The sequence below is a fragment of the Corvus cornix genome, chromosome Z (assembly GCF_000738735.6).
Source record: "Corvus cornix cornix isolate S_Up_H32 chromosome Z, ASM73873v5, whole genome shotgun sequence".
Classification (NCBI taxonomy): domain Eukaryota; kingdom Metazoa; phylum Chordata; class Aves; order Passeriformes; family Corvidae; genus Corvus; species Corvus cornix.
Genome location: NC_046357.1, coordinates 72,845,604 through 72,909,465, shown reverse-complemented (window position 1 = coordinate 72,909,465; position 63,862 = coordinate 72,845,604). Strand labels below are relative to the sequence as shown.

General features: G+C 43.1%; 2 protein-coding genes across 5 annotated transcripts; both read left to right on the top strand.

Annotated features, from left to right (window-relative positions):
- Positions 1–13,385: 13,385 nt before the first annotated feature.
- On the top strand, positions 13,386–40,979 carry FSD1L (fibronectin type III and SPRY domain containing 1 like). Of its 4 annotated transcripts, none has more exons than XM_039567321.1 (14): positions 13,386–13,400; positions 17,811–17,906; positions 18,827–18,958; positions 19,489–19,590; positions 22,065–22,087; positions 25,055–25,176; positions 28,027–28,236; positions 28,564–28,662; positions 30,022–30,148; positions 31,839–31,871; positions 35,086–35,180; positions 35,612–35,863; positions 36,210–36,298; positions 37,703–40,979. In XM_039567321.1, exons 1-14 carry the CDS (start codon positions 13,386–13,388, stop codon positions 37,820–37,822), a joined length of 1,515 nt encoding a protein of 504 aa, XP_039423255.1. In that variant the 3' UTR covers positions 37,823–40,979. The 4 variants fall into 4 exon arrangements, with proteins under 4 accessions (XP_039423255.1, XP_039423254.1, XP_039423257.1 ...); XM_039567320.1 differs by having other exon boundaries at positions 35,083–35,180; XM_039567323.1 differs by lacking the exon at positions 31,839–31,871.
- A 146-nt stretch (positions 40,980–41,125) lies between these two features.
- FKTN (fukutin) lies at positions 41,126–55,372 on the top strand. The gene is made up of 9 exons (XM_039567413.1): positions 41,126–41,319; positions 42,604–42,663; positions 44,552–44,755; positions 46,155–46,432; positions 47,175–47,307; positions 48,902–49,031; positions 50,143–50,276; positions 50,503–50,630; positions 53,664–55,372. The coding sequence occupies exons 1-9, from the start codon at positions 41,215–41,217 to the stop codon at positions 53,875–53,877; spliced, it is 1,386 nt and encodes a 461-aa protein (XP_039423347.1). The 5' UTR covers positions 41,126–41,214; the 3' UTR covers positions 53,878–55,372.
- The last annotated feature ends 8,490 nt before the right edge of the window (positions 55,373–63,862 follow it).

The window sequence follows — 63,862 nt, the reverse complement described above, 5'->3', positions numbered from 1 at the left end:
TCCAGATGGGAAACCCACGGAGGCCCAGGCAGGCAGGGCGAGCAGGGCTACAGCGTAGCGAAAGCTCGAAGCAGCAGCGGGCAGGGCAGCCACAGCCCGGTCTCCAGCAGGGCAGGGAAAGCGGCTTTTGGGGTCCCGGCGTTGTTTCCAGCAGGAAGAAAGAACGGCCAAAAAGAAAGAAGCAGCAGCTCCTTTCTCTGCAGCTTCTCTCTCCGGACGCTCAGAGCGAACTGACCCCACACCCAGGTGTAGACAAAGGAGTAGCCAGGCCCGCCCCACTCCCCTTTTTGTCTTTCTTAAGTACAGCTATTTGTCCCCTAGCAACATGCATATGGGAGAAAATTCCTTTAACAGGAAAAAAACTAAGACTAAACTGAAACCCCAACAGGAGGGAAGGAGGGAAGGAAGGAAAACCAGTATATTCAATGAACATCATAGAATATTTCCGAACTAGGTTATTTCACACACAATTCATCTACTGAGAACTTCATAACAGTGTATTATTTCCTTAATTGCCAATTAGGCAAGCGCTTCAATCACAATCCAGTAACTGTGTTCTGTGTTTCACCGTTTCCCTCAGAGACGCAAAAAATGGGAGTATAGAAGTATTTTCCTACACCAGCTCTAGGGAGGTCATTAAGTGATCACCCCTACAATTTTTAGGCTACACTGATCTCCGGAGGTCACAGAAAACTGTTCAATGGAGTTGCAAAACAAGTGTGGTTATATATTTTTTCTTATTTCTCTTGTAGGAAGCTACATTCCTTATGTCATAAAGGTCACCTCAATACATCACTAGGGCCATAGCACGAGAAGAAAATGTCTCTGGCAGAATGGACAAATATCATAATATAGAAACTTTGCTTTTACTGCATATGCAAGAGATGAAGACTGCAGAAGCTTCTTTTTCAAAGTTACTGATGGCTTTTTCAGCTGAAGAAAATACATTTCTTCCCCTCAATAGCAGAGGAATTAATATTTTATGGTTAAATCTTGCTGATTTCAGCCAGAAGTCACTCTTAGCAATATGCTTCCAGACTGAAGTATTTCTTTTTTTAGGGGACCACTTAATGCTTAAAAATAAACAAACAAATGATCAAAAGAAACCTCCCAAATGACAAACAGACCTCAATCAAGGAACCAGATTACTCTATATTTATTGATAACAGAACAACAACAAAGATTCACATAAAATTCAACTACTTTTAGATTTAATTTTACAGAGAGGAAATACAAAATGATCAAGCATCAAGCAGCCCCTTTGATAACACAGAAACAAATCATACCAATTTTCATATACACAGAGGAGATTACAAAAGCCTTATTTCTTGATTTATATACCACGAAGAAACATATGATACTGCTTTTTGGATTCGTTTGAATGGTTTAAATCATGGGCAGTTGATCTTTCTTGTGCCAGCCAGGTGCTCCAAGCCCAGAAAAGGCCCTTTTTTAGGAAAAGTAGCCAACAAACCCTTCCAACCCATAAAGTGCTTCCCTTACAGAGCCAAAAAGGGGATTGTTAAACTTTTTGTGCTACAATGAAGCTGTCAAAGAGTCCAGGCTGATGATGGTGATATGACTCACAGGAGCCTTAACATTTATTGAAATAAATTGTTACTGTAATTATAAAACTCCAGGAAAACAAGACTGTCTTAATACACAATTGTTTTGGTTGTTCTTATTATACTTATGACTTCAAAAACAATAGCACCTACTATTTTTAATAGCACCTACTTAAAGCATAAGGTCAATGAAACTGACCTGCTTGCTCAGTTTTCTTATCCAAAATTATCCAAATTCCCTCACACTCCGGAAAAGCTTGAGGAAAAGACTCCCTACACCCCTCTTGGAGCCTTTTGTGAGAGAAACAGAGCAGAGAACCACATTTCCAAGCCTTGGGCAGACAGCACTGGCAAGTTTCACAGGAGAGGCAAATCCCCCTCTGATACCTCCCTCTTCCTCCCACCCTCCACGGCTTTGCACCTCTTCTGTCACCCTTCTCATCACAGCGTGGAAAGGAACCAGGGCTTGAGCTCAGAACTTATTTCCAGATTCCAGCGTGTGGATTTTGGGTACATTCAGCTGCCAGCACCTCAATTTTAGCTCCTACAATGGATGTTCATCATGAAATTGAGCATTTTCAGCTTGCACAACTTAATTATATTTAATTACGATGCATTAGTAGGGTGTAGAGGTGCATTTTAGATGTGATAATGGCCATTTCCCATTAATGTGTTCTAATCCTTGGCAAAGTCTTCCCCACAGTGATCTTTAACCCTTTAAAAGCTGGAAGTAGTTGATGTTATATGCAAGGTGCGCTTAGAAGAAAACCTGCTGCTTGTTCACAATCTGAAGGCACTGATTAAATGTTAATTTATTACAAAATATCTGATGACCTGTTAAAATTTGGTGGGGGGGAAAAGATAATATCAAAACAGATTACCTTTCAATAAAGTAAATGTTGCTACAACAGTTTGGCCATCACACAACACATTCCCTCACTTGTAATTATGAAGGACTAGTTATTTAATTGTTCATTTATTCAGTATTTCCCTTGAAATAGTAAAAGGTTGGGTTTCTACAACTTCATTAGACCCCGTGGTATCCATGGCACCTGCTTTGCTTTGGGTCTATGTCACAGTAACAAAACACCAAACCTGACTCGTTTTTACAGCCTATGGTACAGCTTCACTGGGCTTTTGTGCTCCCCAGCTGCCACCAAATAATGATAATATTATATCACTAAGTAATTTTTTATCACAGAGAAGTATGTAACACGACAAGAAAGGGGTAATATAACTTACACTGCCACCTGCTGTGAAACACACTGCCACTGCATAGCAAGTAAAATCAATGAGTGTGATCAATGCCTCATCATAACCCCACTTTAAACACGCTGCTGATTGAATAATTTTGACACAAAACCAGCATGACAGCAAATGCATATTCTCTGAAACTCACTGTGTGTTCATCCAAGCAGTGTAACGAAGAAGCCAGGAAGTGATTTTCATGGTGGGCTGTCAGCAAGAGGGATTTCTCTGCAGGATGCTGTGCTCAGACCAGTGCTGACGAGCAGACTTTCTGTGCAGTACCCTTCTCCCAGCACAGCCAGGAGGGCACGGTTACAAAAGCCACCTGCAAAAGTTTTAGGCTGCCCACAGCTCCCCTCATGGGCCTGCAACCACCCAGCATCAGGCTCAGCTTTGCAATATCCTCCATAAATAATTCCATTTAGTTGAACTTTGTGTGTGTTGACCCACACTTATTCTTCTGGGACACTCTTGGCATGCTCTTTGCCCTGTGCATGATCAGGAAACCAAACCAGGCCTACTCATTTCACTGCAGATCCTTGCAAATTGAGTTTTCTGGGACTGCTGGATCTCACTAGCAGCTCAGAGCTCATTAGGGAATCTAATTTAATGTCCTGGCAGTGTACAACTGCTTCCCACAGCATGCATGGATACATGGCAGTCCCTAGATTTGGAAGCCCCCCAGCAATGGTGCTCCCACTGTTCCAGCTGGAGACTGAGTCCAACTCTCTGAAAGGAAACAGTGACATTTTTTTCCTCCTCTGGTTTCCCCTGCCAGAGCACACTGCTCTTTTTTTGTATCTGTTCTAGGCCTCTACCAAACCAGCAAAGGGAAGTTTGTCTCCTGAGAGCCCATGACATGAAACCTTTGACCAGAAAAAAACCCCAAGTCACTCTGCAGTCTTCAAAGGCACCTCCTGGAGCAGCTCCAGCTCAGGACAGCCGTGTTCTGAGTGGGCTGGGCTGTGTGGCTCAGTGCTCCCTGGATGCAGACAGCCCAGGAGTGCTGCCAGAAGCCTGATGAATAGAAGAGAAGCTCATCTCTCAGCTCTTCCAGCCCAGAGTCAGGAGCTGATCTCCCCGGGCTCCTGCCCTTGCCTCCTCCAGCTAGTGACCACAGTGAGGTTCCTGCTCCCTAAGAGGTGGCAGAGGATCATCCTTCGGCACAAAGGTCATCCTTGGTGTTTCAGGTACAGGAAATACAGGACAGGGTCGGAACACCCATTTCGAGCTCCCCAGATTCTTGTGACCTCATCATGCCCAGCCACACTGTGGGGTTTTTTTCTTGCTGCCAGTCTTTGGCTGTGCAGCCATGTAGATGCTGAAAAGGCTGGCAGAGAAATTTTCCTATATTTTACAGCTGCTTGTGACAGTCTCCTTTCTCATGCAAGCTAGCTGTCAACAGTGTAGAGGGTTTTGCAAACCAAGACTTTATCTCATGGGTGCAAACTTGTTATGCACAGTCTTGTTTTCCTCACTGAAGAAAATATTTTGACATAGGCGTCGTAGCATTCAGCCAATCACTCTGGGAGGTGGATGGCCAAGCACCCAATAATGTTATACCACTTTTGCGAACAATGCTATATAAATGAGTCTGTAATTAATTAAATAATGCCGTTCTATCCTCGACTTGAATTCCACGTCGTTCATCTCGCCGTCCCTGCGGACAACAGCGACACAGACAGACTTCCCTGGAGGATCTGGGAAGTTAAGGGGTCAGGTCTATCACCCACTGCTGCTCCCCTAAGAGAGCACACAAGCACACACAACACTGCCTCCACAGAGGTGCAGAAATGTGACTTTCAACCCTTTTGTAATTCTCTTCTTGTCACCAGGCTCACACACCCTGAATTCCGCTTTTTACCTCACCTCAATCCTTGTAGTCCTGATTTTTTCTTTTCTTTGATCACACAGGAGGTCTTCATGCCACGTTCAAAACTCAGTCTGTCCTCACCTTTCCACCTCTCTCCATCATTTGTCAAGCCAGATATAAAATCTGTCTCACAGATTAAACATCGCCTGAGAGAAAGCAAAAAAGGACTGGAAGCTGTCTCCAACTCTGGCTTGCCCTGATAGCAGATGGACAGTATGTTGAAATCTCTGTTCTGCTTTTTACAAGATCAGTTGATGGCCATGGAGTTCTGCTGCTATTTTTAAAGCTTTAATCTCCTTGCTTTCTGCTGGCAACAGGGAAAGTGGATGCGTTGCTACAGCTTTGCAGATCCGTGCTGCTGCTCCTCTCTCTGTGGAGAAAACTAGGGGTACCACTCCCTACAAAATGTCATGGTGGGATTTTCAATTGCTCTTGGTTCTGACCCCTTTAACAAGCAAAGTGGAGGGCAGAAATGCACTTTCAAGTACTTTTAACAATGTCACCTTAAAATTACTTGAACAAGGATTCTTGTGTAAGGTGGGTTTGAACTTCGCTCTTCAAATACCATTAAGGTGGCGGTGGTAGATGCAGGGTCCCTTGTTAGCACTGCATTCCCCACAAGACAACAAAACCATAAATAGAAGCAGCACTTTGTCGACATTTCGTTCAGAGACAAAACCTTGACTCAGGTCTTGTGGGGATGTGGCAGAAACCCCGGGATGATGCAGGTCATGGCAAAGCCAGTGAAAATGCTTGCAAATTCATGTCCTCTATCTCTCTCTCTGCCCGGTCTTTGTTCTTCAGACCTCTGACAAAGTCGCCCAAATGTGCCCAACAACTTCTATTGGCCTGAGCAAAACTGCAGCTACTTCAGAAGAGGACATGCCCCCAGGAGGATAAACACCATTAAAATACAAATGTCCGTCGGAGAAAAGCCAGTGACTCATCTGGCCAGCAAAGGGCAGGCTTTTCCAGCCAGGCACAGGCGAGTCGCCTTCTCCTCCGGCCGGGCAGACTGACGGGGACACAGTGCCATCAGCTGCGCGCTTGCAGCCACCGGCCCAGTGTATTCCCACCCGAAGGCAGGGGCTCCGCACATCTTTTCCCTGGAGAAGCTCCTTGCGGGAGAAAACAGCGCACGCAGAGCCTGTGCCTGCCCTAAGTGAGCAGGGCAAGCCAGCCTGCAGCACAAAACCAGGATTAGGAGGTCTTGAGCCCATTAAGAGGGCAGCAGCTAATCCTCGCTGCAAAGGAGCTTTAGGGACCTTGTGTCCTGCAAGGTGCACCCTGCCATCCACCAGCACTTGTTACCTGGAGGTGGCCGTGTGTGCTGGTTTGGGCTGGGGTAGAGTTAATTTTCTTCAGAGTAGCCAGGCTAATGGACAGGGCTCTTTTGGCCCTGAGCTGAAAACAGTGTTGATAACCCAGGGAGGATTTTTAATGGCAGAAGAACGATTGCCCAGCATCAAGTCCTTGCCTGCTTCTCACAGTGCCCCACCAGCGAGGGGGTGCACAAGGATTTGGGAGGAGGCACAGCTGGGAGAGCTGATCCCAACTGACCACAGGGATATTCCAGACCATATGGTGTCGGACTCAGCACACAGAGCTGAGGGGAGAAGGAGGAAGGGGGTGTGCTTGGAGTGCTGGCCTTTGTCTTCCTAAGCCACCTGTGATGGAGCCCAGGCTTCCTGGGGATGGCTGAACACCTGCCTGCTCACAGTGAATTAATTCCTTGCTTTGCTTGCCTCATGTGTGTTCTTTTCTCATTCTTTTCTCTCTGTATTTATCTCATCCCATGAGTTTTCTCACTTTTACCCTTCTAATTCCCTCCCCAGTCCTGTTGGAGGGACAGTGATGCATGGAGGGACAGCAGCTGCATGGGGCTCGTTGCTGGCCAGGATTAAATTGGTGACATCAGTGGTGGCCCTGGCCCTAGAAGCAGTCTGCCATGGAGGCAAAAGCTTCTGCCCACAATTTGTTTTGAGAATCTCTTAACAAGAAATGGGCAGTCCACATGACAAGCTGGAGAAATAGCATTCCTTAATCTTTAATGGCCAGAGGAGAGCAGCTGACTGTACAGCCCAGCAAAGGGCAGACAGCCCTGAAAACCTCATTAATTATGCTCCCTCTCTTCCAAACTGCAACTGGCCTCTCCACTGGAGTATGCCAGCACATCTCTCCCTGAAGGGGAGAGCTCTTACTTTCTCTTCTCCTCTTGCCTTCTGGTCCCTGAAAAAACCAGGCAGCTGCAGACCCTTTTTCCTGGGAGTGCTTGCTGATATGCCAGGTGAAAAAAATCCCTTTCTCTTCTTTTTCTCTCTTTTTGTTACCTCTGCTCCTCTGCAGTTTATCTCCTCACTGCCTGTCTTCTTTCTGCTGCTGGCTGGCTGGCTGCAGGGCTTCTCAAACCTGGTTTTAAAATCCAAAGTGACTTCTGGACTGCGTGGCTCTGGGCCAAGCCTTCACAGGCAGTGGCTAAGAAAATGTACTTATTCCCTGCTCTCTGACGTGGGTCAAAGCTTATTCCAGTAGGTGCTTTGGGTGAGAGGAGCAACCTCAGAAACTGACAAAGTGATGGGATTTGAAGGACTCAGGCTTCAGCTTCAGGGGTGGGTGACTCCTGAGCAATGTACATGTAGTGGGTCTTTTTGTTTCTGTCCAGCAGCTCTCATTAACTCCTCTGGCTCTGCTTAACTGGAGCCATGTATGTGGGTATATCCTGCTTACACAGATATATCCTGTCTCCTGAAGAGTTTCTCTCTCAGGGGTTGTTGAGGGAACTTTCCAGCCTGAGCAGTCAGGAGGCTCCCTGGGAGTCACAGTCCCACTACCCAAGTCTTTAACTGCTGGGACTGAAGCTGCTTCACAGCAGACAGTGAGAGACATCAGAAAAGAAAGAAATTCACAGTAGTTAAGTGACATTGAAGGCCAAACTCGACTGAGGTGGGTCCTTTTCTTCAGTAGAAGAAAAATGCAATCCACAGCAGGGCAGTGTCCCAGCCATGGCACAAGCCTTGCCAAGGCAAAGGCCAAGGGATGGCATGAGCAGAACTGATTTTACTGGGCTTGGATGTTCCCTTTTATCACTCCCACGGCTCATGGAATTTGATGCCAGGCCAATTTTCTAGGATGGAGAAAGGCTGTTTTCTCTCAGTTCCGGCTACCATGAGCTCTGTATCAAGCTGTGGCACTGAAGGGTTGTTTTCTGCAGGCTTGGACGTACCCAAAACATGTACCACTTACTTCCACATGCAGTTTCTGTTTGCTCTATTGATCTGGACAAGACTGTGACCCAGGGCACAGCTGCAAGTGTCTCTGTGATACTTCTGGTGCCATGGCATGGAGTGGGAGCTGGGAAGTTCAGAAGTTTGTCTCAAGAGGGGAATACACTCAGACAAAGGAGCTGACTTAAAAACGGGTGTGAAATGGTGTATGGTGTACAAGGGAAAGTTGTGCATGGTAGCAATATCAAGAGTATGAAACCTAGGGACATTGAAACGGGAAGTGGGAGAGAAAAAAAAAGTGGGATTTAACAGCGAAAGGTACTCTGGAGAGCACAGGGTGTCTAACTGATTGGCTTAGGTATGGTTCTCTGTCACATCTTCAGGAATTTTTTTAAGCTTTAACCTTTGTAAGAACACACGAGGAGTACCAGGAGCATGTACAGGTGTTTTCAACAAACCCACTAAATTAGTCTGCATGGGGCAGGATCTTTATGTCCTCTGGAAGAGGCTGTGGTTCATCACCAGGTCAGAAATATTCTCATCCAGGAGCTACAGGGCTCCTGTGGGGCAGCTTGCTCTGCATGCATAGCCTTCCCAGCTAGATGTGCTTACAGGAATCAGGTTTCTACCCAGGCAAACAGCAAAACTTCCAAATTCGAGTGCTCTGACTGATAAAGGAGGTGCTCCATGCCACATTTCTTCTTTTTCTTACTTTCTCTTCCCCTCAGAAATACCCAAAGCTTGAACTCCAGGTCTGCAGGGAGCAGAGAGCCAGCACAGCCACTCTGCTACCCGGTACAGGATGTGTCCTTAATGGATTCAGACTCCAAGTTTTTCTGTCACATCGATGATGTCAAGCTGGAGTTGGGGACCAAAGTATTTCATCTCACCTTTCCTGATTTATTATGTACTAAATGACAATGGTGTTTTTTACATCAATCTCACTAAACTCCTTCCCTCCCTCCTTGCAATTCAGTGCTACCAGAGACAGATTTACCCCTGACTTACAGTGCTTTAAATGTTAAAAATACTATTTTTAAAGATTCAAACCCTCATTTGACACCATATTCATAGTGGGCATGAAGGCAGCACTAGTGAAGAGCAATTAAAGTCTCAGGGTTTGGGTTTTTTTGTCTCATCCCAGAGGTTTTCTCACTTTTACTCTTCAGATTCTCTCCCCCATCCAGCTGGTGGGGTGGGAGTGTGTGGTTTTGTGATGGTTCGCTGCCAGCTGGGGTTAAACTACAATACATGTATAAAACCAGAACTGCAGTGGATTTAAATGGGAATTCCAGGGGACCAAAACCAGTCGCTCGAGTTTCAGAACACATTTTACTCTCCTCCCTTTGTAATTGGAAGACTAATAAGAAAATTAATTAAAAAATCAAAGCTCTGCTATACTGAGTGTATGTACATAACACACAGTTCTTACCACAAAGCTGTGTTTGTGCGCAGATTTTAAATAGGTGCAGAGCCTACTGTAGAAACAACAAAGCAGATTTGATAGTCACAGCCTTCTCCGCGTGCACATAAATAAAACCTTACTCTGTCTCCTCCAGCGCAATGACTGATTCAGAGAACTGAGGGAAAGCCTGTTTTCCTCTGCCCACTGTCCTCTGTTCAGCAGCACTCTCTGAGAGAGGCAGCCGAAGCTGTTAGTGGGGAGAAGGGAACTTGGCAAATCTTATTTTCTCGAGTTACGATAGGAACACCGCATGAATTACATTCAAAGACCACGAGCCGTCAGCAGACCGACTTCTGAGGCTCTGCTGTTCATCGAGCTAATGAAGCGATAAACAAGCATTGTCATGGTCTCTTAGCCCATCCACGGTGACTCCCTGCTGTGCAGCTCAGCCAGTCTCAGGTAGTTCGATGGCAGAAAAGCCGGGGAAGTCTTTATTGTTCTCAGATTATTTCATGTCCCACACACAGAGGCTTCTCTGCCGCTCCACCGATCTTCCTGTGAGTGGCTGTTTGTGCTGGCGGCTCCTGACCGTCTCAAAACAGGGGAAAAACAAGTGAAGAATAATGCATCAAGAAAAAGCCAGCACCAGTGAAGACCCTGCTGAGGCAGTCCGTGTATGGCTCACTCCTTGCTTTGTCCACTTACAGACCCTCAGAAACACGGGAGGGCTCCAGGTCGATGGTGGGAGTGAGTGACCTCGTGGGGCTGGTTTAACTACCTCCAAAAAAGGCCTTTCCAGAGTCACAGGGACCTGGAGCTGCACATGGAGAGGAGTTAGTTGGTGCCAGAGCCACACTGAGCTGCACATAAGCAGCTCCAATGCCTGTAGCAGTCGCCACGGGGTCCAGCCCTTCTCAGAGCCAGCACAAAGGAAATTTACGGTCATAAAGGCCTTCTTCCTCCCTTGTTATTTGGCTAGCTTGGTTTCTCAGGCAGTTTTTGTATAATTTTTAACTACTTCCAAACCTTCTTCCATACAGAAATGTAACGACTTCTACCTCCTTCTCTCATATCCCATAGATTTATCTGGCACTGCAAATAAATAGAAGTGATGTGGTCCAGCTATTGTTTGAAGAAAATACAACAACATCCTTATCTTATGCCTGGAGCAGCAAGAATAGAATGCTAATATTCCCTTTCTTGTGACTTTCAAAGTAGTAAGAGCTTTTAGGAGGTAGCCAGGTAAGGTCAAATCTTGGTTTACGCTTCAGGTGTTAAGTGTAAGGAAACGTTATGTTTGGTGGCAGAACAAAACTGCTCTGGGGAAAAATCATTCCTGAAAATGCTAACCTTTGTTTTAAAGAAAAATGTGATGAATAGATGCATCTAATTCACCATCCTGCATGGAGACAGATTAAATGCAACTTCTACTTGTATTATTCTGTGATTGCCCAAATTGGTCCATTACTGTTTTAGGGGCCCGAAGAATTTCTTCCTCCTTCAACTTCTTGCCATTGTTTCCTTTGGGTCTTCTGTCTGTGACATTTCTTTTTGGCCTAAAATGCGCTAAGAATGTTAACTTTGATGATACTCTTTTTCCCCTCTAGCACCACCATCTGTGCCAGGGCCTCACCACCCACAGAGGGAAGAATTTTCTTCCCAACACCTAATCTAACTAACTGCTCTCTGTCAGTATGAAGCCATTCCCCTTGTCCTGTCACTCTAGGTCCTTTTAAATTGTCTCTCTCCATCTTTCTTGTCGGCTCCTTCAGGTATTGGAATTGAAATTAGGTCTTCCCAGAGCCTTCTCCTCTCCAGGCTGAACAATCCCAATTCTCTCAGCCTTTTTTTGTAGCAGATGTACCCCATCCCTCTGATCACTTTGGTGGCCGTCCTGTGAATTTACATCCACAACAGCGCTGAAGGAACCCACAAAACTGTGGAAATATTTCTTGATGGTGACACTTCCCCTGCACTTGCAGTTTTGAAAGAAAACATCGAAAGATGTGTGGTTGAATCTTCCCACACAATCCAGACCTGGAATTAAGATGTGGGCCCACAACTTCAGAAATCAATGTAACCAGCCACCCCAATACACCACAGAGAGTTTCAGTGTTACTGGTACCCTGAGTGTCTGACCACAGGCACTACTTCTGACCCAGCTGCCTCCCAGGCCAAGAGATGAAAAATCCCTTTGGATTTTAGTATTTTATTTCTAAACTGTTTGGGGAAACCCTTGTTTCATGGGCTCATGGTCGTGGTCAGTGTCCTCGCCTCTGGTCAGCCTGAGGCGTGGCAGTCTGACCACGCATGATTTTCCTTCCTCTTCTTCCAACTGGTTTCAAATTGAAATTACCAGCCTGTGGGTGTTAATTGGAAAAATTAAGACATCAGGTACCTGGAAGACACCAAGAATGTTCAAACCACAGCCAAGGCCCAGTCTGGTACCAGTTGATGCATTCCCAGGAGATCTCTGGATGGAGCTGGGAAGACTGGAGGAATGCTTCTACATCCTCTTGCCCTGGATTTGTGCAGTGCTGCCAATGGGGAAGGCACAGCCACAGTGGGAGAGGACTCACAGAGGCAGAGATGGCTTTAGAGAGGCATCCTTTGCCACCTTCACTGGCAGGGGGCAAAATCTCCCCACAGTGATGTATTTCCACACTGGTAGTGGGCTCCTGTCACTGTGTCCATGCCAAAAGCACTGCATTTTAATTCCAGCACAATGCTCAGAGCTGCCAGAAAACCACTACGCTGCACTTCAGCCCAGTGGCTGCATCTCTGCCAAATGCCATCAGCATGAAATTACTATCCCTTTCCAACACCAGAGCACTGGAAAAAAAACCCCTCCCTAAGATTGGATTAGTGAGCTGTGATGTAAAGCAAAGGTGCCTCACAGGACATCCAACCTCACGATGCCCAGAGAAGGGAGTGGAGCTGGGAAGGGTCTGGAGCACCAGGAGTGGCTGAGGGAGCTGGGAAAGGGGCTCAGCCTGGAGAAAAGGAGGCTCAGGGGGGACCCTGTGGCTCTGCACAACTCCCTGACAGGAAGGGGCAGCCGGGGGGGGTTGGGCTCTGCTTGTAAGTCCAACTGGACTGTCCAGTGCAGGGACACCTGGAGCAGGTGACACAGGAACATGTCCAGATGTGGTTTGAATGTCTTCAGAGAGGCAGCTGTCCACAAAAGTTTGGAAAAAGATGGCATTATAGATGTATAATATGTCAGAGGATCTCCTAGGCAACTTCCAGACTTGGTCACTTAGGGCACAAGCATTTCAAGCACTGAGCACAGGTAAGTTGTTTTGCACAGTAATTTCTTGCACAGCCTACTATCACTGTTTCCTGCGTTTAATGGTTGTCCACGAGCACAATTTTGACAGCTTTTTCTGTGCTACAATTATTATCTTTAGGTCTCTTCTTTCACCTCTAAATAATTTCCTGCACTTAAGCACCATTATTCCTTCAGTTGCACAATTATGTCACCCCCTTAAAACCCATGCTGTATTTGAGCATGAAAAATACACTGCTGGATGCATCCATTCTTTTTTTATTTCCTTTTAAACCAAAAATAACAAATAATGAAAGGAATAAACGCCCACAAAGCCTCGGTATTGTCCTGTTACACAGCAGTCACAGAGACACCAGATCAAAAGTAGCTTCTCCAACAAAAACGCCGGAGAAGGTTAAAAGGAATGTCGGTGGGTGAGCTGTTCAGTGCCCCGCCACCCTCGCTGGAAAAGTTGAGGCGGAACTTCTGGTGCCAAGTTGGTGTCACTGGGCACCACCAAGAGCAATTGGGAGGTATCTACAGGGATTGCAGGCATTTATAGGAGTTGAAGCGATGCCCTCTCAGGGCGAACAGACCAACGCAGCCCCCTCCGCCCATCCCCGCGGTGCGGCCGGGACTCGAACCCGCGGTCGAGGGGACGCGGCGGGCGCGCAGGCGCGCGCAGGCCCGGTGCGCGCGGGGCGGGGCGGCGCGGGCCCTTATCCCGCGGGAGCGGCGGGGCCGGGAGCGCATCGCCGCACCCGCGTCCCGCCGGCCCTGCCGCCGCGCCCTGCTCGCCGACATGGACGAGGAGAGGGTGAGTCCCCGCGGGGCAGGGCCTGCGGGCCGCCCGGGAGCCCGGCGGGGCTTTTTCCCGGCGCTCGGCCTGGGAAGAGGGGCTGTGCGGGAGGGAGGGCAGCGGCGCGGGGGAGGGATGCTGGCGGAGTTCTGGGGGGACCCCGAGTCCGCTTCCCTCCTGGATGTGTCTCTCTCTCTTTCTGGGGACTTTCCAACCCCACCTGGCCGCGTTCCTGTGCCACCTGCTCCAGGTGAGCCTGCTTTGCCGGGGGGGTTGGACTGGGTGATGCCCGGAGGTTCCTTCCAGCCCTGCGTATTCCACGGTTCTGGAATGAAGTGCTCCAGCGGTTGAGGAGCTCTTTCACTCTGCGCATTCCTGTCATAAGTAATTATGGTGCGTGCATAAGCCCTTCTGTTTACTGTTGATGTAATCTTGTGTTGAAGGGAGCTAATGCATAAAAGGGTTTTGTAGGCGATTTTTTTTGTTGTTTTCTTCTTCTTTTTAAAAAATTTTATTTATTTACTTTTTTAATTCCCTCCTTCCCTTGCTTGCCATCAGACCCCTCGGGGAACTCATTGAAGAGCAGAGATGTGCCCACCCAAGCGTTGGGGCTTTCTAGGGCAGATACCCCCTCCCTGTAAAAAGTTGTGACTCAGCCTCTTGGCTTCCAGTCCATCAGTGCAAGAGGGCTCTTACTGTGTTCTGTGGACCCTGTGCTTTCCTCAACTTAGGAACGTGTGGGGCCTGAGTAACTTAGTGCTGGATAATGGATTGAAATTTACAGATCAGTGTAATTTTGTCGTGCTAAAGTCGAGCCTCATCCTCAGCGCTGTAGGAGTTAGTGGGAAATCACTGAGGAAATTAACTCTATCCCAGCCACAAAAGAACCTGGTGTGAGTTCACAGCTGGCAGCCCAAGGCTTCAGCAAATCCAGCTCCTGATCCGAAGCAAGCAACACTCTAAATCACAAAATACTGTAACTCTACGTAACTCATTTTACATAAAACTTATTTATGCTAAGCAGCTAGTATCTCTGGAGGTGTGCTTTGGAAGGTGAGATGTGGAATGTCATAAAAAGTGTGCTTCTGGTAGAAACTCTGTGAGTTTGGGTCTGTCTGCCTTTGCCTGCTCTGTGTAAAATTTGTCCCTCTGGGGGAGGGCTGCCCCTGTTGTGGGTGCTCTAGGTAGATGTTTCTGAGTGGGGTCACGGATCATATTTTAATTCCAGAGGTTCTGAATACAGCAGTAAAACGGCAGTGGATCTCGTATTTTACAGTGCTTTCTCTACCAAGGATTAACTTGCTAATGTCACCTGTTCTGTACGAAGTTCTCCTTCAAACTCTGGCAACTTCCCTGTGTTGACAAGTGCAGGGGATTAAATTGATGGGGGCTAAGTAAGCATGTCCTCCTTGAAATTTGATCTGGATATGAAGGTTATAATGTCGCATGATTTTGTCCTGGGCCCAGCACTGCTTCAGGAACTCTTCTGCTTGCAGTCAGCTCCTGAGCCTTCAGTATGATCTTGAGCAAGTTCGTAACTCGCTTCTTATACAGAACTGCTGTGATTGTTTAATTTATCAAAATTTAGTTTTTATGAGGTGCCTGTCTGCTTCAAGAGGTGCCATGTCGTGTTAGTTACTCACTATTCAAAGGAGGGTGTTTTGTTTTTATCCACCCGTCAAGACTACAAACGACATGTTGTAGGGCTTCCCATCCTTTTTCCTATCCTTTTTTACTCTTTATCCTCTGCTCATCCACACTCTTGCTTCACCAAAAGGAAAGAGCAGCATGAAGCTCACTGACAGCAGCAAAAATTACATCTGTGATAAACATTTCGTAATGCTTCGAAAATCCATTTGAAACTGACCTCACATAGAGGTCAGAGAGAAAGCTCAAAGAAAATTGCTTGTAATAGAATTCTGTGAAATACTGCATTTATCAGTGGGCAATAGAGTTAAATGTCTTTTAGTGCAGAAATGCCAAGGAACTGTGCTGGGCTTAGTGCTGTTGAAATTCTTCTGTAAACTAATGTAGAATGTAGGCCTCATCTGCTGCTTACCTTGGTAATTTTTCTAGAACTCTTTGTTCTGTGAAATTATACTGACTTCTCAGAAATTCCCCTTAAAGGAAGAAATGGCAACATCGCAGCATGTTTTTAATTTGGCATGTATGGTATGTCTGGAAGGAAATCTATGTTCTACATATCAGTATTAGAAGATTGTGTTGGAAAATAGAGTAAGGTAGTAGTTCCTAAAAGCTGCCTTCTTTGTTCTGGTGGTTTGTGCATTGGTGTTTTAGAAAAATTCTGTCTACTCTTGGTGGGTACTTTTAAAGGGCATTCAAACTCATTAAAATTTCACCAAACCTGGTTGAATTTCTTGACAGAGGAATTGGCAGCTTACTTAAAAAGAGCCATACCAACCCACATTTAGTCAGTTAAATGTAACTTCAGGTGAAAATCTTGTTTAACAGCTGGCTTCCAGTTGCTGCCCTGTGCTTGGCTGTGTAAAGGCCTTGTAAATGTTCTTCATGTGTAGCTATTTTCCTTTATTCGTGATGTAGCTATAAAACCAAGCATCATTGTTCAGCGCTACACGCAAGAACACTTTTCCCCCATGTGTTGCAGCTGAGTAAGCCCTAAGATCCGTGCTGAAAGAGGATTGTGAGTTTTCCGTGTTCATCCAAATTGACAGTTGTGCTCATAGGATCTAAGGCTTATCTCCAGGCTATCTGGCCTGTGAAAACAATTGCCTCTGGTCAGTAGTGAATGCAGAAGCAGCTGGCTGGACAATGGCTATTCATCTGGCATTCTGATGTGTACAAAATTGCCTTCAAACGTTCTCAGTTTTCACCAGACAGGAAAAGGTTCAGTAATGAAGTGGTCAAGGTTTTCTGTGCCTCTGTTTCTGAAAGAAGCCAAGGTCTTGTTTCTGTTCCCCCAGAGTTCAGAACTGAGTCATTGCTGTTTGACCTGTCACATCTGTATGTAACGCTATGTAACACCATCAACACCTGTGGTAAAAACACTAAAATTTGTTTTTTCTACTCGTGGTTTAACTTCCTGAGTATGACACTATTAAGCAGGAAGGGGACTGGAATACCCATAAACACTTCATTGCAGATTTGTTGTGAGCTGCCCGGGAGGGGGTCACAAGAAAGAGGAAGGGGCACAGCTTAGGACGAGTGGAGAAGTTCCTTAAATCTGATGTAGTGTTGAGGTTCACTGTGGGTGTTGTGAAAGGATAAAATATTTTTCTTGCTTTTTAGCAAACAAATGTGATCTAGGTAGTACATGGTTATTAAGAAATTGCTTCTGGGAGGGACTTCTGCAACATCCCTTTGGTGGTCTGGCTGTTTCCAAGGTGTGTTTATTATTTCTCTGTGCCGTGGTTTCCTAAATTTCATCAAGTTACAATGTTAGAATGAGCAATTGTAACTGTAGGTCAACTGATTAATAATATATTAATTAAGATAGTGTTTACCTGTCTTTTTAGAGTTACATTTGCTTCTAAAACTTGTCAGCCAGCCTGAATTAAATTACAGAACATTCTTAGTTAACTCCTCATCTTTTATTTTTGCGTAGATATGCTGATATGCTTTAATAATGTAACTTGACTTAATTTTATCTACCAAGCATTGATGTGTTTTTGTCAAATTCTTGGAATATGTGGCTGGCTGCTCAACCAAGTTAGACTTGGTGGTCCTATTTAATTTAAAATAAGTTTTGATGTACTTTAATAGTTTTGCTGGCTTGGTATGTGTTTTTTGTAAGCTGAATCTACTGCTTTTTGAACAGCTGGAATGCATATCACTGACATAACCTTGATTCTCTTTCTCAGCTGTCAGTAAGCTTTCCTCTTTGAGATCACTTTTAATTTGAATATAGAAATTACTCACCCAAAATGTTTTCCCACTTGTAGAATAAGTTTACAAATTGCTTTTACAGATCTATTCTGTATATAGAATAAACTGTGAGTCTGGTTATTTCACACTAGCTTCTTTTGACACGAGGAAATCTTACCTTTTCTTCTGGCTTTCCTTTTACCAGCTTTTAAAATTTTCTTTATTGGGTCTCTGTTTGACTGCACAAGCACCAGCTTTCTCATCTGGAGAAGCTTTGTGGTGCCAGTGGGTGTTTTGGTACAGGTGACTTGTGTAGAAAAACATGTGAAATGGTGGGGTATCTTAAGGCAGGTTCTTGATTTCTCTTAGACTAACACCTGGAGATCTTTAATTGGGTAGAATGCTTCCTAGAGCTTTAATACTCTTTCTCTGTACTGAGAAAATGCATTTCCTGATCCTATCGAAACTGAATTTGCTGCAGCTGGAGTGTCTGTGATGAATTTTCATGTATGTTGAAATGGTGATGATTTTAAAAAACTGCAGGACGGTTTTAACATCTTCTCTCGCTTGTTTTTGTAATTCTAGGAGACTCTGCAAAGGATTGTCAGTACTCTAGTGAACAAAAATGATGAAATTCACAACTTCATTGACATGCTGAACCATACAATATCAAATGTTCAGGTATTTATGTTAAGTCTCATAGCTTGTATCTGAGAGAGGGCACCTTTGCACTTTCATTAGTCTCAAACTGGGTAGTGTCTAAAGGATGGGCTGTAAGAGTCAAGTTCAAAATACATCTTCATATTAGAAGTGGACAGAAAAACGTTTTATTTTTTAGGTCTCTCTCTAGATGGAAGGTGTGGTAGTCTTGCATTTTCTGTGAAAAGCTTTTGTAGAACTTCATTTGTGTGGGAGAGAGAATCTTCAATCTGATGCAAGATCTAAAACTCCCATTAGTGGGAAATAGTCTGGATTTTCAGACTTCTGCTCTGTTTGGCAGACTGAAAAATGATACTTGAGAGGAAATTCTTCACTCTTTCTCTTTTCAGCAGTTTCACATTGTTGGGCTCAAGTTTAGAGTTAGACCTAAATGTTAGAGCATCTGCATGGGTGAGGTTCATGTTCCCTTGGCTGGTCAGTCAGCCCAAAGTTATTTCATCCTAAAGCTGAGCCAGGTTGGCTGCAGAAATGGAAATTATCCAGCAGATCTTTAAACTGCCTTCTTGAGTGTAGTTTTTAGTATCAAATGAAATAATTTTATTTGGAACTGGGTAACTTCCTCTTCCCAAACATCTAGCAATCCATATACAATTGTGAGAGGGAAATCAAGGCTTTTGGCGTGGAGCAAAGTTGCCACGTGTGCTGGTTCTGTGGAATTTTGAGTATCATGGAATTTTCACAGATCTCAGCATTCAGTGTCCTGATGTAGAGCCTGCTTAAGAGACTGTTCCATCTTTCCTAATTGCTTTTTACCTTTTTGATAAGATGAGAAGCAGTCACAAGGTAGCCAGTGGTCATGGCAAAATGTGTGGGGAATAATGTGACTTTCAACATCTTTGCATTGTTTCCAGTGTTAACAGCATCTTCAATTCTCCTCTCAGGTAAACTCTTCTAATGCCATCAGTGAGCTGGATGAGGAGTTTGATGGTCTGTATTCTGTACTGCATGAGATGAAGGGGAGCATGGCGAACACTATTCAGCAAGAAGAGGCTCGTAAAATTCAAGCTCTGCAGGTAAATAAATAACTCCTTCTGAAAAATGTTGCAGCTACATAGAAGCATTTTTAAACTTCCTCTGTTCCTGTTATGCTATCCCCATTTGTTACACAGCAATATTGATTTTCAGGATTGTCTTGTGACAGTTCCAGAGCTGGTAAAGTCACTGCCTTTTTCAAGGCTGTTGTCACACTGTCATTCAGTGATGAAGTGCAGTCCTGTAAATAGAAATTGTAGTGCACATGAATGTAAGTGTTTATTTCTCTGCTTTCTGAAACCCTGATGCTGGGGGAAACAGGGCATTGAAATTAAATCTGGCTTTTAAGTTAGACTTCAGCTTTTTCCCCCTTGGAGTTGTGGGATGTGCCAAGTATCACTGTGCACTTGCCAAGCAGAGTGAAGTTAGGGCACTGTCAGAGGCCTTGGTTATATAAGGGAATAAGTTGTCACAGATGCATAACAAATCCGTGTAGTTCCTGGGACTGGTGCTTCACAAACCACTGTTTTAATGGGAATACATCAAATTATTTTTTCTGTTTTTGCTCCAGGATCAGCTGAGCCAGTGCAGCCGTGCCCTGGAGAGCTCAGAAGAGCTGCTGGAACTTGCTGTCCAGTCGTTGGACATAAAGAACCCTGTGGAACTCTTAGAGGTAGAAAATATTGACTGGATGTGTGTGAGACAAGTGTTGGCATCTGTCTGAATTTGAAATGTCCTTTGCATTACTCTCCTGGACACTGCAAACTTACCAGGTGAACTTAGAGTGAGGACAGAGAGGTATCTAAAAATACAGTTATTGCTCTGCTGAAAAAGCCAAGTTGAGCACTGTAGTCCTGAATTTTTATGCAATTTCTGATAAAAGGAGTTGGGTTTTTTCCTTAGTTAGGGTGGGGGGAGGGAATACAAGGCCTTCTCCTAGACAATTGATAGGCAAACTTGCAGGGATGACCCCAGAAAGTGAGGGTGAAATGACTTGTATCTAACTGGAAGAATATACTTGTAAATTAAGGAAACAGTTCCACATATACAGTGAATGAGTACACTAATGCTTGCTGCAGTAATCCTGGTGGTAGCAGTGGGATCAGCCACGCCAAATCCAAGCCCAGCTTTTTTTTCTCTTTGCATTTTAATGGAAACAAGCACACAAATCAGTTTAAAAGAGCAAGGGGGAAAGCTGTCTTCCTGTGTCAGTTTTACCTTTCGGCTGCGTGTTTGTGTGCTGTCATGCTTTCTGGGTGTCAGCTTTGATTTATTTGCTTTTAAGAGCAGCAATTCCTAAACGCTATTTTTTTCTTTAGCTGGAGCTGTCCTTTCTGTCTTGTAGCAAAAAATTAAGCTAGCTCTTGAATGCTATGCAAAATGCAGCTTTGACTTTCTTGGAAGTTGTTCTGTTTCAGATCTCTCTAATGCTTTTTTCCAATCAAATACAGCAGGGAAAGCTGTCTGAACATTTGCTGGGGGGAAGCCTCTTCAGATTTGGAGTCTGAAGCTTAAGATACTGAGTCCAATTCAATGAGCTCTAATATGTAGGATTTGATACTGGTATTGCACTTGTGCATTTGGGGATGACATTTTAAGGTAATACTGCCTTGGCTATTAGGCAGCTAATTCTATTACTCTGCTGCTAGGAATAGCAAGTGTTTGTGAAGGAGCATCTCCAGCCCTGACTTCTGTATTGGCACAGATTTTCTTTGGATGCTCCAGTAAATCAGTTCAGGAACAACTAGTATAAGATTATTTTTAGATTTTTTTTTTTTTTTTTTTTTTTTTTGGTGGCTTTACTCTGAGTTGATTTACCTGGAAGTCAAAAGAACATGAGTGGAAGATTGCAGGAGGGTTCAGTGGTTAGGTAGGATGTGATCAGACACTGCTGAGCAGCTCCTCTGGGGTGGGCTGATCCTTCTCTGTCAGTAGCTTTGAAACAAACTAAAGTCAATGAAGTTAAGCTGGGTCTGTCTTACAGAAGATGTTGAATCCTGGCTACCACATAGTTTACAAGACATGGAGATTAAACCCAAGGATTTTGTTGTGAAGTAGCTCTGTTTTATCTGCAGCTGTCATGTAGGAAAATCAGTCAATAGTTCCTGAAATAGCTTTGTTTTGAGATAAAGTAAAGCTACCTCTTAAGCTAAAATATTTCTAAGCAGTTGCTTTATTTATTCCTGCTTCCCACTTTAGGAATATACGATTGGTTTTGTAGCAGTGACAGCCTGATTTCCTATTTATTTTTTTCAGTGTGATTTGCATTTAGTGAAAAATTAGAAAGTTCTCCACTTTTGACTTCAGACTGGGAAGCTGCCTGATGATTCTTGTCTCTTTGAAAGGGAAAATAATTCAGCTGAATGAGCAGCTAGATCAAGGAGCAATGTTAACTCCAAGCCTGGATTCAACAGGCACAACCAAGCCCTCACTACTTCAACAATAACCTTTTGTCTTAGGTTTGCAGCTCCTTTTGGTGAAGGAGAGGGATTTTTGTTTTTCCACATGCTGGTTGATGTTTATCTTTTAGATGTCATCACTTCTGCATCTGTTTCAGTGTTATCATTTGAGAAGAGCTGCTTGCTGTCCTTTTTGAATGCTGCCATACAGAGAGAGTCTTTTGTTATACTTTTCCAACAATACTTCCTAACTTTCAGAGGAAAAGTTAGAATAAGTCGTATCTTTTCTTATTTATCAGGGCATGCATGCTGTGGTATGTAGTTCAGCAAGTCAGGCATGGTTACTTGACACTAATAACCACTTCTTAGTTTTAAAGAAAATACTATGTCAGTTAAATGTTTTTGACTTGGTTCCGTAGCTCTTTTAAAAAGCCACGGAGAGTAACTCTGATTGAGAGAAGTCTGGAAATACTAGGTCACACTCAAAGTTGAGTAATTTGGAATTGGTTCGGTGTAGTTCTGGAAACCAGGTTTTTTTCCCCAGATGCTATGGTGTTGCTGTGCTAACCCATGCTATTAACATGCTTCGTGGGACAGTTTATTTTGAGGAAAATCTTAAACTTTTTTTGAACTTCCACTCTGAGCAATGCAGCAGAGATTGTTCTTGGCCTTCTTGCATGTTACTGCCATTGATACTTGCATGGAAATACTAACTACTTTCTCTCTCTTCTCCCTGACATGCATCAAGGCTGCCAGACAGATCAAAGATAGGTACAGTACAAAATCTATCACTTTTATGTCTTTGGATTAATCTTATCCTTGAAAATGCATTTACTTTGAAAGGGCCATAGTCAGCTTTAATCAAATTAATTGACTCTTTCCTAAGTGTTAGTTATTACAACTTTTGAGGGGGAGCTAAAAACTTCTGTGCTGCTCGTGTAGTGTTTTTCTTGGCTTTTCATAACTTTAAATAAAAAGATGTTTTTGATGCAGGGAAGTAGAGCTCTGCATCAGCTGGTGCTGTAATTATTAGGTCTTCAAATATAAATGTATATCATTAATTATTATTGTTAATAAGCTTATTTGTTATTAATACCTCACGGCTGAAATTTAATGGTGTTTCAAGCTGACTCTGCCCCTTCAAGTTGTGGGAGAATTTTGTTGGTTTGGTTTTTTCCCAAGTGCTTAAAGACTTTTGCTAGCTAATTTTCCTTCAAAATGTAAAAAAATGTTGCTGTTGAAGTACTTCTGGTGACACTAGTGACCATGAAATTATTATTTCTGGTAGCTTTTCTTTGAACTATTGTTTAAAAAGCAAAACTTTGCTGTTTCAAAATCACTACTAAGGCCGTTTTTCTTCACTTTGAAGAATGCTAACTCTATTCCAAGAGTATGACCTTCTGGTTCAGAAAACCTTCTATGATGTGCATAGTATTTTGAGAAGCAGCTCACAGGATGTTGTTGCTCTTGTGGACAAAATAGGTTGGCTTTCAATGTACAGGTTTTTCAGTGAAGGTCTGATTTACTAAATTCTCTGAACCTCTGTGTAAAATGGGTAATTGTTAGATTTTAAATTAATCTTTGCTTTTCCAAGGGTGAATATTTAGTATCCATAACAGATCAGAGGGATAGCGGATAGGGTCAGTGATGGGACTCTTAATACTTTTTATCAGTAATAAGCATCCTCTTCTGGTTTCTCAAAATTCTCACCAAATCCTCTGTGGTTCTCTGTCCAAGACTGGTGTCTGAGCAGAAGTTAAAAAGATGTCTGAAGCTGACTGTTCCCTGGTGTTCTCTTGCTGCTAATCAGAGGATTATTCTTCCTTAAGGAGAGATTTACTCTACCCATCTGGCTGAACACTAATGTGCTAGGCAGCCCATACTGAATTTCAGAATGTGAGCTCTGTCTTGGGAGATGAATTGAATTGTCTTTCATGATGTTCAGCTCAGTCTCATAATTGTCTCCTATCCCAAAATTGCAAAGCTCATCACTCCTGACTTGCATATATCTTTATTATTAAACTTCACGTTTCCTCCACCTTCCCCATTACCAGATTTTTTGGTTTTTCAGTGTTCTTTGAGGTATCTGTGGTTAGTGCACAATCTCTCTTACATACTAGTGAAGTGCAGGAAGTGGCATGCCTTAGGTGTTCTAAAGGTGCCACATATCTCTGGGTGTAAAATGGATCCATGTCTTGGCAGTTGACTTTTGTGGTATATATATTACTTGGTAGTTGAGAATCTTTTTTTTTTTTTTTTTTTTAAAGGAGGAGTTGGGACCTCTGTGCTGTCTGAATCAATGTTACTCAAAATCTGCTGCATGGCCTGGTGTCTTCATAGATAGATAATAATAGGAGAGCCTTTTTTTTTTTTTTTGGTGGTGTAGTTGGAGAACAGAAATGACTTGAGGTTGTTCAGAATAAGTACTGAGCTAAGATTTCAAGAGTGGAAATGGGAGCTGTGCTTCACAGAATCCCAGGATGGGTCAGGCTGGAAGGGACAACAGTGACTCATCTGGTCCCACCTCCCTGCTCAAGCGAGGCCATCCCAGAGCACAGGGCACAGGATTGTGTCCAGAGGGTTCTGCAATATCCCCAGTGAGGGAGACTCCACAGCCTCTCCTGGCAGTCTGCTCAGTGCTTGGTCCCTGCACAGGGAAGAAGTTCTTCCTCATGTTCAGAGGGAGTTTCCCAGGCATCAGTTCCTGCCCATTGCTCTGGTGCCATTGCTGGGCCCCACAGAGCAGAGCCTGGGCCCTGCTGGGGGCAGCCAGGGACACCCAGGGCTGAGGGCCCCTCTCAGCTGGGGCTCCTCTTGAGGCTGAACAGCCCCAGCTCCCTCAGCCTTTCCTCAGCAGGGAGATGCTCCAGGCCCTTCCTCAGCTCCACAGCCTCTGCTGGCTCCGCTCCAGGAGCTCCGTGTCCCTCCTGTGCTGAGGAGCCAGAGCTGGACACAGCGCTCCAGAGCTGCCTCCCAGGGCTGGGCAGAGGGGCAGGATCCCTCCCTGACCTGCTGGCAATGCCCTTCTGAGTGCACCCCAGGATCCCATTGGCCTCCTTGTGCCCAGGACACTCTGCTGGCTCGGGGACAGCTGTTTGTCCCCCAGGACCTCCAGGTCCTTGTCTGCAGAGCCGTGTTCCAGCAGATCACCCCGGCCTGTGCTGCTCCTTGGGGTTATTTCTGCCCAGGTGCAGGACCCTGCATTTGCCTTTGTTGAATGGAAGTTCTGGTCTGGTACTTGCATGTTCTAATCTGCAGCTTGAAAACAAACTCTTCATCCCCTGATAAGGTCATAGATAGATATAAAATCAGCATAGTCAGGTTGTTAATTGCTGTTTAGGAGTGCCTAAACATGATCCTGAGTCTGCACTACTTCAGACTTTTCATACTTGCTGAATTTATGTCAAGTGATACGAACTTTGTTTTGTTTCTTATCCATGTTTTTTGTCACTAGTATAAAGTCTTAAACTTTTCTTTAGCCACCTCGTTAGTATTTATTTGCTTAGTAATATGGAACAGCTGGTAGCTCACACCATTATTCTGAGACAGTCACATTAGCAAAACTTTCTATTTTGAGTGTGCTGAATGACAAACAATTATGTGTTAGAAAAATGTTCTAATCTTTGATCGGTAGTTTGATGTCAGTGATACAGATTGTCCAACTGCTGTTTTGGAAAATGGGATATAGGACTTGACAATGTAAAATACATTTTGCTAATGCTGCTTTCTTGGCTTTAGTGTCACAGTGGCTTCAGCATTCCGCCTCTCTCTGAAACCAAAAGTCAGTGACAGTATGACTCATATGATGGTGGACTTCGCTTTGGAAAAGCGCATGCTCCAAGCTGTGAAGTTTTTGCCAGGTAAAATCCATACCCAGTGAGTTTAATTTGTTGCTATGTGAACAACTTGCTGTATTTAAACCAACCAAAGGACAACCACACCTCTTGTGCCCTAATAAGCAAATTTTTCAGAGTACCTAAACTCATTCTTACTCATTGTATGTTAAATTGAGTACCTTGAGGGTGAGAGTTTTCTAGTTTTATTGAGTTACTTTCTACATAAGACAGCATTTTGAAAAATGCCATTGGTCTCAGAAATGAGAATGAATCTTCCAGACCATGTTTTTTCCTGAGTTGTCAATTCCTCTGTACTCCATGAAGTCACCTGAGGTTTCTCAGGACTATCTCTGCCAGCTTGATGCTGAGTGACACCCCAGAGTCCTGCTCATGTGCTGGAGTGTTATGTGTGGAACTGTAAACTAATGCATTGCTTACAAGAGTGGTGAAATGATCTGAAATACAGGAGATGGACAGTCTATTAGTACAGTGATATTACCATACTACAAAACATATATTAATCCATCTACTACTGCTTGACAGTAAACCTAGGTGCATTAGACCAGTGTGTATCTTTCATACCTTTTTATTCCTATTGGTTTCCTATTTAAAACACTTTGCCCTTGGCTGTTACTGAGAATATATTGACAAGAACACTGCTGGCAGGGGTGTAAAGTTGTTTCATCTCTAGGTCACAAATGCAAATCTGTTAAGGACTTGGCAGCATCAGTTTTCATTTCTGCCCTATGTGTTGCAGATACAATATGGGGTAGCAGGTGTAGTAAACGACCAGTGTTATTCCTAGTGGTCAGCTGGCAGTGTCCAGGCAGAAATTCACCTTCTAGTCTTGGACTCTGAGTGTCAATCATTGCCCTGCATTTCACAGCTAAGGGAACAGTGCACATGTTGGGATTGGGAGTGTAAAGATTTAACAGCAAGTTTGAACCAAATTTTGCATCTAGATAAAGGTATTATTTAGTATGACCCATCTTGTACATTTTTCCTTGTCAAATACGTAGGAATTTAAATTTGGCCTCTGACTTGTAAGCAGGAAAATTGACTGTCTGGGTATCAATCTTGCTTTTTCTACTGTAGTGCCAAGCGTCCAAATTACCCAGACACCAAAAGTTCAAACTGTTGCAGGCAAATTTGCACTGAGCAAATCTTCATACACAATGAAATACTAATGTCCTAGTGTGGGAAGTTGACAACAGGTTTGGTGTTGTGGTAGTTTGAATACTGCGTGCCAGAATTATGCTTAAGACTTGGTCACCCTGAGTAGGTGGAAGACTCTTTACCTGGTATCTTACACCATGATAAAAATAATTGGGGTAGTTAACTAAACTTAGAGACACATATGCTGAAATAATTGTCCTAATCTTAATTTTTCTTTGAAGGGATCTTCTCAAATTATTATTGGATGACTTTAAAGCTTGGTTCAAATGGATGTAATTAACACTTGAGACTTCTTTGTACTTCAACCCCCAGCAGGCACCACACAGGCAGGATAGGGAAGAGAATAAGAAGGGTAAAAGAAAAATTGTGGATTGAGATAAACACAGTTTAAGAGGTAAAGCAAAAGCTGTGTAAGTGACTTAATTTGCTGCTTACCATGGGCAGGCAGCTGTTCATCCATCCCCAGGAAAGCTCCATTCCCTATAGCAGAGGGTTTGGAAGACAAGATGCTGTCACTCCAAATATCTCCCCCCTCCCTTCCTTCCCCCCACTATTTTATACTCTGAGCATGACATCCTATGGTCTGGAATATCCTTGGGCCAGTTGGGGTCAGCTGGCCTGACCATCAAGCATTTAAAACCTATACCCCCAGTTTCAGTGTAAGTTCCTTCTTGGCTTAAACTGCAGGGATGTGTGAGGGCAAAAGGGTTTGTTTTAGTAGTGCTGGGTTAAAATATTGGAGCAGATCACAAAGATAAAGTGTGACGGTAGTGTTCATAAAGCAAATTAGGCTTTCTGCTTCTGGTGGACCTGCTGTAGCTAGGAGGGGTTTGTGTCTAGATAGAGAAATTACACATCTCTAAGTGACTCAGCTGTAGGTAATGTGAAGCTGATTGTCATCAGTCATTGTGGAGGGGACTTGTGGTGAATAATCTGTTCTGGAAAAAGTTGTTTCAACTTTATCAAGGCGACCTGTGTGAAGTTAGGACTTCGTCATGGGGACCTCTGTAGAACAGCACAGTTAAGGGTTTGAGTGTTCAGAAAAGAGATGGCTTTTGACAGACAAAATCTGTAGGCCTATCAGTTCCACAGATGCATCAGTATTCTACTTTTTTGATGTTCCTGCTTGATACATTGACTTGCAGGCCACCTTTATATCTATTTCAAGCTATTGTCAATGCTGAAACAAAGGAAAAGGGTGTTGCAGACCTGGCCTCCAAAAAATGAAAACAGTAAAACCTCTTTTTCAGTTCCTGCAGAAGTCTTCCTTGCATGTCCTTTAGGCACTGCAAATAGTACGTATATGCCTTCTTTTTCAAAACTTTTTTCCAGAGACCTAAGTGCTCTTTGATTTCACAGAAATAGAATTCTGTTGTCTGTAAACAAAACTTCAGTCTTTAGTGGGCTTTAGGAATTGTTTCCCCTCCTTTCAAGACAAAGGGATGAAAAAGTAAGAAAACTGGGTAACTGAAGAGAAGCTAGTGGAAAATATTAGTGTCTGTAGTGATGGAAATAAATGTAAGTGATGTTGTGTGAGGGGTGCAGCTGAACTTACCTTCCAATGACTTAGAAACAGAAGTTTGCTTCCTAATGTTCTTCCTGTGTGGTATTTATTCCAAATGTAGGTTCACAATTGTAAATCTGCTCTACTTGAGCCTTCTCTTCTTTAAACTGACCTGTGTGCTTGTCTTTCTGCAGTCCCTAAAGCTCCAGAGATAGATGTAGCAGCATGTCTGGTTGCTGACAACTGCATCACAGTAACGTGGAGAATGCCTGAGGAGGACAGCAGAATTGATCATTTTGTGCTGGAGTATAGGAAAACCAACTTTGATGGGCTCCCTCGACTAAAAGGTGAACAGCACTGGGAGCTGGTCGACTACATTAAAGCTACTCAATACACATTATCAGGTAAAGGGTTTTTATACTTCAAACCCAAGCATACTGATGTAACTTTTTATGCTTGGAAGTATAGCAAAATGCCCCTTTTTCTGCATGTAATGAAGCTGCCATTATATCACATTAGTCTTGGGTGCTTTGTACAATAACAGTTCTGTCTTTTGTTTTGACTTGAATGTTTTGCAAAACATTGTGTGCTAAATAAATTTCACACAGGTATTCAAGCATGATTTTTGAAAACTGAGATAAATGCAAGACTGCTGCATGGGGTAGATCTTAGTCTTGTAGGAGTTGTCAGTAATCAACATGATTTCAAGTTTCTAAACATTCACTTTGTAGGTCTGAAATTTGATACAAAATACATGAACCTTAGAGTACAAGCTTGCAACAAAGCTGTGGCAGGTGAATACTCCGACCCTGTGACTCTGGAAACCAAAGGTAAAATTTTAAAAACTCTTAAACCTTATCTGTGGTGAAAACCCTGCACTTGAACTCCTCTGCCTTTGTATATGAACCTGTATGTTCAGTCTGCTGAAACACTTCCTAAGTGGAAAGGAAAACAACTGTAAAGGATTAAGAAGCTTATTGGCACAAAGCTGCCCTTTTGGCATTCAGACCCTGAAAAAATGGGGCAGTTAATGTCACTTTCTCCAAAAGCTTGGTGTTGGTTGCTTTGAACTGTGGAGTGACAGTCCCATGTGCTGCTGCATGATGCCAACATACAGCGCGAAGAAGGATGAATGTTGTGGATGACTCTCAGGGCATCTAAACAGTTGGTGTGATTTTCCTGTTATTAGTGAGAGACACAGCTTTCTCTAACTAGAAGTTGCTCGAAAGGGTTTTCTTGACTTTGTAGCTGCAATTTCTAAAAATTTCTTAAAAATACTTAAAATTGTCAATACTTAAAAAGTTGGCAGCCTCAAATTGCTGAAGGTGAATGGTCATCATGTTAGAAATCAGCTGATCTGGGAATTGTTAAGTTGGCTTCCTAACATCATTTCGTAAATAAATTGAAAGAGAAATTTCTTGGAAGGAATGTTTTGTGACAGAACAGAAATCTTTACTATTAAGGTAAGAGAGTGATCCTGAGGCTTGATTTACAGCCAGGTCTGGTGTAAAGGGCAAAATCAGTTGACTGGTATCAACTATATAAATTTATATAAGTATAAATTCTGTTCCTTTTGAATGTTACTTCATAAGAATAAAGCTATATACAATTTGAATGAGCTGAGGGGCATTCTGGTAACTTTTCTAGGATTATTTTAATACTCTTAAGGAACAATTATTATCAGAGACATAGTACCCATTTAGTAGTCACATACTTCCCTACTCCAGTGCCAGAAAAGTAATTCTGATTTTGATTGTTTGGGCAGTTACCAAGCTTCCCATATTGTTTTCATTATTCCTGGGTGAACACTTAATTCACTTTCCTTAATAATCAACCGGTAGAAAATCAGTTTCCTTGTCCATGGGCTTAAACCGACTGTTGTTTACACTTGTGCATTTTTGAGCTCCGAACTCTTTAAAATAAATCTCAAGTATACGTTCTTTCAGGGTCAGACTGTAATATCTGATGGTATTAGGACATTTATAGAGCAGTCTGTAAATACATTTAGGAAATTCAGCCTGTTGTATTAGCTTTTTGATTGCAACCGTGAGACTGAAAAGATGATGTTTCCATTGTGTTCAGTAAAACTCTGCTACAATTTTACTACTGCTTGTATCATTTTCTGTGAACAGCCACCACTGGGAGAGAACATTGTACCATTTCACTGTTTTCTATTTTGTCTTGACCAGCATTTGTGTTCAGTTTGGACAGTACTACTTCTCACCTGAACCTGAAAGTTGAAGACACCTATGTTGAATGGGATCCTACTGGAGGCAAAGGCCAAGAAAAAATAAAAGGGAAGGAAAATAAAAACAGGTAAGAACTGTTTTGTTAGTATATGGGATATCTCATCTGGCAATTAAAGGAAGAGGGCAGGAGGGAATTAAACTACTTGAGGAGGGTGGGACATGAAAAGAATTTTCATTCAGAAATGTTTCTCTGGAAGAAATTTTAATTTTTTAATTTTCCTTCCTCTGTCCCACAGATGTAGAGGCTAGAATTGTGTCAAAATTGTTAAATAATACCTACTTATTTTAAAAATGCATTTGTTAGGGTATCATTCAGTGTGGTGAGCTAAAGTGTAGGTGTGGTGGATTCACCTTGGCTGCCCACCAGGTGCCCACCTGCCTGCTCTATGGTTTCTCCTTCTCCTGGTACCAAAACCTTGCTACATAAGTCCAGGACAGTAGATAAGGTAAATATGAACAGGCAGCTGATGTAATTCTGTGTTTATTAGTGTTGGAGGTTGGTTCTGGTGAATAGACAGCATTTCTACTATAAAAAAAAAATAAGGAAAGAGCTGACTGACTGCCTTGTCCTTTTGAGAAAGAAAAGGTTAAATAAAATTGATATGGTATGTAGGTGATGTGTGAATGTATCTTAAACCCTCATTGGAAGGGAAAAGGTACTGATAAAACAGCCACAAAAGGTAGTGGATAATGAAACGTAATTATTGTGGAAGTGGTAGCTCTAAACATACTGTTTTCATCCAGGAAAAACACTTAACTTCAGCAGAGCTCTTGGTAGATTGTTAGACGTCTGCTCTTCTGAGTCACAGGATAAATACTGTTGGAAGAACATTTAACTTTGTCTACTCTGGCTGAGCCTTGAATATATCCAAGGATGAAGAATGTGTGGATGAAGAATGCGTTAACTTGCTAGCCCTCTATTCCAGGCCACTTTTATGGGAGGGGAGGAATATCCTGGTACCTGAGTGGAGTTCCCTGTGGTGCAGTGAGTCCCAGGTGCCTCTCAGCCATCAGTGTGACCTCCTCTGAGGAAAGGCTGGCTTGATCTTCCCTGCTCCCTTTCCTGTTGCCTTGTTAAAGACAGCAATTGGTTTTTGTCTTTCTCAGGCTGAGCAAAGCCAACTGTGTTTCTGTGCTTCACACCCTTAATTGTGGTGTTGGCTTTCCATGGGATGTGCTCTGGTATGTCAGGGTATAAATCCAAGGAAGCCAGACCTGGACACAGGAGGGCTTCAGGGTCAGTCTGACAGCTGCCAAAAGGAGAGGAGTCGTCACTTGCCTTGGGCACTGTGTTGTGGCTGCAGGCTGGATGTGGTTGACCACCTCTGCCACGAGGGTGCAGGGTGTTGTTGTCAGTTTCTTGCTTCCCAAACTCTCAGTGGCTTTTCTGCAGAGCTGTTCTTCCCTCAGGTGTCCCTCAGCCTGTCCTGCTGTGTGGATTTCCCTCACCTGGAGAGCTGTGAGCCTGTTGTTCAGCTGGATCTGTACAGAGCCTATGGCCCCACTCTCCAGTTTGTACCTCACCTCTTGGGCTTTGGGGGTACTCGGTGGGAATGGGTCCACACAACTGGCTACTCCCTCAGCCACGAATTACTGGCTTTCCACATGCACACCTTGAGATAATTTATGAACAAATACATTCTCCATAGGCATATATTGCCAGAAGCATGACAGAATTCTGTTGGGATTTTAAAAATGGGGATAATTTGCTGTAGTAATGGAACAGCTCTTTAATGACGACTTATTTCTGTCGACAGTGGCCAGAATCCTCTGCTGAAGAGCAATAGAAGGTGATAATATGTCTTATTCCTAGGATCTAGCACCTAGTTTTGTTGGGAATCTCTGCTACTTTCCTTTGCTTGATGTCATGAGAAACAAATCTAATAGCCTTTATCAGTAACAGTGCACATGCACATTTAGAAGTTACTTTGCAGTTTATTTTGGATTCACAGAGATTATGTATATATTCTCCAGTGACTGGAAGAGAGTCTTTCTGGAAGGATTCATCCTAATGTGTATGAAACCTGATTAGAAATGGTTGGAAGGGCATAATATATTTTTAATAATTGTCCAAAGATCCCTGTTATATACAGACATATTAATGCTTTCTTAACCCTTTGGCATGTTTTTTACAAATACGGTAAAGATCTCCTTTCTGAGAACTTTAAAATAATTTTTTTGTTCTTATTTTTGAATCTGAAAACCTCTTTGTTTCTGAACTTGTGCAGTAGCTGTTACTAGACATCAGAGGGTAAGAAGTAAGTGTTATTACATGTTTGAAGAGGATGAAGCACGATGGCATGTGTTAAAAGCTTCATGGCCATTTGAATTGCAGAACCAATTGTTCAAATGAGAAATCCTGGTTTTTTGAGATGTAAAGTTAGGTAAAATATTCTCCTATTCCTTGTGTAGTTGTGCTTTTTTAGTGTCACATTTTTTCACTGTTTTTCACCTTTTTGAGAAATTACTTCTCCTATTTTTGCTCTCTTGTTCTCTCTTGTTGGTTTAGAAGTTGTGGGACCAAAAGAAATGCCCAGGATCCTAATTTCTTACAGGTTTTATTCCCCTGTATTCATCTATCAGGTGGATCTATCCCTGATTTGAAATCATGAGTAAAGAAAAGCTTATGTAAAAAGCAAAATGAGCTCTTGAAGCCATGCAGTGTCAGTAGTTCTACTACACAAAGTATAGCAATTTCTGCTAAACTTAGTTTTAAAACTAAGGAGCTGCTCCTACTTGCTCAGCTCAGGGAATTTAATATTTTGGTCTCTCTCTGTAGCTGTCAGTAGAGAACTTCCCAAGTTCTTGGCTCAGCTTTCTTTGGTAGAAGGACATGGTTGCACATTTAACTTTGCATCTCAGACTGACCTTTTCTAGCAGGGGATTTAGATGAGCTTTGTTCTTGTAGGAGGCTTTTGTTTCTTCTTAAAAGCATCTGTGAGATGCCTGCATTAGAGGGGAAATTTGGAGCTGACTCCATGGGAGGTGGGGAAAAAAAAATTGCAGTATAGTTACTTTAAACAGCATATGTGCAGTTTTTAAGGGTTGGAAACACATGATGGCAACAAAATTCTTAATTATCTCTAATTTATTAGACCAGAAGAAAGCCTTTCAATAATTTCTGATCTCCTTCCTTGACATTTCTTCTCCAGAAGAGAATACATCTTGCTTGGAATATGTTCTGTTTGCTGAAATGGATGAGAAAACAGGGACTAATTGCAGTGCTGTAGGCAACAATCCTAAACAATGAGACAAGGATATCTGGCCACTGAATTGTGGAAGAAATGTGTCAGTTACTGGCTAATAAGGACTGTGCTCTACTGGAAAATGGGCATGAAACTGACTTCCTGCTATGAAATTTGCTGCCTTCCATTGGAAGGGAGACTTAAGCACTGTGGAGGAGAAAAAAAGCCTGAGCAACTGTTTTTTTTAAGCTTTTATGTCAAATAATCAATGCAATTTTCTGAACTGATAAAGGCTATTAAATTTTGAGAGGACAAAGCACATGCAGTGGCCATTTACAGACTTGAACAAAATAAATGATACCAAGAAGCTTTTAATGCTTACTTAACCTTGAGAAAATTCTAGCAAAGTGCCTGCATTTTTTACTGTGATTCTGTAAATGGCCACATTGCTACGTTGCTTTCTGCATAACCCATTTTTACTGGGTCTAATAGAAAATTTTCAGCAGCGTTTGTTGGGAATGTGAGTGGATGATGTCTGATGCAGATGAAGCAGGATGGAATCTGCAGAGTGCCTCCCTCTGAAATGATGCTTTAATTCTTGGCTTTGCTTTTTTTTTTTTTTTTTTTTGGTTTTTTTTTTTTTTTGTTTTTTTTTTTTTGTTCATGCTATCACTTGCTAACTTTTTCCTTTGGTAAGTAAACTGCAGCGTCCCCCATGTTCATAAAATCCAAAAGCACTTGATGTGGTTCACCTGCACAATATACACCTACCCCCTTCATGTAGCTCTTGTGAGCAATTTGGAAGCATAGTTGTCTTCTATTGCATGCTAAATGGTGATGCTCAAGTAAACAGCTTTTTCATCAGTGATTTTTTTGCAGACTTCTGTAAATGGAATGAAACAAACTTGGTCATGAACTAGATTTTAGCATACTTATATATGGCAGCTTAGTATCACTTAGCTTTTGATTCCCATGTGACTTTATTTTCATGATGGTATTAGGCAAAAGGGACATTTCCTAACCTTTTCTGAAATGGTTTATGAGAATAATGAATGGATTGGAAAGAAAACAAGCTGAATTTCACTGTATTAATGGACATGAAAGTAGCAAGTAGCTTTACCAAATTGTAGCTGAAGAAGTTGGAGAGAAAACTCATCTGTGGGTGGTATCTCTTCCAAAGCTAATGTGTGATATACTCCAGAGGATGAGAAACTGAAAATTACTTATCAAGTGTATTTCAGAGACTGCCATTGTACTTTTTTGGGGTTCTTGTCAATGAAATTAAACTGTAAACCGCACAGCTATTTCTGAGAAGTTAGACTTCTTTGCTACTGACTGCCTTTAAAATAGTAATCAGATGTGATTCTCTGTCTAGTGCGGAATATTGCAGATAGTCTTCACTTGGCTTAATGGTTAAATTATTGGTAATTCTTTCTGAGGGCCTAACCGAGATAAAAAAAAAAGCTTGAAAACCTCATTAGGTTAAAATTATTCTTTTATACAACTGATTGCTCATTAGAATATTCCCCATCCCAAAGTGTTTCATTCAAATCACGTGCCCCACATCTGCTTTTTTTCCCCCCCTCTGTTTCCATTCTCAGCTGCCTCTGAACTTGTTTTGTACAACACTTTGTACGTTTTGTTTGTCTGTCACCTCTTCCCTCTCAGCCCCTGTGCATGCATGCTGTTAGAGGCATGAACTAATGTGTCATTTCAAGTGTTCGGGTATGTCTCTTGCACCTGATGGACTCGGGGACACCTGAGTGTGCACTTCTGTCGCTGTGTCCAAGTTTTGAGTGGTTCATCTCTCCTTTAGAAGCAACACAGCGTCTCCAAAGAGATCCACTAACAGCCCAAGAGCCTCGGCGAGGGGCGGCCGGGATCGCTTTGCTGGTGAATCCTACACAGTGCTGGGTGAGTTGAACTTGTTTGCTCTGTTAGGAAAGGGCAGATCAGGCAAGAATTAGAGGGAAAGTTTGTGATTGTTCAAGGCTGTGTACTCAGCATTGTCCTGCCCAGAGCACTTTGCCCATATGACACCAGATTTTTGCATCTTCAACTCTGCTCTTTATTACGAAGCTCTTAGTGACTGACATTCATTGCTTTTAAGCATAAATTGGTGTTAAACATCTTGTGATGAACAAGGTAAATAGTCTCATTATTCTGTTTTATATTTATATTCTGTTGTACAATTTTCTTATTCCTTATAGTTCAGATTTTATCTCTTTGCCTTAAAATAAAGTAGAAAAGGCAGCACTGGTGCCTATTTGGAAGGCAGCACTGTAATGTACACTCAATTGTAATTAATTACACTCAGTTGTAATTAAATGTATCTCTCTTGGTAGGAGACACTGCTGTTGAAAGTGGACAGCATTACTGGGAAGTGAGAGCCCAGAAGGACTGCAAATCCTACAGCGTGGGAGTAACATACAGAAACCCGGGGAAGTTTGACCAGCTGGGAAAGACTAATTCCAGCTGGTGCATCCATATCAACAACTGGCTGCAAACCACATTCTCAGCAAAGCATAACAATAAAGCAAAGACTCTAGATATACCTGTCCCAGACAGAATAGGAGTATACTGTGACTTCGATGGAGGTAAATTACACCTTTAGGAGATATAGCAAAAAGAGTTAGCTACTATTTCTGTTGAGTTGGAGCAGTGCAAAGCTGAAGAGGTGCATTACTTCCAGACTGATCCAGTCTTGTATGGCAACACAGAGCCTAAGTGCTTGTCATGTCAAATGCACTGAGTTCATCTGTGTGACAGAGCTACTGAAATTCACTGAAAATAGTGAATTTTCACTCTTTTGGACTGCACTTAGTGCATCCTGGAAACAAATCAGGTTTTTTTTGTACAAGTTAGACAGCCAACAGCATCATAGCTTAAACTATGGTTAAGCTGAATTTCAAGTTGTTTTCTCTCTCTCTCTCTCTCTCTCAGGTCAGCTGTCATTTTATAACGCAAACTCAAAGGCGCTGTTACACACCTTCAGAACAAAGTTCACCCAACCATTGCTACCAGGCTTCATGGTCAGTATTGATAAAATCTTACAGTTTCTAGCACTGAATTCAGATTTAATTTCTTTTTTTTTTTTAAGAAGGAAACTGGAAGCACTTGGTTTGGCTGACTGGTAATTTTTGAAAGTGTTCAACTATTTTCCTTTGGATGTCGTGTGGTGCTTACAGTAGAACCCCGGCAGGACTCTGCACTGGGATGTCTCAGCTATGTAAACAGAAATCATTAAATTTGTGTATGGGAAGTTAAGAGTACCTTGCAGTGGCTGATGAGCCTGCTGCATAATTGATCCAAACTGATGGAGTCCAGCATGCTCTGAGCCATCAGAGCAGGTGTCATGGGACAGAACAACACCAGAAGTTTCCCAGTGGAAAAAAGTCTCCAGGTTTCACAGCTTTAAAAGCTCAGTGGGATTTTCTTGCCAGTCGGTTCAGTGCTCTCTTTTTTGTGGCTCTAAGCTAATTGGCAATAACTTTCAGCAGTGTTAAAGGCTCAAACCTTGCCCAAAATGGACAGGAGAAGGATTAGTTACTGAGTATTAGATTCTCTTTAATGATTTAAGTAATTTGTTTAGCTGAACTGGGAGGCCTCAGCTGTGTTGTAAGGTGCCATAAAGTGCATCATGCTTTGGGAGCAGGGTGTGTAGGCCTTGGATTAACAGGCCTAGATTTTTTTCATGGCTGTTTATTTGCCTTGCTGATTCTTTTCAGCATGGGGGGAAGAGAACAGCTTGAGAAATGCTGGGATACATGTTGTACATCCTACAGCATAGCAAAGGCTGACTCATATAAATTCATTTCCCAAGTCATATGGGGAAACAGTAGCTTGCCAAAATTCAGGCTATCCCTCTGTACCTCACACAGCCAGCTCCTCACACGGAGTGACAGCAGCCTTATTAGCTAAACAGGACAAGTAAAAATGACAAACTACTTAATTACACCTCTCAAACTTACTTATAAACATGAAAATACAGCATTCTTTCATGTGTAGAGTAGAAGTCACTGGTACCTGTGCCTCTGGAGCTTCTCAAACACTTTTTGTTTGTAATATGTTTAGGCTAAAAAATTTTAGCATGACATGGCAGAAATAAGCACTGCTTTCAGGCACTGGAGCATAGTGAGAGTTGCTTTTCATTGTCACTCCACTTGCTGCTGGCACACTGGCCTTCAAAGAATTTTTCTAGTTAGGAGCAAGTGGTTTGAGTACTAGGTCTTGAAGCATAGTACTAGTTATGAAGCACAGCATGTGAAGCATTTTAGAATTTATGGACTAAAAAATTAGCATGTCTGTGATTGGAATGGTTTACAGAGTGCCGTGACAGAAGACAGGCAGCTGTGTTTGTGCTAGTTAATTGTGGGATGGGAGGAGAGACATGTTTGGTTCATAATGCAGATTTTTTTTTTTCTTTCCCCCTCCAGATCTGGTGTGGTGGGCTCACAGTGAGTACTGGATTGCAGGTGCCAAGTGCCGTGAAAACTCTTCAGAAGAGTGAAAATGGATTGGGTGGTTCAACAAGCAGCCTGAACAATGTTGCCTAGTAATGTCTGTTCAACACTTCTGCTGCTGAATGTTTTTGTTTTTCTGTGTAGCTACTATTCACAGAAGCTTGTGAACATTGGATTTTGCTGGATTTGCTACCTTCTGCTGTTTAGGGCCCGGGTGCTGATAGTGCAAAGGTTTGGGACTAAAGTGTTAGGAACCAGTACTGGGAATCCAAGAAAATGTCAGAAAGCTGAACTGTTGCCTACTTTAAAAAAATCAAGAGCTGTAACTATGTACTTTTCTAATGCTGTATTCAAGCATTTTGTTATGGACTTGAATAATAGTTTTGTTACAAATACTATTTTTCTGTGAAGAATATAGCAAATACCAGTTTTTAGCTCTCCTAATGCAAATTACTTAACTATGTATTTTATTACTACTAGGCTTCCCATTAGAAGTTGTGATTTCTGAGATGCATTTTGAAAACAGACTGATTTGCTGGCCTAGCCTAGCCAAATATCACAGCAGTGTGGTTTCAGAAGGATATTATAAGAATGTGTAGGCCTGGTATGAAGAAACAGTAAGAGCAGGCTGTGATGATTCCCCCCCCCCCCCCTACAAAATCTTCCTATTTTCCATGGGTAACTCATTTTTAAAGTGGTGTATATTGAGATTAGCTCCAGCTTGTCACAATTACATCAATTACATTCTAATTACATTAGAAAATTAAATATGTATAGATGTTCCATTACCTTGACTCCTATCTGCAAGCCTAGTAAAACAGTAGTCAAATGATTCGTAGTAATGGGAGAGCTAAAAAAAGAAAAATCATGTTATATTCTTCGTGGAAAATCCCAGTTTGCCAGTGGGAATTACTTGGTTATTATAGACTTTTTAAATCTGCTTTCTTCCCTCTAATCAAGCCGAGGAGCATATAAGTAGTTTTCAGGTACACTCTTAAATCAGGTGTTTCCTAACTGAAGATTTGTTTTCTGGTATCACCTGAAAACTGTTATAAATTCATGGTCCATAATGATTTGGCTCATTTACTGCTGGGCCAGTATAATTTTTCCTTCCATGTATCCTTTAGCCCATAAAACCATTAACATCTAATGATGTCAAACCTCAGTATTACCAATGGCTCCTTTCTGTCCCTCACAATTTCTCAAGAGGAGGAGAAATTCCTTGAGACACCTTCTAATAAACTGGCTATGATGTTCAGTGGAAAGTTAACAAGGAAATGTAATTACCTGTTCTTGGAAGTGTTATTTTTCTTGAGGAATCATGAAGTTGACAGGTTGGCTGAGCCCTAAATGTTTATTTTGTATCTGGAACTTGAGCATCTCTTAATTATTTGCATTGTGAAGTTGTAATCTCTCTTTGCAGAGGAAAGTACAAAATAGTTCCCAGTTTAACTGTACCTTCTTCTGCCTGTTCTGTTGCTTGGGCTTTGGGACAAAGATACTCAGAAGTGACGTGGTTCTTGGTCAACAGTGTCTGCATCTGTTTCACACATTATCTGCAGATGTTATTGTTATGCAAATAATCTGTGTATAATCTTTTCTCTTTCCATTTTATTGCAATGGACACCTGACTAGGAGTTTTTTGGGGATAAACTGCTACAAACTCAGTTTTCAACCAGTTCTAGTCCAGGGCTGTGGTACACAGACACCAGGACAGACTGGCACCTCCTTGTCACCACCCATCCACTTGTCTTGATCTTGGGTGTTCAGCTGCAGTTCCTCTTCAAATTTCCCTTGGTGGAAAGAAAGGGGATGTTTACAACCAGCTAATGTGTAGTGAGAACCATGAGTATTTTCCAGCCCTCCACAAAAGCATTTTAATTATGAAGCTGTTTTTTTGTGTTTTTTTTTTTTTTTTTTTTAGCAAGTTGTAGTGTAATCTGCGAGGTGAATTTGATATGCACCAATGTAAAAATGTAATTTTTCTTTAACAGTTAGTTAGAGGAAAGCTTGGAAGTGTTTCATACTGTGACTTGTGACTTGCAAGTTTTGGTTTAACTGATGTCCTAGGTGAACTTTAACATGTGACTTTTTACCCTTAAAGGATGGGTTTGTTATATAATAGTTTGCACAGATGTCAAATTTTTGCTGCTAACATCTAGTCCAATTGTTTTTAGTAACTGGGGATATGAAGAATTGCCTTAAGCACTTTAGATATTTTTCTTTTTAGACTGTTTTTTCTTAACTAGTGTCTCTCCAGCACCCATCATCATAGGAAGATGAGTGACACCACACTGCTCCCAGTGTTGCTTTTCGTTGCAGTTGGTGCAGGGTTTGTGCCTGCAGCTGGGCAGGGATACCTGGAGCCTGTGGAGTTACCTTTTCCTTTGTGAATCCACTTTCAGGGATTTGGAGAGGGGTGGTTCCTTGGCAGTGGATTAGACTTTTTGAAGGTCTGTAGTTTTGCCCTGTAGTTCAATCTACCAGGCACGTGCTTATTTACTGTTAATTACTCTGGAGCTGATACTGCGTGGTGGCTAAAAAGGAGCTTTCTGTTCTATGACCAAAAGGAGATGCTGAATTTTTTTTTTTTTTAAGTACTGACTGCTGGTATTCTGAAGTTACTTTGACTCTGAAAGCCTGAATTTTGAGGAACTAAAGGTTTTCCTTGAGGTTTTCATACATCAGATGAGCGTAGCTCCCATTGTCCTGTGGAAAACTATGAGGTGAACTGCAGCTAGGGATGTCAGTGTCAGACAGGATAATTAAAAAAACAAACAAACAAACCATCCGGGGATATAAATACTTCTGCAAATACCAAACAGCCAGGGCAGAAGTTCATTTCTTAGAAACACAGGAAAAACAGAGGCCAGTGTACAAATCTTGTTTCCTTACCCCTCCCACGTTTGAGATGGAGACGGGGGGAACCACCGTGGGAGTATGTTGGGCTTGTCCGTGTTTTTATTTTGAGGCCTGCGGGGTGTTGGATGGACGCTGACCGTGACTTGTGTTGGTGTCGTGCGCCAGCGTCGCTATTTTTTTGGGTGTCCTGTGGCAGCGGCAGCCCGGCCGTGGGTTTCCTTCGGAGCAGAGCCCGGTGCTCCCGCAGTTCCCGGTGATTCTGGCGGCCGAGCATCCCTGGGCCGCACCGCGGGGTCCCTGCCCGGAGCCCCCGGCATGGAGTTGTGTGGGGGGGGGGCCGTCCGCGTGTGACGCGATGTTTTGTACTAATACAGAAATTGCAACCCTGCGTGTCTCTCGGTGTGTAGTTTTACCTCCGCCTTGGTTTTGGGGGGATTTGAGGAGGTTTTGGGGGGGTGTCTCGGGGTGGGTGACGGAGAGCTCCGTATGGGGGGATTTACGACAGCGGGGGGGGGGGGGGCGTTTTACGCCGGCGGGCGGCGCTTTGCGGCGGCGCTTTCCGGCGTGAAGCCGCATCACGGTGAGGGCGGCCGGGCTGCGGCTCCCGGAGCGCCCGGGCGCTGATGCAGAAAATCAACAGGAACGTGGTCCTGGCGCTCCTGTCGCTGACTAGCCTGGTTTTCCTGCTCTTCCAGCTGTGCTATTACAAGTTCTACCTGTCGCAGAAGGTAAGAGAGGAAGCGCGCTGCCCCGCTTCTGGCTGCGTTTCCCCGCCGAGCGCTGTATGGGCGTTTGTATGTATTCCGGAATTCTGCCTCTGCCGCCGGAATTCCCTGGAGCCGCTGGGAACGCCGGCAGGGTGGGCGGGGGAGCCCAGGCCGGTGTCTGGTGTCACCGGTACAGTCGGGTTTGTGTTCCCAGCCTGGTATCCAAGTCACTGTGTCAGCCAGGGGCATCTGATTTTCTCCTGGAGGGAATGATGCCCCCGCCAGCTTGGAGCCGCCACGGCTTTTAACCCTCAACTCTCGTTGCTCGGTGATTTTTATTGACGCCGAAGTCGAACCGAGCGCTGTGTGAGGGCTCTGCCGAAGGAAGACAGCATCAGCTGACTGCAGGGTTTCCGACACTGGTGTTGCAGAGAGAAATCCCAACTTTTTCTTCAGTCGTCTTAGCCCTTTGTGACTCAGTGCTCTTAATGTGCCGGATGTCACAGACTAAATCCTGCTTTTATAGCTGGAATGCTGTTTGTTCCTCCTTTTATACCTGACCTGGAATGTTCAGGCAGACGATTTTCGGTAACAGCAAAAGAGGTGAATGTTACAGTAAATTAAATCCTCTGCTGGCTTCATAGTTTACAGTTGCAACCCCGACTCAACAAAGGAACTCCCTTTACTTTTACAGAAGAACCGTGTAGGTTTCAAAGTGTCCTGACTTGGTTTTTGGCTTTTCTTTCCTTATTAAGTGCAGTCAATGTCAGTGACAGGTGCTGCTGCAGCCTTCGACTTCCTTCTCACCGTTTCTGATTGTTAAAACAACAACTGAGAAATTCTTTGTGCTTTTGAAAAGCCAGAAGCTGAGCCATGAGCTGCCTTGACTCTCACGTGAATATGCTGTCTTTAAAACTGAGTTGTCCAGGATTACACCTGGAAGGACTGAGGCATAGCCCTGCTGTCTTTGCCCCTGTGGTATTTGCCTGACAGGGTTTGTCATCCTCCTATTTTACATTTACTGGCACATTGACTTGGAAACCTGAGGCCTCACCATGCAATCCTTGCATATCTGGAGGTCCCTGGGGCTTGTGTTGTCCTTCTAAATATACTTAAGCCAGAGCAGTTGTTTATGATTTCACATTCAGTGCTGTAGCTGAGTGACAGGAGGCCTAACCCCAGCCATAACCATAAAGTGGATAAAGCCCCCTGAATGTCATGTTAAGAAAGCAAGGATTCACCCAAAATTTTGGGTTTCTTTCTCCCTTCTCCTCCCCTTCTTATTATTTTGGTTTTTTTTAATAGAATGGAGCAGCTTTTTCCAAAGTCAGAGGAAGCCAGTCAGGCCAAGACAGCACTCGATGGGTATGTACAGTGTCACGGGTTCATGCAGCTCTTCCACAAGTCTCTGAGAGAGAGAACTCGCTTGGAACTGCCAGTTCAGGGTCCAGTTCTCTTCACTCTTCCCTGGGCACTTTCTGCTTTGAAAGACAAAGAGATACACTTTGTAACTTTGCTCGGTAAAGAGAGTATCAGAACATCAGTGTAAAGTAAACTTGAGAAACAGTTACAGCTTCACAACCTTTGCCAGTGCAGTGCTCAGTTGTGTTGTTAATGTTTCTGGAAGCAACACTTGTTCTTTCTGAGACAGAAGTGTTGATCCAGGGTTTTGTGTCTTTTCAGGCTGTCTATGGGAAAGATTGGCTGGTTTGCCGTGCAGCTTCTTTGTTAGTCTGAAACGGTCCTGGGTCGCCCAGTCCTCCTTTGCCCACTCCAGGTGTTTAATCTGCTCACTGTTCTGTGTTACCTGCTTGTGCTGGCTCGTAAAGCTCTTCCCAAGCAGGAAAAAGTCACATTTCATCATTTGCCAGCTTCTGCATTCCAGCCCTCATGACCAGTGCTGGGAGTGCCATTAGGTGCTGGAAATGGGATCTGTTTGTTGTGTCTTGCTTCCGGCTTGCGAGATTGAACGCCCACCCTGGGGAATCAGAAGCTCCGTTATCATATTTGTAGTTAGGGCTTGTTTGGAAACACTTTTGCAGAAGGCTTTTGTTAACTGATCTCCCAGTGGACAAACAGCACAGATGGTTAAGGAGAAGGATGTGCTGGGAGCTGGCTGCCTTTCCGATTGGATGCAATGTTGCTAATTAGCAGAATGGCCATTTAAAGGCCTGGTTTCTGCTGAGCAAGAGGGAAGGTGCTCTGGTTAAGAGCTGTCCCTGGAAATAATCCAAACTAGCTGCTCTGTGGACTGCTTGCTTGTGCCAGGAATGCCTTGCTATTCTTGGAGGTGACAGCCCTTGGAGGTGACACCCCTTGCAGCTGCCTACCAGGTGTGAGGTGTCATGCTCACAGGGGGCTTCCAGTCTGTGGGAAGAGTTCTTCTAAAGGTTTAACTTGCTCTTACGAGATCATTTGTGACAAAGGATGCTCCATGATCCTGCCAGGGACCTGCTGCACTCCAGGCTTTCCTCAGAGTCCCTGCAGTGATGTGCCCAAAATAATAAATTTGAAGACATTTCTCATGATGACTTGGCATCAAGGTCATGTCTTTCTAACATTATTTATGTTTTTTGACTTATTTAAGTTTCAACTGAAAGCATCTGTTTTCTTAGAGTATTGATGGCTTGGGGAAGGGGAAGCAGGTACTTTTGCCCAGTTTTTTTTCCTGTTCATCAGTCTGGTGTGTCAGTTTTAGTCACAGAAGTAATACGAGCACATCCCTTACCTTTCAGAAATCACTGTGAGGGTGGCCTTGCTTCTGCCTGTACTACACAGGTAATGCTGCTGCCAAAACTCTGTTGTTGACCCACATCCTGCCCTCGTGTTTTCACATCTGTCTGAAGCCAGAGCTTTAAAATCATTAAATTTAAATTTTACAGTTGAATACATTTAAGTAGCAGGGTGACTGTGACTGCTGTAAGAGGCTTCTGTGTACCATGGATGTTTAAATGTGCTTGATTAATGTTCTGCACTGGACCAAGTTAATAGCTCCTTGCATCAGGCACAGAACCCTTTTGCTACAGCTTTTAACACCGTATGCAGTGTTGAGTGCCCTGGGTAGACCAGAATCCAAATTCTGTGAGGCACTTGATCCTGCCTTCTCACTCAGTCTCACAACTGTTCATGGAAGTGAAGTGTACACTCAGAGGATGTGTATTGGGAGATAAGATTTTCTTCTTTCAGTGGGCTGGGGTTTCTTTCTGTTAAAGAGTTTTAATGCAAAGATGTGTTTCTGTCCTCTGTCAAACAGCATGTGGTTAGGAAGTTCCTAGGATTAATATCCAGTCACAATATTCCAGTGTATTTGATCGATCCTTTGATTTTGGGACTGGTTGATAAAGACATTGAGCAGATCAGAAGCTCTCCTGATGGCCTCAGCCCGGAATGCAAGTACTTCTGTGCTCCAAGAGACTTCACTACGTTTGCACTGCTGGACAAAACATGGAAACATGAAGTAAGTGCTTGTCTTCATTTTTGTGCTGTTCTTTGATGTTGTGACGTATTGCTTTCATGTTTGAATTCATGTGGTGGTAATATTTTAGGCAGAGGGATCTATGTTTTGAAGTAAAAGTTACCCATTTACTAGCCTGGATACAGTAAGAGTCATTTATAGCTAAAAGTTTTTAGAGGCTGTCTGCAATATTCAGAAAATCACTTGTAGTAAGAGTCCATGCCAAAAGGAAAGAAAGAAAGGAGGAAAGAAAGGAAGGAGGAGAACCTTGAGCCTACATGTAATGTAGGTGCAGCTGTTACAAATCTGGAGTTTGGGGACTTATGAAGAAGAAAATGCAGGTATTGATGTGACAAGTCTGGAAAAATTATCACAGTCTGCTGGTTTACATTTCTTTTAGCACATCCTTGTACTTAATACCATTTCACTCAAGGTGTTGGTATCACTGCTGCTCTGTGGTATTAGGAGATTTTTTAATGCGTGTGTTAAAAATAGAGGTGTAGCGCATGATGAAGGACAAAATTGAATCCAAAATTATTTCATCAATTAAGTGTAGTCTGGAAATATTTATTAGATTAATTTATACAGACTAAAGATACCAGTGGTAAACACCTTTTTTCTTCTTCTTTTTTTTTTTTTTTTTTAAATTAGAAAAAGCAGAAGACATTGAAATGGTCTGTGACTATTTCACTGAAGAACTTGAGTGAAGAGGGATGTCACTTGGGACCTGATCGGGCAGTTGTTTTGCTCATAGCTGTGAAGGAATTCAAGAAACTGAGAATAAAGTTGTGTGGCAGCACACTGAGATAAATCCATCTCCCCATTGCGTTGTGTCTCAGTGATAATTTCTGTATGATTCAGAGGAGAAGCTGATATGCTTATACAAAACATTTCAAGAGGGGAGATTGAAAGGTTCTTCAGATGCTGACTGGTTTTCTGGTTTTTTTTTTAATCAGTCAGAATTTAATTCCCTTTATTTGTGGAAATATGAAAGCCTGTTACCTAATGCAGCATTCAGTGTTTGGCGAGATTTATATTTGCCCCACTAAAGAAGGTTTTGGAGTAATCATTTTTGTATAGTGGTGTTGGTATTTAAGGACTTAGGAACACCAAGTTTGGTAGAAGAATAATTGCAGAGAATAGTTTGAGAATGCAGGGTAGGGTGCAAGGAACAAACCCAATCCATGCATGGCTTACAACCTTTATTTGTTGTTTTATTGGTGTTTGGAATTGCTTGTGGCTGCTGGTCTTCAAGCTCTTAGAAATTTTTGATTCATTTGTGCTGAAGTCTGATTAAAAAGTAGAAATGGGGAATGGTGTGAGTTAATAATAAGCATTTAGCATTCAATTTTGGTTTCTCTAATCTTTAGCCTGCTCTGCCTCCTGCCTCTCCCATTTTCAGGTGGGCCTTTTTAGAACTGCTGAGAAGATGGGGTTCCAGTGGCTAAAGATCATAAACAAGGACCCCCGCCTGGATGGGATGGATGACCTGTCTGGGGTGGAAATTCCCTTGCACTACATATTCAAACTGGCATCCCATGCCATTCACCTGGTGGTCTTCTATGAGAGGAGTGGCAATTTCCTCTGGCACGGACCCCTGAGACTCAAGAAACACATGGACAGAAAGTTTGTGCCTTTCCGGAAACTCCACTTTGGTCGCTACCCTGGAGCGTACGAAAAGTGAGTTCACAACAGGGAAAAGGAGAAAGTCATCGTGGCACCCTGAAAATGACTTCCTTTGTGTGTAAAACTATTCTCTTTCCTTAAGTCAGGTTATAAAATTCAGCTCATGTGGGATTCAGACTCCAAAAGTGCAGGCTTTGAGAACATAGTTTCTGAGAAAATGAGGAAAGTATTGAGATGTTTCACAGGTCAAAAGAAATCTGTTAAACTTTTTCCCTTAATTTGATCCTGTTCTTTCGTCCTTTTAAAATGTGGAATCTGTATGGGATATGTGCCTACACGTTTGAAGTAAACTGTGTAAGCTGTTGAATAATCCCACTTCAATCGTTATGAAGGCTGAACAGCTTTTAATTTTTAAAAGCAAATAGCCTCAAAGTACAGGGTAAAATTTGATTCTTAAGTGCATCTCAAACAACCAAACAGGCTGAATTTTAGAAAGCACTGAACAACATCTTTGAACAAATTCAAGTCATGAGTCAGTAAAGCGATCAATGATCTGACAGACTAACTTGGGGTTTGGAGGTGTAGGAGTTCTTTTTAAACAAAATTTTGAAATGTATAGGGAATTTGTCGAAGCTCTTGTTGCTTTTTTTGTTTATAATTGGTTTTGGCTGTATTTGGACAGCAGAGTCACTGCCAGTAGTGTGCATTAAGACTATAACCCAAGTTAAAGGAAAAAGTGCCGTGTGGTTTGTAAAGGAATTAAATGGGGTAATGTATTATCTTTCTTTCCTTGCAGGCCAGAACTTCTGCTTGTTTCCATTGATGACTTAAAAGTTCAAATTCCAAAAAATCCGTCCAGTTTTCTAGAGGAGATGTCCCACTCTAGATTTCTTGAATGTAGGTACAGAGAAGCTCGGGCTTTCTTTCAGGTTAGTGGTAACCAGGTGGTGTCTCTGCGATGAAATGTGTGTTTTCACTGATTGACCCAAACCTAAGAACAGCTCACTGGTGTTTTTTGACCTGAATGGGACTGTTCACATGCACAAAGCTGAATACAATCCTTGATTCTGTTCCAAAGAGTTTGCTAAGTGGTAATGAAAGCAGAACTTTACCTGGAGATCATGGCCTTTTTTTTTTTTTCACTTGTAAGCACATTTTTTTCCAAGAGGGAGCCAACATATCCATAGTTCTTACACAGCCTTACTGTTAAATGGATCTCATGTAAATAAAACTGAGATCTTCTGTATCTTCATGGCTGAAAACTTTCCTTATGGCAATCTTCAAAGTTTTGAGTAGTGTTTCATTTCACATTTTTTGAGCCATGTCCTGCAGTTCCATATTCCTCGTTTGGCGTATTTGAAATGGTCACATTCCAAAGTGACTTATTTAGCTGCTTTTCTGACTGTGTAAGCTAATGTTTTATTCAGAGAATTATTTTTAGAATTTTGCTACCTGATTTAGCAGATAGAACAGTCTCTGCTGCAGTGTGGGGAGCATTTTGTCCTAACTTGAAAAAGGCACGAGATATAAACTGACCAAGAGTTCACAGTTAAGACTGCAGAGTTAGAGTCAGGCCACTGAATCTGAGCCATCTCTGAGTTCATGGAAGGGCGAAAAGGACACTGGAGGCTCCATTCCTCAGTCTTTCAGGTGCTGGGGAAAGGGAGGACCACTCCTGTTCAGTCTAGTAGGCTGTAGATCCCTGTTTGTGTAGCAGGAGGGTCACAAGGGCATCCATGTGTTGTCCCTTCATGTGCAAAAGACAGGAAAGTATGTTCCACTTCAGTCTCCAGGCAGAAATCACCACAGGCAGAGAAAATGTGCCCATGAATGTTTTTTGAACTTTGCTGGAGCTTTGACACTGAGATAGGCAGCTGGCACCTGTTTTGAAAAGTTCATTTTGGCTGCTTGTTGCCCTAAAGCTCTTAAAGGAATCCTTTACAAAGCTGCGTGGTTGTTCCTTTGTTAGAACTGGTCGTGTTTGCGCAGGCTTCCGTGATGGTTTTGGCTTTGCATGGACAGCAGACCTTGCTGCAGTTGCGTCTAGAAGATTTTTGTGTTCTCACAGTTTCTTCTCCTTGGCAGTTTCCCGTAAAACTTAACACCCAATTCTGTCACTTGGTGGCGCCAAATAAATTGATCATGGAGTTCTGGAGGTTGGAAAAGCCTTGATGTGCTGGCAGGGACTGAATCTGTCCATGTGTTCCCCTTGGGACTTCGGGAATTGACTTCAGCATATGCAGAACAAGGGCTCACCCGTGTTGCTGCCAAGTGCTGAGAATCAGTGTCTAATACCTATTTTCTTATTCTAGTCTACTGTTAATTTGCATTCTGATGATTTGGAAAAAAAGGAAGGTTGGTGATTCAGAGTTTTGATTTTAACTTGTCATTCCAGTGCATGTTCTGAAAATGGGCTATGTATGTGAAAACAGGTATTAGTTAAATAAATTTTTAAAGATCCTTTTCTCCTAGGACGGTGAGAAAAATGAAGCGGCAAGTAACTTCCTTACTCTTGCCTTGCAGCTGTATCCTGATGATGCCTCTCTTGATGCAGTGGAATTCAGGAAAAAGGCAAAATCCTTGCTTCATCTGGCTGCCCTGACACTGAATAACTTGGGAGTAAAGTTCTGGCTGAGCAGTGGAACGTGTCTCGGTAAAACATTTGTGTTGTGTTGCGTTTTTAAACTCATCTGAAACTTTAAACACTTCATCCTCCGTTGCTTGTGATGTCAGCAGAGGCCAAACGTACTGGGTTGGAAGGTAATAACTGTACTGAAATAGGCCTTTTTGCTCCTGAAAAAAAGCTTTTTCTTTAGAAATCTGGGCCGTGGAGATGCTGGGCAAATTTCCAGTGAAGCATTTGGTGTTGTTAGCAATTACCTGTGTTGTATTCATCACTGCTGCGAAGTAATCAACAGTTCCCTAATTTGTGTGACGTGGAATTCACTGAAGTGCCAGTTGGAAAACTCAATGATGAGCACATATTTCTGCTGTCCATGTACACTCTAACCCTGTTTTACTTCCCATGCAATTTGATGCTTATCACTGACTTCTAAAATACAGTTTACATTTATTTACTTTCTTTAAAAAACAAACTTTTAATAAAATAGTGCATTTGAGTAGGTAATGCAAGTTTTCAGTTCTGCTGAAGGTAGAAGTAGTGTCTTATCACTGGTGAGGATTCCTTTGTTATTGAAACAGTTTGTGAAAACTCGTGTGTGCACATTTGGCTTGTATTTATTTAATCCTAGGGAATATAATTTTCTGAATGAGCAGTTACTAAAAGCTGCCTTAATGAAACAGACAAAAGGGTGTCCCACTTCTTGTCTCTCTGCTTTGCAGTGGTGACTGAAAGATGATTAACATTTTGGATGCAGTATAAAACAATAGTTGGAAATCAGAAGCACAGCTGTGGCTGTGTAGCTGTTCATTGCTGATTAGTTTTGGGCCCAGATAAAGAATATTTTTTTTTTTTTATATAAATGCATTTAAATTAGAAAACTGAAGATATTTTATATTTTTTTTCTCTTGCATTCTTGGCTTTCTGAGAGGAGAGAGATGACTATAAGTGCAGTAATACTTGTTTTCTTTGATGTGATTCATTCCATACTAAAGAAAGGCAGAAGTCTTGTTTATGGCCTCAGCCAAAGACTTCTGCCTGGTGATCTTAGGACAGTTCATTTTTGTGTTGCTTTGGTTCTGTTGAATTCATGTTCCTGAATTAAGTGCTTTGGGATTTTTCTGGTTTATTTTTTCCCCCACAGGCTGGTATAGACAGTGCAATGTCATTCCTCACAGCAAAGATGTGGATTTGGGAATCTTTATAAGGGACTACAAAGCAGATATCATTCCAGCCTTCCAGAAAGCTGGGTTGCCACTGAAGCACAAATTTGGCAAGGTACATAGATAATGAACATTTTACTCGGTGTGTCTTTCTGTAGGTTTGTAACTTTGAGTTCAGTTGCAGAAGTGTTTAAAAAGTTTAAAAATAACGCAGAATTAGTGTGTTTTCTTCAGTTAGAATAGAAGTCACCCTGTATATCTCATGAAAATAAATTTTGTTTTCTGCTGACAAATTGCTTTGTATTTTTATGTTAGATACAGTGTGTATTTTTGTCTTCCAGGTGGAAGACAGCTTGGAACTCTCCTTTCAGGGAGAAGATGATGTGAAACTTGATATTTTTTTCTTCTATGAAGAGGATGACCACATATGGAATGGAGGAACTCAGGCCAAGTCGGGCAAGAAATTTAAGTAAGAGCTGATTTGTACTACTAATAGGAAAGAAATTGAACAGGCTAGTTTTCACTGATGGCATTTTGTGTGCTGTTGCCTAGCAAAGTCTGTGCTCTTTGTGGAAATGTGGATGTCAGAGGGGAATCAGTGGAGATTCTGCACTCTGAGACCAGTGAAGCAGAGAGAGAGCAGTCCTGTGCCTTACTAGAGAGTAAATGGCAGATCTCTTGTGAAATCAAGAGCAGGGCTGGTGTATCATGTATCAGGCAGATCTTATCTGACTGTGACAGGCTCCCAGTTACATAAACACCCAAGATGAGAAAAAGTCTTTAAAACAGTATTTATTGCAAAACCTAATTTTGCAGTAGAAGATTAATCCTTCTGTCTTGATGAAGAAATATTATGGCAAAAAGCCTCAACTCTTCTTGCACAGTAAAACTCACAAGTTGGGATTTTGAGGTAGCAATTTGGAATATTGGGTTGGCTGCAGTGTTGTGACAGCAAAGCAGATGATTCCTGCAGGCCTTACTCTTCATGTTCTGGAAATGGAATTTTGAATAGGATCCCATGTTTCTTGTTTTACCCCTTTCAGTATTAAATCAGCAAACAAGCTTCCTAATCGACTCAGCAAACTGAATATACGTTTTGACAATTAGATTTATTTCCATCACCCAACTTCACTCAGAAGGAGATAGCTGCAGACTAGTTGAAAACCTTGTTGGCTTCTATAGGATTTCATTATCTTTCATATTTTGCTTGAAATGTATTTGTTCATATATAGCTAATGAGAATTTAGTGAGCACTGTCATCCAGTTGGAGATAATGTCCAAATCCTTGTCTTCATTATCTTTGTTCTGAAGCGATAAATAAAGACTGGGAAAGATACTTTGATAACCAGATTCAAAAGGCACATTTAGAAATGGACTAAAGGAAGAGCTCTTGGAATATCCCCACAGAAAATGTGCTGTGTAGCAGAGTTTTTTTTTTTTAGAATACAGCAGCAGTTCCAGTTTTCTTGTGTGATGCTTTCTGAAAAGCAATCTGACCAATAAATTCCTTTCCTTTTCTTTGTGCTTCTGTTGCATCTAAATTGCCGTTGCTGTTTCCATGCCAATGGAGTTGACATGCTCCTTCAAAATTCCACTGTAGCATCAAACCTTGGATACTTGAGAGATGTTTTTCCCCTGTTCCTTTGGTAATGACTTGTCCAAGACATGAGATTAGGGGGTAAATGTGACCATGTGCTGAACTCCAGCTTCTCTATCATTGGATATTACAGCTCTTTTGGAGCTCCAGCTTTCACAAAACTCTCTCCTTTTCTTGTAGCTTCGTACTTATTTTTGGTGGTAGCTTTTTAAAAGTACCAAACGTGGCTTTCTAGTTCAATGAGAATCAGATAATAACTTTGCTTAGGCATACCATCATAAGGAAGCCAAGCCTCTTTTTCTGAGCTGGTGTTTCTTAGTTTGATGCATACAGAAAAGGAGCAGGAAAAACTGGTTGTTTACCACCATAAAAGCCCTGAGCCAGGACAGAACGTAGCTGTTCAGAATCCTTACCCAAGTAATGCCAAACACATCCTCAGAAAGTAGAAAAGAGATCCAGCTTTTGTTACTGTGAGATGTGAGAGCATTTGGCGTGATTAATCTGAATCTGTGCAACACCAGAATGACCCTCAGTTTTGCTCAGTCTTCAGCCCTATTAGAATTTTGGAGGGAGGCAAAAGTGAGGAGGTCAGTCAGAAGAGAAGTGATTGGTCATGCTGAGTTCTAAATCCACTCTAGCAATTTAAAAGAAATCTCACCAGCTGATTATGTAGTAGAGATGTTGATTGCTACTAGATCGTCAGGGAGAAGGGTAGGAGTTCTCTTCTAAGATTAAAACTGAAAGGTAAAAGATGTTTTCTTCAGGAAGTTAAATATTTGCACAGGCGTACTTTCTATACATCTAAAACGGTGGAGAACTAAAGCATTTCTCATAGAGTCCCTAAAATATTTCTCAGAGTTATTTTTAGCCTCTGTTTCCTTGGAGAGCTGGTGTCTAACCCTCACAGTCTGGCTGTGTGGTTTACATTTATTTCCATGTGCACAAACACTTCCTCAGCATTCCTGACACAAGCATATGAGTCCTCCTGATATTGTCTTGGAGTTGCAACAGTTGAGGCTTCTTGTTTGCAAAATTAATACTGGACAGTTGCATTCTCCAGCAGAAAATGAGTATCTACAAAAACTGAGTCTGGGAATCAAATCCACGCTGTTTGCTTTAATCCTTAAAGTGAGTTAATTCTGTAGGTTTTTAACAGAGAGGACTTTGTGTAAGAATTTAGTTTAATCAGTAGTCTCTGGATATATATACAAAAAATGCGTGATCACTTTGTTCTTTCCCTCCACTTAAGGCATAAAGCAAAATTATTTTATTTCTCATATTGTTTGCTCAGACCTTAGAAATAAAATTCACTTCATGCTTACAAGAACACGGGGGCAGTTCTAGTTCATCATACAAATGCACAAACCTTTTACAAAAGGACAAAGCGCTTATGGTTTCATTTTAACCTGTGAAAAGGAATTTTAGGATGACTTTTTTTTTGTGTGTGGAAGTCTTCAGAACTTCAGAAGTGGGAGTGATCCTCTGCAGGAATAGTAGGTAGACTTTGGTGTTGTTTAGCACCTCAACTCTGATACTTCTATAGGATGTCATTCTGGTGAAGCTGCGAAATTTACCTGTGAACTGCCACTGCTGTAAGCATGTATCACCCTCTTGACACCTTTCTATAAAGGGTCACTGTTAAATCCCGTTTGGAACTGGCAGGGTCTAACCTATAGGTGGCAGAATGATATGTGCACAAGCAACAAAAGAATTAGAAATGCTCCTTCCTAAGCACACGAGGCAAATGTTCACCCGTTACTGTTGGTAACACCCTTGTCCACTGTGTAGGAGAAAAAACAGTATAAATGTAACATGGCCACTCTCTGCAGCTGCTTGCTTTCTCCTTGAACTTAGAGATGCATTCTAGCCTTCTGCCAGTGACCATGCCCTTTTGTTCTGGCACAGGTATCTCTTTCCCAAGTTTACTCTGTGCTGGACTGAATTTGTGGAGCTCAAGGTCCATGTGCCCTGTGAAACCCTGCAGTATGTGGAGGCCAACTACGGCCCAGAGTGGAAGGTGCCGGTGAAGATGTGGGACTGGAAGAGTTCACCCTCCAACGTGCAGGACAATGGAGTCTGGCCTGTTGATGAGTGGGATGATGTCATCCAAATCTACTGACCCCTAGCTGCTGACAGAGTCTGTCACCAGAACTGTCACTTTGTGATTTCCCAGTGCCCAAAGGCATTGACATCTGTTCCCTTTGTAACGCCTTGTGTGTTTCCTAAGGAGACATTTACCTGCCTTTGCTTAACAGGTATTTTCTTCAACTTCATCGTGCTTTTTCCAGGTGGTTAAAGGAGAAGATGAAAAGCAACTGGAGGGAAGGGAAGCTGAAAGGAAAGCTGCTGCACAAAGGGAGTAGAGAGGACTGCAGTGGACTTACGGGCAGTTGACTGTTTAAATGTAAACAGTGGCCAGGTGGCTTCGACATTCCTGGGATCATCAAAACCTTCAGACTGTTCAATTCTCAAGCTTGAGAGAAGGTTAGGATGGGAGAATCTCAGAGAAGTTCCTCTTTTTTCAACGGAGATTGTGTGACTGTTTAACTTCAAAACACCAGAGTTACGAGTACCTCAGATGTGCTTGATTTGGGACTGATACATCCCTACCATGTGCAAGGGGTTGCTCTGGGGAGTGGAATGTTTCTGTTGCACAGGAGCCATGGGACCACCTGCTTTACATCTAGGAGGTATCTGGTAATGGTGTAACACTAAATGAATGGAAGGAGAAACTATCCACACTGGACATTTTTCAGTTTGCTCTTTTCTTCTCTAAGAATGTGAAGGTGCATGCTGCTGGGATGGCTTCCCCATGAAAAAAAATAAAAGTCTGGTTTAATGTCCCAGTTCTCGTGTTCTCCCTGTAAAAGGTTTGACTGATTTTTAGAAAATTACAGCTATCCCTGCTTTCCTGCAAGTAGGTAGAAATGGGGGTTATTCATAGTTTTCTGTTTCACAGAACAGTCTTCTCTCTATGGAAAAGGAGAAATGTGTACAAATACCAACTGTTCATGAAATTTGCAGCAGCAATCCTGCCAGTCCTGTCAGTTTCAGTTTCTCCTGCCACTGAAATACTGGAGTAAATTATTCAGCTTCTGGCAACAACTTGTCAGGCTGGCTCTTGGAGTTGCATGGTAACTTTGTTAGCTCTGCCTGGTTAAGAAGAGAGAGATGTAAATTCCTGCTAACACGATTCACTTGCTAAAGTAACCACAACATCATAGGGGATAATTTCTCAGGTAGAATTTTTTGGTACTTTTTTCTTAGGATGGAAAAAAAAAGAGAATGTCCTTGTGGTTTCCATGTTCATAACTCTGTTGTCCTGAACTTCGCAGTGTAATAACACGCAGTAAGCCTGCGAGTTTCTCAGATGTGATAAATGTTTAAGAGTGAAAGAAGAGATGCTCTCAGAAAATTATAATCTGTCAATTTTTGACTGTGTAGATGAAAAGACTGATGGGAAAAAAAAAAAAAAAGCATGTCCCTGAAAGGGAGGATGTCTTGAATGGGTGATTATACCTGTAAGGTATTCTTCAGGTTAAAATGTTTTCTCTTCAGAAGATTCAAGTGTGTATTTAACACTGATTAAAAGGGGAGTCTAATTTGCAACTCAAGATGCTGTTTCATCCTTTGTTTGGTCATCTTGGGCAGCATTTAACAGACTTCACTGCAATTACCATGACATAATGCACAGAGGAAAGTCCTGAAATGTTTCTTACACTGCTTATTGACTGCTTGTCTTTGAGCTTTTATTTTTCAATAAATAGTCAGAATAAAGTAGATGCCCACATGTAGGGGAAAGGATCCTTTACTTGCACAAACAGATTGCACATTGCACATCTCCTGTCACTCTCTGTGCAGTGCTCTAGCCACAGATTTCCTGCTTGGACGCAGGTTGGGTCCCAAGGAGAGGTGTGAACATCATAGAACTGCTGCTGTTTGAAGGCACAGCAGGAGGCTGAAGCCTTACCATTCCCACAGGAACAGACAGATTGAGGTGTGTTCCTTTTAGGTTCTCCAGAATTGCCTCACCTGAAATGGATTCTTAATTCTGTGTTACCTTCTTAACTTACTAACTGCCTTCATTTTGGGAGTGGTCTGCAGAGGAGGGCAATTCCTAAATTCTCCTAATGGTCTTAAGTGGCCATATGCGGAGTCCCTTGACTTTACTGTAGCAAACAAGGTTTTTCATGTTATTTATGTGCTGTTAAAGATGGAAAAGTGTTCAAAGCTCCAGAATAATGGCAAGGAAAGATCGAAGAAATAGCATTGCCTGAAGAGAAGGGACCATAAAAAGACCATGTTCAAAAGCCATAAAAGATGGTTATAAAAAAAGGAAGGGATGTGTGTGCTCCCTATCCATGGGTGGTAGGAAATAGAAGTAAATGGGAGGAATGCAAATTGATCCACCTGCATAGAAACTGGAGTATTTTACCTGTGGAAATGTGTAAAACCTATGACTTTGGGGGTCTCTAAGAACACATCAGGTAAATGCCAGCCAAGGCTGAGTGCAGTTAAGGACTGTCTAGTTAATCTTATCTTCCATCTGGAGGGAGTTCCTATTTCCCATGATTCTGTAGCAGTTTTCCACAACTTTCTGCTTTTACAAAGTGGAAATTGGAATCATCATTTGTACACAAGCTTAAGAAAGGATCTATTTCTGGAATCAGACACTAGAGCTCATGCTAGGAGTGATGGTGAATTGCCACTGGAAATGAGAGAAAACTGCAGCATCTTGAACACTTGAAAAAATGTGACTGTTTGCAACAAAAGAGTTGAGGCTGCTGAACAATCATGGGATGGACAATGCTTGACTGTACAGGGCAGGGAGGGTCTGAAGGAGATGCTGACACCTTTCACCTGTCCAGGACCATTATTCTGACAGAAGGGTCTGTGTCTGTTCCACCACATTGCCCTTTTAACCTCAGACATGGAAGATGGGCAAAACTGTGGTGAGGCAGGTAGGAGAGGATCCTGGAAGTATGGATGAGTCTTTCCCTGCTGTCCAGGTCAAAAAGTAGTAGCTGATCTTGTTATGCCCTTGCTGTTGAAGCAGAGTCTGGGAGGTGCTGGTTGCTAGTTTTGAACAGCCTGCACCCTTTGCTGCTTTGGAATTCTCTAGAAGTCTAAAGTCTGTCAGCTTAGGAGAAAATCAGTCTCTGCTTTGCACCGTGCACTGCAACTGTGTGTTTTGCACAGATAAACGAGATGTGTAACAACACAGACACCTTCCTTCCAAGGACTGGCTTGTGACAGTGCAGTGGCTCCCAGGGATGTGGTTCTGTCCTTTATTACTCACCAGCAGAATTCTCCGAGTTCACACAGCGGTTCAGGAGTTCAGGGCCAGCTACCTCACTGCTCAGACTTCCTTCCTTCCTCTTCATGTGTTTCTATCATACTGTGAATTGCAGAACAGAATAAGGGAACTTGAGAAATGATGTGCGAGGTCGTCAAAGTCTGTCCAGCGCTTGTTTTCACTGATCTACATCAGCTGTTTTGGTAAAGTGGCACCAACAGACGGTTTACACCAGCTGATAATCTTGCTTAATAGCATTGTGTTTCCTCAGCTCAGCCATTTCTGTTCCTTCCACTTCAAAACCAGGATAAGCCAAGTGGCTCTCTTTGACATAAAGCAAATAATTACAGTGCCTTTTACCCAGCCACTTCCTGTCAGAAAAGTCAAAACTTCAAAAGCAGCTTCCACGAGGAGCTACTGTTGAACTGTGTGGCATCTCTTCTGGAGTTGATACTACCCCTTCTTTATCACTGTCACTGTCCAGAGCAGTGTCTCAGGAGCCCATTGGGACAGCAGGAGCATTTTCTGTAGAAAAATCTGTGTGTCTGCTCTTTGGGCTCCTGTAATCATCTCACATTGTCAGCATTCAGGCTTGGTCGCCTGTTGGTAACAACCTTTTCCAGCTGCACTTGAAGAGGGATTTCTGAACAAACACAGAAAGGGAGAGAAGGTTAAATAGGTAACAGCTGGTAAAGACAGGAGCCAGGCCAGGCTGTTGGGCTTTGGGAGGGGTTTTTTGTGGTTTGTCTTAATTAATTATTTTATTTTGGGAAGCCAAGATACACTTGTGTCATGCAGAAAGGGGTCCCTCCATGACTGACCAGACATCTGGTGCCTTATTCGCTGGGCAAAATTTTCTTTATTGTCATGGTTTCAGCTAGGACAGAGTTAGTGCTCTTCTCAGTAGCTGGTGTGTTGCTGTGATGTTGGATTCAGCATGAGAATAAACGTTGGTAACGTGCCTGTGTTTTAGCTGTTGCTATGTAATGCTCACTGTAAATCAAGGACTTCTCAGTTTCTCATGCGGTACCAGTGGGCAGGTGCATAAGAAGCCTTTGGGGCAGGTGAGCTGAACAATCCAAGGATTTCAGAGAATATCAAGCTCTGTGTGTAAACTGGGGGAGTTGGCTGGGAGAGGGCTGATCCCTGCTGGGGATGGGATGGGCATCAATCTATGGGTGGTGAGCAACTGAGCACCTCTTGTTTCTCTTCGGCTTTCTTGCTTTATTATTGCTCTTATTATCAGCATTATTAGGATTTTACTTTGTTTTCAGTTATTAAACTGTTCTTATCTCAACCCATGAGTTTTATGGGCCTTTTTCCCTTGATTCTCCTCCCTATCCCTCTGTTGGGGTGAGAGGTGAGCAGATTATACCCCTGTACCCACCCAGTTAAGCGACACAGTGGGTTCTTGTGCATTATTTGGAAGAAAAGGAGGTGTTATTTCTTGGAGCATGCCTTCTCAGCCCCAGGGTCTGACATCCCCCGCAGCAGTGCGATGTAGCCTCCACTCTTACATAACGAGGTGTCCTTTTGGGAAGAAAAGTGCACTTCTGTGTCTCAGTCCCAGCACAGACAGGGAAAAGGATGTCAGTATGGCTTTTGGCTTGACTTGAAGTGTTCTTGGTTGGTGTTGTTTTGCTCTGTGAGCTTCATAAATACATGTAAGAGAATCAAGTAGGTTGGAAATCTGAGATCATCAAGTCTAACCTGGGACTAATCACCACTCTGTCAACCAGACCAGAGTACTGAGTGCTAATTCCAGCCTTTCCTCAACACCTCCAAGGACTGTCACTTCCACCACCTCCCTGGGCAGCCCACTCCAATGTCTGATTACCTTTTCTGTGAATAAATTCCTCCTAATGCCCGACCTGAATCTCCCCTAGCACAGCTCAAGGCCATTTCCTCTCATCCTGTCCCTGTTCCCTGGGAGCAGAGCCCGACCCCCCCGGCTGCCCCCTCCTGTCAGGGAGTTGTGCAGAGCCACAAGGTCCCTCCTGAGCCTCCTTTTCTTCAGGCTGAGCCCCTTTCCCAGCTCCCTCAGCCACTCCTGGTGCTCCAGACCCTTCCCAGCTCCATTCCCTTCTCTGGACTCACTCCAGATCCTCAATTTCTTGCTGTGAGGGGCCCAGAACTGGACACAGCACTCGAGGTGTGGCCTCAGCAGTGCCCAGCACAGGGACAGTCTGCTCCTGCTGCCACACCACAGCTGGGACAGCCCAGGCGCCATTGGCCTTCTTGGCCGCCTGGGCACCCCTGGGCTCATGTTCAGCTGCTGTCACCAGCACCCCCAGGGCCTTTTCCAGCTCTCCAGCTACTTTTCCCCCAGTCTGGAGCTGCAGGGGGTTGTTGTGACCCAAGGGCAGGGCCCAGCAGTTCCCCTGGTTGTACCTCACCCCACTGGCCTCATCCCATGGATGCAGCCTGTCCAGATCCCTCTGCAGAGCCCTCCTGCCCCACAGCAGATCCACACTCCCGCCCAGTTTGGTGACATCTACAAATCTGTTAATGGTAAACTCAATCCCTGTATCTCCAACATACCTGGAAACACAAGAATACCACCAGTGAAGGAACTTGGGACCCATCTCCATCAAAGACCCTGGCATGTGCTGCCTGTAGCCACCTGTGACGACTTTCCTGCACTGCTGATGCCTTTAATCCCTGTTTGTTTGCTGCAGCCACTTCTCTGGGTTTATGATGCCTCTGTAATGCATTTGCTGTTTGATCAGAAAAAGTGCCTGTTCTTTCCTGCTGCGATAAAGCTGTTGCTGAGGTCAATGTGCCAAGACCATCGTTAGCCTCTTCTTGCTGGTCTTTTACAGCCACTTTGCTGCAAGCAGTTAATGAAGTCAGGCAATTAATCTGCTGCCCCTCAGCCCTCCTCAGACCTGCCTTTCCCAGTAGCACAGTGGAGGTGTTCTAACCTCTGAGTAAAGGTCCACAATGTCTCCTGTGAACAAGACAAGGAAAGGCCCAGAAAATACTGTTACCTGTTCTTTCTTTGACCACTAAATCTTCCAATCCCTCCCAGCACCACTTCTGAGCCACTCTGGTTGTTAACCAGTCCTCATTAATGTCTCATCTGGCAGCCTGGCATGAGGCTGGTTGAAGCCTGGAGATGGGTACTTTGGATTTTGGCCAGAGTGGTGACCAGACTGGCGCATCTCCCATCTCATGTTTTGAGGCAAGGGGGTTTCATGAGAACTTCCATTGAAGTGATAAAAGATGTTGCCACTGGGGCCACACAGGTTCAGATTTTACCTACAAATGGCCCTGAAAAGGAAGAGTCTGTTTGACATGGGGCTAATGAAACTTTTATGATGGTCGCCAGTGCTCATGCTGAGGGCTGGAGTCCTTACCTACGGCAGTAATTGTTGTGTTAACTCCACAGCATTAGCAAGGACTAAGGTAGAAATGCAAAGCCCTACCGGGATGCCTTCTGCCTTGCTGAGGTCTTTCTGCCAAAAAAACCCTAATAAAAGTGTGGAGCAATGGCAGCTGGAAATAACAGATGATACGGATTAAGTGAGTTTGTAATTGTGCTGGCTGACAAACTGTGGAAGGCCTTGAGTTTGTTAATTGTTTTTGTGTGGCTGCCTTTCCCTGGGACTCTTCATCCAAGGCGGACTGCAAAAGGATTTTCTGAATCTGAATTAGTGTGATACCTGAATAATGCCCAGGGTCTGTGCAGAAATGGGCATCCACCTCCTGGAAAGGCAGCACTGTCCAAACAGAACGGCCTTGGTGTGTTCCCTGCAGGTACTGGGAAAAAAAGAGGGGGTAAGGGTGAGCACCAGAGGGTGTTCTAATATTTTTCCATGATTCATCAAGGCTGTTTTATAGCAAAATGCTTGACTATGGCCTTTTTGAAGAGGGAAGACTGCCAGGGACCTGAGAATCCCTAACTTCACACGTTAGGAACTATGTTTTTTTATGGGAGGGAATGGGAAAACATGAAATAGAGGAAAATGTGTATAAACTCCTTCTTCCTGTTCTGATCCTTAGTTGGTGCAAAGAGGGAAGGCTGCTTATGCCAGCCCAGCTGCTTTGGTTAGCCCTAAAAAGGGCAAATCCAAACCACCCACTAGGTGGGCACTGCTGCCCTTCCACACACTGTGGATCAGGACCACGGCTCTAACAGTGACCAGTCGCAGCTGGGAGGTTTCAGGCTATTCTTCCTTGTCCTCCCCAGCCCTCCCCCAATGCTGCCCGGTCCGTGTTCCATCCCAGAGACCCGAGGCACAAGCAGGGACCTTAATTTATAGGGGGAAAAAAAAAATGTCAGCGCTGACAGGCAGAGGGTTGTGAGTGGAAATGAGTTGTGCTGATAAGCCCGTCTGACTGTATTTTACTTTACTGAGGTTCTTAACAAACAATCTTTATGAAATGCAAACCTGGCTTATCAGGCTAATGCAGATTGTCTGAAATCCTTATCTCCGTGGGCCAGTTAGCTGGAGTGATTCCCTTTTCACAGGGAATAGAGAATCAAGAGCTGCACACAAGCCTCCCCCTCGCCTCCTTCCAATCACTGCCATTTACTGGCAGTGAACCGAACGGCTCTGATTTCCAAACTCATAAATAACGCAGGGCCCCCGAGCTGAGCTGTCCTGTGTTCCCAAACAGTTGTTCAGCTGCGGAGGGAGCCGGAGACAGCCAGGAGGGGCCCGGGGGCAGGGCTGGGCAAGGGAGAAAGGGAAGAGCCCCTGGTATGTTGCACCTTTCTGAGGAGAACAGTCAATGTTTAAGCAGATATCTAATGCTGGAGCAGCACAACCTCCTCACAAGATGCATCCCTCCCTCTCACCACTGTGAGCAGATCTAGACCCTGACATTTGTATGTGTTTCCCTGGCATGATTTTTGCTCCATAACTTTGTCTGCTGGGGAGGAGCTGCTGCTATTTGTATGTTGAAGATTTATTGCGAGAAATGTGCCCGCTGCTCAGGAGAAGGGTTTTTTCTTCTTCATTCTGTTTGTGCTGTCTGTGTATTTTCTGTGCCTCATGTGGGTCAAGTTTGTGTGCCTGGGGAATGGATGGCAGCTAAATAGCTCTGCTGCTTTTTTGGGGGTGACAGAAGAGTGGAAAAAAGGTAATAGCAGTTGTGAGGAGATGTTTTTCCCCTGGCTGCTGAGCCTCTGGGGAATATATATAAAAGTCCATCTCTGGGAACACACGATGGAGTAAACAGATGCTGCTGTTGTCCCTGCTGTGTCTGTGATCTGTGGAAATGTTCAACTTTCCTGGGACACCATGAGGTGCCAGATGATCTGCACCAGGTCCTAGCCCTTCAATTCCAAAACACAGAACAGGCCTGTACTGAAGTAACAAGACCAAGTGAAGAAGGGGCCTGACTTTTATCCACCAACACGTGCAAGTTCCTTTCACATCCATTTTGCCTCTTGCCATATTGAATGTTTTTCTGATCAGGAAGCAAGGGTCTAGATTCAACAATCCTGAGACATAAGAAGGCCTCAAAGAGCTGTACAGAGGTGTACAGAGAAATAAGGCTCTGTAGGAGACAGGTTTCCCACAGCACGTGGCAAGAGAAATTCCAGTGGGGTTGCTGTCAGTTCTTTATTCTGCTTGACATCTGAGAAGATGCCAGCATGAAGGATTAGGTTAGCAACAGAGCTTTCTCAAAGCAGGAGAGCTTGTGTACCCCAGGATGCAGTATTATCACTTTCTGTATATTCTAGTTAACTCCTAAACCCAGGAATATTAATTACACCAAAGCACGGAAATATCTTTGTGACCCCTCTGCCACAGAGAGGAGTATGGAGATACCACTGCTATGGACACTTTGGACACCCTGTTGGCCATCCCACCGGTGCAACTGCTGTCCAGCCTGGCAGGTCAACCAGCAGCTGGCAGGGGCCATTGTTTCCAGGGAGCACTGAGGGTTGAACAGCCAAAGGACATTTATTTCTCTGTGTCACAGCTCCTTGAAAAAAACAACCCTCTCAGTGGTGATGGCTGTGCACACATAACGTGTCCTCTGGTGGCTGCTTCTCAGCCTTTAGTCTTGCATTTTTTGCCCCGAAGTCAGAAGTTTTTCCTCTTCTTGCTTAAGAAGAGGAGGAGAATTTGGATGACCAAACAGGCAGGATGACTTCAGGATGCTCTGCAACCTCCCTGTTCTACTAGGCCACTGTGTTCCATTGTTCATTCACACTGTGAGGAGGAGTAAGGAAGACACACTGAGCTGTAAATCTGTTTAGGTGTTGTCAGTGAATGGCAGCTGTCAGGCAGGTCTTCAAAAACAAATGAGCAGTCTGAGTCACAAATGAATATGTAAAGCATCTCCAGACCTCACTGTGAGGATGAAGTGTGCTCCTGGAAACAAAGACTCACAATTAGTCTTGGTGATTATATTGCAGCATTTCTACTGGGGGTGGGGATTAAATTTGGTTGTGTCTTTTTCTTCTAGAAAGTCCAGTTTTAGTTTCATTGGAAGGTTCTAAAATCTTTTAAAGTTGCCTGCCTTACAGATGTCCCTTTGTATAATGGGGGAAAAAAAATCCAAATTCTTCCTCTTCCCCTGGCTTTGATGTGAATGTGTGTGGGAGGTTCCAGGTTACGTTATCTGGTTTTTCTCCTGAGCTGGAGATCTCTGTGTCCCCAGTTCTCTCCATTCTAGAGTCCACATTGTAGAGTCTAGTTTCTCAGTTGGGAGTTTCAACCCTTCATCACGGATAGATGCTTGGGATGCAGACCTGGTTCTGTGGAAACCAGCAGATGTTGATCTCGTCTTGTCTTGCCAGGACCTGAATTTCATCCATCTCCCATTCCTTCTGGGCGAGCTGGACAGT

Bases quoted from the DNA above. Each gene is read 5' to 3' on its own strand.
- FKTN (XM_039567413.1), top strand. From the start codon at position 41,215: ATGCAGAAAATCAACAGGAACGTGGTCCTGGCGCTCCTGTCGCTGACT. The intron at 44,756-46,154 runs GTAAGTGCTTGT...TCCCATTTTCAG, and splicing joins ACAAAACATGGAAACATGAA to GTGGGCCTTTTTAGAACTGC. The intron at 49,032-50,142 runs GTAAAACATTTG...TTTCCCCCACAG, and splicing joins GAGCAGTGGAACGTGTCTCG to GCTGGTATAGACAGTGCAAT.
- FSD1L (XM_039567320.1), top strand. The intron at 17,907-18,826 runs GTATTTATGTTA...TTCTCCTCTCAG, and splicing joins ATACAATATCAAATGTTCAG to GTAAACTCTTCTAATGCCAT. The intron at 31,872-35,082 runs GTGATAATATGT...TCTCTCCTTTAG, and splicing joins CTGCTGAAGAGCAATAGAAG to AAGCAACACAGCGTCTCCAA.